We start from the raw sequence: 72089 nt of genomic DNA, 5'->3' as shown, positions 1-72089 counted from the left end.
TTACAGTGATTTGGGCATATTTCAGCAGCTCACTCAGACAAATCCTGAAAAAGGACTTGCGCACACTCCGTCGTAGCCTCAATGGCTAATGGCGTCCGCAGACCACTGTCGTAGCACAGTAGCTACAGTATATGCTTCCAGAAATTGAACTGCTATTGGCTAGACGTAACCAATATAGATTGTGATTGGCTCAGAAGTGCAGTCCACACATTTTGAAGCAGATAACAAGCTAGCTAAAATTAACCATTTGCTACCTTTCTCACATAACTTGCAGTTTCACCATCCTGCTCCCACATCTTGTTAGCCTTGAGCAAATGGCAAGTTCCTTATTCTACTGCACATAACTGTCCTTTAGTAACCTAAGGCTAGGCCTTGCAGCCTGGGTAACTTGAGTTCAGACCTTGCAACTTAACTCAGAGTTTGGCTAAGACCAAACAGCTGGGATTGCTCACATGTCCATTGTTCAGCTGTATTCTTCATAACCACCATCTCCTAAGGCTAAGATGTCTGGGTTGGTCACGAAATGTCCACCGTCCCTTAGCCACTCCACAATTCCCTCTTTTTGTTTTTGAGCAAACCAGACGGATGTTACATTTTTCTTAACCATAGACATCATACACCACAACATATAACTTGCTACTAATACAAATAAAACTAACACACATAATATAGTTACTCCATCCATCATCTTTCGTTAGCCGTTTAACCCTCTCTTTCAATTGTTGTATACTCTTATAAATTGATTCCAAATGATCTGACAAATTCATGCAGCACATCCCCTCAAATTCAGCACAACCATGCCCTTGTGCCAACAATAAAAAGTCGATTGCTGCCCTATATGTAAGGTGGCATGATGAACACTATCAACACCAGTCAAGAGCCCACTTAGTGCAAGCATAGTAGCATTTGTCAGTTCCTTCTTATCTTGCTGGGATTCCTTCAGCTTTTGTTGTCCCTTGGTTCATGTCCGACTCCACGTAGGCACTTGCTGATCTGGGTACATGGGCGTTCTTTGCCAGAAAATCATCCACATCTCCGCCTTTTTCTTTTTATACAAGCCAAACACGCTTTGTAGCACTCATAATCATTCATTGGATACATTAAAAATACACAGCAACAAAATCAAAATCGTTAAAATGACAATAAACACCATTAGTCCACCTTTTACTAGAGCAACCAGCCAACCTGCCAGTCCCCATTCACCTAACAAATTGTCCAGCCAAAAGGCTTGCCCATCCTCATACACCATGTGTAAGATCTTAGCATGTTTCCATATTTCTTCAACATAGGTCAATCACAGGCTGCTGGGTCTGCCCTTTTTCTCCTGGATGTCTCTCTGATAACAGGGGAGGGCATCCCCTCACATCAAGGTCTGGCATGGCATGTGTCCCCATCGCTCCACGCTTGCTGGGTCGCAGCCAACAGCGGAACTAAAGGCTCTTCTTGGTGGCAAACACAGAGGCCAACCCAGTCTTGCCCTTGACTGTGGCAGCAGGCATTTGGTCAACCTCAGTTCTTGTACCTCGTTGTCAATGCAGAGTTTCACCTGCTTCATCCAGTAACAAGCTGCTACTGTGGCAAAGCATACACAGATTTACATTACCAGAGTAACTATTACAGGTTACAACAGCATCTTGAAAATGCTGATGGCAGTGAGAAACCAGCCAAAGAACTTTCTTACCAGTGGAGTTCTCCCACCCTCTTAATTTGTTCCATTACCTGCTTTATAACACTACCATCATATTAGAATCTTTCTAGCTTTTGCCTTAGCATTTTCTAGCAGCTGCTGCAAATTTGCATGCTCTAACATCTTTTACAAGTAACAAATGCACACAATACAAGGTATAGTTTCTCATTAGCAACTGGCTAGTAAATACAAGTGGTTTTATACACAGAATCACAGCCTCTAATAATAGCTACGTTACAAGCACACATATTCAAGTTGTTACTTTTCAGTTGCCCCCAAGTGATGTCCTGTAATCATTTATATTTCTCCTCCTCTATCTCATTCTGCTTGGGGTATTCACTGTCAGCTCCTGTAGCTGAGGCATCGAGCTCCTCCACTTGTCTGTCCAGCTCATGGCAAGGCTTGGCAAACTTTGCAGGCAACTGCCATGGACCTGTAGGTAGGAGGACACAAACATACCCCCTCTCCCACGTTATCAGCTCTGGAGAAGGAGGCAGGTTAGAGTGATTCAAAGGCATTCTGATGGGAAAGAAATGTGAAGCTACAGCTGCCTGCCTGCTTATCAGCAGCCATAAATACCTGCCATCAACGGCACTTTGCATTAACCCTTTCTTGTCCAAAATGTTAATCTGTTACCCATTAAAACTTTTACACAAACCCAACAACAAAAAAAACACAGAACACTGTCTGACCTCAACACACACACACACACACACGTATGCATGGGATCCCACAGGCACACTCCATACAATTACAATATTTGAAACACAAAACCCAGACAATCATTACTCCCCCTATACGGTTCCTCATACAGAACGTGACATAAGGACCCTGTGAAGACAATCAAAAAATCAGCTCCAAGCAGCATCATCACAGTGTGAGGTGGCAGGCTCAAATTTAGCGGGTGTCCCCGCAGAGGCTCTGCCTCCCCCACATCGCATGAGCCTTGGGCTTTTACACTGACCGAAATGCACACTCATTCCGATGCAGGTGGCCGGCCTACATCGGAAGAAGTGGTCAGCAATATCCGTAAAAAGTCTCCAAGGGCTAATAGGAACATGGCTATACATGGATATATATTTGCCAACTTCTAGTACGTGTGGATCACAGAGAGACTATCAAATGAATTGTATATGGGGTTTCAAGTCCACAGCCAACCACGGCACTCACACACCGTGCTCAAAAGGCTATAAGGGTACCATTTTCTTTCTTTTTTTTTTTTTCCCCTAGAAAATCAAAACCAAACTAAACACTCCAGCCTGGTAGCCAAGGATAAAGACGATGTCGTTAGTAGGGAGGATTCCTCCAGGGTAGATTTTGAGGGTTGTTGTCACTCATTGTGGGGAACTCCCCTGTCCCCTGCCCTGTCGCACAAAGGGGAGTGTTGCCAGGGCTCACAACACTCCTCTTCCCGTTTTCCTGTGGCTGCCGTTGTTGCTGTTGCTGTGGCCGCGGTTTCTGGCAGTTGCGCTGCAGCTCCGGCGCTGCCCGCTTGGCCGCGCGGCCCGGGGGCTCCGGCCGCACCTCCCAGGGCACCTTCCTCCACAGCTCCCGCGCTTGCACCCGCTGTTCCTCCACTCGCACCACCTCCGTGTCCCGCAGCCGCTCCAGCAGCTCCTCTCCTGGAGATAATATTCTCGATGGTACCCCACGTCTACCTTAGATCTCCTGCTTTCTTTTCCCCAGCCAAGACCGCTTCCAAAAGCTCTTGGCGGATCCGTCCCCATCGGGAGGTATCTAATACGTCCACGGGGGCCGTCACTGCCCCCCGGCCTCGCAACCATTGGATGCAGTGTCCCGCTGGCCCCGAGTATATCGCTTCGGCAACCCAGCTTGCTGTGCAAGGGCCTCCAGTACCTGTACCACGTGGCTCCCATCCATCGCTATCACGTCGGGGTCACCACTTGTAGTTTCTCGCTACTCGTATGGTGAGGGATGGAAGCACTAGTTCCCTCCAAACTAGGGCTGAGACATAGAGCATTCACGGAACGCGGGTCAACAACGATTTATTGCGCAGTTACAATCCTTATATCTGCCGCCCAAGCACCTCTCCAGGGTCAGCTGGTTCCTGTCCCTCCTAGCAGCTTCCCGTCCATGCACCAATCCCTACACAAGCTCTCCTTCTGGAGGTGACCATATTGGTCAGCAGTCTGGGACACCAGCAACAGGGTTCGCAACACGACCTGCTTGTTCCTTCCTGCGCCCGGCGGGCAGCGACCGGTCACTGCCCTCTCAGAGGCTCTTTCAAGGCAAGGGGCAGGGGTGCGGTCGCCGTTACCGCGGGAACGCCCCTTGCCCCGTCAGCCGCTCTCTCGCAAGGGCTGCTGGGGCTTCAGGGATTGGGAGATGTTGGGAATCACGATGTCTCTGCACTGTCCCCTCTGCTTTTCCTAATCTCTGCTGAACCTCGTGGTCTCTGAAGCGTGTCGGCTCCGGCTCTAGCTGGGCTAGCTCCGATCAGCTGACTGACTCAATATCGTCTTACTGGGGAGGTAGTTGGGTTTCTCTGCATGTATTGAGCAGCATGGCCAGCTAGGGTTTTTTTCTGTGAAATTATAAGGGTGTTTTGTGAAACTGTCTATTATCTAAAGCTCACCAATTTTTTTTTTATTTTTTTTTTATTTTTTCCATGTAGTGAAGCATTTTCAAAGAAACTTTCAGCATGAGAGATCAAATTTGGAATTCCTGATCTTAATGATCAAGAATAGGAAAATAGACAAAATAATAGCTGAATAGTCGGGTTAGAAACTTTGGGAAGATATTCACAGTTGTTCATATGGTTAACTTCAAACATTTCAGGATTATAGTATGTGTGACTGCTACAATTCCGAGCACCCAAACTAGAAGCCTAAAAGTAAGCACAACAGGCCTCATCACTCATTCACTCACTCACTCACTCACTTACTCACTCACTCACTCACTCTCCCATTCTCATTCTTATTCTTTCTCCTCTCTTAGTACACTGGTTGGAAATCTAGACAGCTCCTGTGACTAGCTGATAGCAGGCCTTTTTTTATTCAGAAACTTCATTTTCTAAATAGAAATAGCAATGATTATCAGCATGTAGGTATCACAGAAGCATGGTGGGATTGCTTCTATGACTGGAGTGTTGGAATGGAAGGTTACAGGCTCTTTAGAAAAGACAAGACCAGAAGACAGGAAGGGGAGTTGCTATTTAAGTTAGGGATAGGTGGGAGAGTATGGAACTCTGTCTTGGGACAGGTAATCAGTCAACAGAGAGTTTGTGAGTCCGGGTTAAAGGGAGACAGGGAACATGGGACAGGGTTAAAGCAATGGGAGATATTACTGTGGGGATTTGTTACAGACCGCCTGATCAAGAGGAATCTGTGGATGAAGTGCTCTATAGACAGACAGGAACAGCCTCATGCTCACAGGCCCTTGTCCTCATGGGGGGCTTCAGCCACCCTGATATCTGTTGGAGGGACTGTACGGCCTGGCACAAGCAATCCAGGAGGTTCCTCAATTGTGTGGAAGACAACTTCCTTCTGCAAGTAATAGAGGAGCCGAGGAAGAAAGGTGCCATGCTTGACCTCGTGCTCACCAACAGGGAAGGGCTGGTTGGAAATGTCACTCTCTAGGGCAGCCTTGGTTGCAGCAATCATGAAATGGTCAAGTTCGAGATCTTCAGGACAATAAGAAGAGTGTGCAGCAAGCTCACTGCCCTGGACTTCAAGAGAGCAGACTTTGCCTCTTCAGGAACCTGCTTTGTAAGGTTCCAAGCATATAACTCTAGAGGGCAGGGGGGCCCAAGACTGTTGATTGATATTCAAGGATTACCTCCTGTAAGTTCAGGAGTGTTGCATCCAAACTAGAAGGAAGTGCAGCAAGAGGGCCAGGAGAGCTCCTTAGGTGGATAAGGAGCTGCTGAGGAAACTTCTAAGGAAAAAAGGGGCTTATAAAAGGTGGAAGCAAGGACAGGTGGCCTTGGAAAAATGCAGGAATGTTGTCTGGGAAGCTAGGGACCAGATTAGGAAGGCTAAGGTCCAATTAGAATTAAACATGTCTTGCGATGTTAAGGATAACAGGAAGAGATTTTATAGGTACATAGTGAATAAAAGACAGACTAGGGACAATATAGGCCCCCTCCAGAAGCTACCAGGAGAACTGGCTACCTGGGATTTGGAGAGGGCTGAGGTCCTTAATGACTTCTTTTCCTCAGTCTTCACTGGCGAATGCTCCGACCACACCACCCAAGTCTTGGAAGGCAGACGCAGGAACTGTGAGAATGAAAACCTTGGGCCCACTGTAGGAGAGGGTCTGGTTTGAGAACATCTTAAAAACCTAAACATACAGAAGTCTGTGGGACCTGATGAAATCCAGCCGCGGGTCCTGAAGGAGCTGGCAAATGAAGTTGCTAAGCCACAGGCCATCATATTTGAAAAATCATGGCAGTCAAGTGAAGTTCCTGACAACTGGAAAAAGGGAAATATGACCCCTATTTTCAAGAAAGGGAAAATGGATGACCCAGGGCACTACAGAGCAGTCAGCCTCTCCTCTGTGCCTGGCAAAATCCTGGAGCAGATTCTCCTGCAAGGCATGCTAAGGCACATGAAAAACAAGGAGGTGGTTGGTGACAGCCAGCATGGCTTCACTAAGGGGAAATCCTGCCTGACCAATTTGGTGGCCTTCTATGATGGGGCTATGGAACTGATGGATAGGGGCAGAGCAGTTGACGTCATCTACCTGGACTTGTGCAAAGTGTTTGACACTGTCCCGCATGACATCCTTGTCTCTGAATTGTAGACATCAATTTGATGGGTGGACCACTCAGTGGATAAAGAACTGGCTGGATGGCTGCATGCAAAGAGTTGTGGTCAATAACTCAATGTCCACCTGGAGACTGGTAACGAGTGATGTCCCTCAGGGTTCAGTGTTGGGACCGGTCTTGTTCAACATCTTTGTTGGTGACATGGACAGTGGGATTGAGTGTGCCCTCAGCAAGTCTGCCAATGACACCAAGCTGTGTGGTTCGGTTGATACATTGGAGGAAAGGAATGCCATCCAGAGGGACCTTGACACGCTTGTGAGGTGGGCTGATGCCAACCTTATGCAGTTTAACCATGCCAAGTGCAAGGTCCTACACCTGGGTCAGAGCAATCCAAGTCACAGCTACAAGTTGGGCAGAGAAGAGATTCAGAGAAGCCTTGCAGAGAAGGACTTGGGAGTGTTGGTCGATGAGAAAATGAACATGAGCCAGCTTCATTGTGTGCTTGCAGCCCAGAAAGCCAACTGTATCCTGGGCTGCATCAAAAGGAGCGTGACCAGCAGGTCGAAGGACACGATCCTGCCCCTCTACCCTGCTCTTGTGAGACCTCACTTGGAGTATTGTGTGCAGTTCTGGTGTCCTTAACGTAAAAAGGTCATGGAACTGTTGGGACATAGTCCAGAGGAGAGTCACGAGGATGATCAGGGGACTGGAGCACCTCCCATATGGAGACAGGCTGAGAAAGTTGGGGCTGTTCAGCCTGGAGAAGAGAAGGCTGCGTGGAGACCTCAGAGCAGCCTTCCAATATGTGAAGGGGGCCTATAAGGATGCTGGGGAGGGGCACTTCATTAGGAACTGTAGTGATAAGACAAAGGACAACGGATTAAAACTTAACCAGGGGAAGTTTAGGTTGGATATGAGGAGGAAGTTCTCTACTGTGATGGTGATGAGGCACTGGAATGGGTTGCCCAGGGAAGCTGTGAATGCTCCATCCCTGGCAGTGTTCAAGGCCAGGTTGGATGAGACCTTGGGTGACATGGTTTAGTGTGAGGTGTCCCTGCCCATGGCAGGGGGGTTGGAACTCGATGATCTTAAGGTCCTTTCCAACCCTAACTATTCTATGATTCTATGTTCATCAGAAATTACCCAGTTTCCGGTTAAAAAAAAAAAAAAAAAAAATCGCAGAATTACTGGAGATCTGTTGCTGATGTATAACACAATAGTGCAGTGAAAAGATTTCCTGGATATATGTCTGTCTTGCTTCAATGTAGGCATCTTCCTGCCTTCTCAGATCCTTAATTCAGGCAAAATTTATCAACACTCTTTTTCATTTATGTGACTTTTTTGCTAGATCACTTTTGATTTGTAATACGAAAAGTTCTGTGACTATTTGGAACTTTCTTCTACTGAGCTGCACCATAGATGTTGAGTACTATCCCTATTGTCTGGGATGTCACCTCAGCCTAGGCAGTAGAGACAACGAGTTGGATTTATTGGTTTATTTTATTAGTGAAAATAAAAGAGTGCTGTAGACAAGGAAGAATGTTAATGTTAGACTGCTGGTACCCTAAGCAAGGAAAAAGATGTTATGGTCTGAAAAACTTTCATTGCAATAGTGTCCTGTGTTTTAAACAGTGGAGCTAGTTGAGTAATTTAATGAAACTAACCTCCTCAAACTCTTAAAGTTCAAACCAGACATAACAATTATTACTTCCTTTGTAGGAAACTATGACTATGCGAGAGACATTTATGTTTATTAGTATTTTTATTAAGTTTATTTTTGCTGTTGTTATCTGATGCCAATCATGAATATTTTTTAGTTAAATGTTTTAATACATGAATGTTACTCCTGCTACTAACAACATCACTATAACTGAAAGAACTCTGAACATCTGGAGTGAAACACTGTATCCTTTTCTACAAAATCTACACAAGCTTTTTATACGACTTTAAAGGCAGGCTATCTTTCTTGCTTTGTACCAATCATGCAATGTATTTACTTTGGGACTATTAGGTCTAGGGCAATGCCTGGTGGCTGTCAGCACATTTAAACATACACTTATTGAAACACTGGTAAGCTTATGAAGGAAAGGCAAATATGAGAAGAAGCAGGCTCAGTGGAACAGAAACCCTGGAGTGCTCTGTCCAGTGCCTGTTCTGTGAAAAAATAACAACATGTACTTTCACTCCTTTTACCTGTTTTCGCAGGCTATTCTCAAGCATGAAATGTTGTCATTTGGAGTAATAAATACTGCATCAAATTTGCCACCTTTAAAGATCAGTGAATGAAAATGAGATTCTTATTAATGTCAAGTTTTGAAAAGGTTATTTTTTTAACATTTGAATGTAAGACCTAATTTAACCTGCCCCAGTCTTTTCAAATGCTACAAATGGAAACTGAAACTTAAAAAGCATTCAGTTTGGTGATCTTCTGTATTTGCCTTCATTAAAAGAGCAGAGAAGACGTTCAGCAGAAAGAGATACCTTGCAGATATCTTTCTGGCAGGCTAATTCACTCAAATCCCTTCTCCTGTAAGGACAAGTGGTTTAATGTTCTGTTCAGTTTAGTTCCAGAGGGGTAATTAGTAGGGGTAATTAGCAGGGGTAAAACAAAGATAGTGACTGACTAAGAATATCAAATTCCTCCCCCTCTTTAAGGAAGACTTACTCCCTGGAGGCAGGTATGCCTTACATGAAAGCACAAGGAAGATACTTTAGAGACACAAAACACCTGTAAAACTGTTGAATTCAGCCCCTGGAGGATGACTTCTGCAGAGGAAGGTCCCTGAGTAGCATCATGCACTCCCAGCACTTTTAGTGCCAGCTTTTCCCAGCCGTCCCATCCACAGCACAGCACCTGCTGAAAGCATGGGATGTGTTAAATCCTGACATACCTGGACCACCAGGAAGGTTTTCAGCAGTAAATAGTGAGCCACAATGTCTTGAAAAGTGCTATATCTTATTGCAGAGATATCATGGCTGCTACATGCAGAAGGACATGCAGATAGATTTCTGAGCAGAGGGAGTTCTTGCTGTCACTGGCTAAGACTTTTTCTTTTCTTTGTCTTTTATTTTTCCTCTATATTTCTTCAGTGGCTAGTAAGCCAGTTCAGAAAGCCCATGGATAGTCTTATGTGGCTTCTGGAAATCAAGCAGAACCGTATTTTTTGTCAGTTAAATAAAAGATAAGCTTTTCATGCACACATTCCCCCCTTCCCTCCTTCCTCAACACACATCACACTTCATCATTTATTTTTCGAAAATTACAGTCATGAATGTTTTTCAGTCTCTGTTTTATAGAACCTGAAAACCTTATTTACTCAAAATGATAGGATTACATTGATTTCAGATGGCATGATACCCATCTTTGCTGTCTGCTTTCAAGATACAGCTCGAAGGATAATTACTAAACTCACGTCTTTCAGAAAAATAGCCTCATTTTTTTTGCCCACTGTCTGCTACCTTATTCTCCCAGGCTCTAGTTCCTTTATCCTTTACTGTATTTTGAGCTTTTCTTATATATTTGTCTTCCTGTCAAGATCTGAAGGTTGTCTCTTAACTGACGTTTTAGCATAAAAGTCCCTTCAGTGTCTGGATTACTCCTATGCACTGACATATGATTTAGAGAAACAAAGAGAAAGGCTTTTTGGCTTGTAGCATGAGAACAAGAATTTACCAATTGCCATGCAGCTGCAGTTGATTTTTTTTGTTGTGCCCTTGGGCCTCAGTAGATGTTTAGGAAGAATGACATTTCCTGACTTTTTAGTTTTTTAAAGCTTGTCTTGACTTGGCAGCTCATGACTTCTAGGCAACTTTGGTGGCTTCTTTCCGTCCTTTCAGCTTTTCAGAACATTTTCTGTGGTCTTGAAGAACGTTTTCCATAGCTGCTTTGAGATATTTGTCCTGAATTCTTTCCCCGCTCACTCGCTCGCTCACTCACTCACTCACTCACTCACTCCTCTCCAACTTTTTCTTTCTTGCTTATGAATAAGCTGGTTTTATCTTGATCTTGGTCTTTATCTTGTAAAAAATCTTCCTCTATTCTCACTTCTTGTAAGCAGCACCATACTTTTCCCTACTCTTTCCTTCTTTAAGGAAAATAACATTGGTTTTGCCTATGTTTTGGTTCTTTTTTAAGTTGTTGGTTTTTTTTTTCCCCCAACAGCATTTAAGCCATTCATGCAGATGTTCATCATGTTGTAGCTTAAGATACAAGGAATCAAAGACGAGGAGCCAACACAGCAGGACAGAGATAACACCTGACCTGAGAGTGGGACATGGCTAGAGTGTCCCCCAGGATTTAAATCTGCAGCTATGTCAAGGAACACAGGTGAGGCACCCTTAGCCTAGGCTAAACTGACATCAAAAATCAAAATATACGTGCAAGGAGAAATTAAAAAAATATAATCTATTTAACAGAAAGAGTTTAGTACAAGTGAAAATTAACAAAACCCACCCAAACCCCAACGATATCACAGCTTAGTTGAAGTTTGTATTTTGAAATTAACTACATTAAACATTTTTAGAACAAGGAATAATGTAAATCTGCAAAGTGGAAACTTCTTGAAGTCAATCCAAGCTAGCTGTAAATCACATAACTGCTAGAGTAATCAGGAATCGGCAGGAGGAGAAAGATAACAAATTATTATGCACTTATCTTTCACCAGGTCCTTGACTATAAAATAAGCACAATTTTCACCCAATCAGAACAAAATTTTCTGTCTTATGGAAAGTTAAAAGATTTTGGAAACCACTGTTCAAGGAAGGAACTGTGAGGACTGAAGGGATTCTTCATTACCAGAGTATCATGGAAGATTCGGGTCAGCCAAAGAATTAAACCCACATGGAATAATACAAGAAAATTGCGTCTGAATTATAAAGTCCATGAACTACTGCCGAGAGAAATATATTGGGTTTTGGCTTCAGTATTTCTCTTGTGTACCAGACTATTCTGGTATTCAACCAAAGGCTGGAAGATTTCCATTTTTATGGGTTCGTAAAGTTTCGTGTTTATTTTTTTGTTTTAGTATTGCACATTTCCACAAAGCAGAACCTTGTTATCAAAAAAAAAAAAAAAAAAAGAAAAGAAAGCCAACCTTTCTAAATGCCTTTATTAACTTTACAGTCTTTAGCCATAGTAAACTCTTTTTTACATTCACTATCCCAGAATTTTATTGCCGTTGTTGTTCATTTTTTTTCAGCTGGCAGATCCTGGTTGCTATATTTTGTTTGCTTTTCCTTGTTTTTTTTACTGTTGAGTTTTTGGAGGTGTTGTGTCATTTGACTTGATAGGCCTGTTTTGCTTTTATCTTGAGGAAGAACACCAGAAATCCTGAGCTTATGGAATACATATATATGTGTATACAAACACACACTCTGTCTCACATGTATGTATCTGTGTAGTTTTATATAAATACGTGTATTTACAAGCATGTTTCAATTAATGGTATTCAATCTGTTCCAGGAGTAAATACCTTCAAATGTTTCTTCTGCTGGCTTTCTTACCAACAAAACCATTGTAAATGTCCTAAAATTAAAGGACAAGCTTCAGGCAAAAAGATATGTGTGCAGCAAAAACTATTACTTACAAGACCATACCTGCCAGAAGGCAAATACTCCCACATTAAAAGGCAGAACAGAGAAGACAATGTATTTCAGTTCTGAGCCCTTTTAACGTATCTATCTCTCTTACACACACAATAAAGATTTTTGGATCAAGCTGACTGCTTTCTTTCTAACAGAGTAATCAAGCTCTACATCATTAACCTTTCTGTTTGCCTGGCAGATAATCTGGGAGAGTAGCAAGTGACTACTCCTCCAGGCTTTGGAGGCAAGCCAACACAATTACTCTCACCCTGTTCTTTGAGGTGGCAGCTGCAGTGAGATCAGGATGCAGAAAACAACTATGAAATCAAAGGGTTACAGACTTTGGAGCCAACTCTTCATTCATCTGCCGATCAGCAGAGCTCCTAACTTGGATGACAAAAACTCTCAGCTCACTGTCCATGCTGAATGGTTATGAGCCATCAGTCAAGCAAGGAATGCCCTCACCAAGGTCTAATGATAGCCTCACTGTCCTTCCACCTGTCTTTATTTGATGGTGGTGCAAGTAATAGTATACTAGTGTGAATATGTAACAGAGCCAAAAGTATGCTGTCTTGCAGATTCTGTTCCCCTAATATGTCTCGTTGGATAGTGTTACTGTATAAAGTCTACTGACTTTCTGCCAAATGCCAGCTTAGATTTCTGAAAAAGGTTTTGTGTTCATAAATTTACACACATGAAGGAAAAACACTTCCCCACTGAAATGCCTCTGTTCCTAGATAGAGAATATGGCAGCTCTTTCATGTTGGTGATGAACACAGTAAAGGAGGAGGTGGTTACCTGTGAGAGACAGGTAGTAAGAGGAAGTGACATTTAAATCCCTTGTGCTGGACCTGCAGTTTTGTAGGAGAAGAATAATTTCATTACTTGAAGGCTGTGATATATTCAAAGAAGTTGCTGAAACGTTTGGTAAGAGATGGAATAAATAAACGTATAAAGAGAAAGAAGAATAAGGAAAGGTGAAACAATTTATCCAAGTCATGCTAATCATGTTGGGCAGAGAAAAGATCCCAGACTCTCTGCATCCTCAGCCTGTATCCCAGTTGCTAAGCAACTGCCCTGAATATGAGGGTGCCCAAAGCTCAGTGTATCAGATGCTGTAACACTGGCACTCTGACACGTTCTGCTTGGATTCATGCCGTATTTGAGGTCTAATAAAGAAAACAGAGACTTCCTCGTCTGTCTGAGACTTCAGCTCTTTTCTATTTAGGCTCTTAAATTAGACCCCCAAACAAAGAGGCCAGCAGTACTGTCAGCTCCCTTACCAGCAGATATTACAGACCAGTCAGCCTCTCCTCTGTGCCTGGCAAAGTCTTGGAGCAGATTCTCCTGGAAGGCATGCTAAGGCACATGAAAAACAAGGAGGTGGTTGGTGACAGGCAGCATGGCTTCACTAAGGGGAAACCCTGCCTGACCAATTTGGTGGCCTTCTATGATGGGGCTATGGAACTGATGGATAGGGGCAGAGCAGTTGACGTCATCTACCTGGATTTGTGCAAAGCGTTTGACACTGTCCCACATGACATCCTTGTCTGTAAATTGGAGAGACATCAATTTGATGGGTGGACCACTCCGTGGATAAAGAACTGGCTGGATGGCTGCATGCAAAGAGTTGTGGTCAATGGCTCAATGTCCACCTGGAGACTGGTAACGAGTGATGTCCCTCAGGAATCGGTGTTGGGACCGGTCTTGTTCAACATCTTTGTCGGTGACATGGACAGTGGGATTGAGTGTGCCCTCAGCAAGTCTGCCAATGACACCAAGCTGTGTGGTTCGGTTGATACATTGGAGGAAAGGAATGCCATCCAGAGGGACCTTGACACGCTTGTGAGGTGGGCTGATGCCAACCTTATGCAGTTTAACCATGCCAAGTGCAAGGTCCTACACCTGGGTCAGAGCAATCCAAGTCACAGCTACAAGTTGGGCAGAGAAGAGATTCAGAGAAGCCTTGCAGAGAAGGACTTGGGAGTGTTGGTCGATGAGAAAATGAACATGAGCCAGCTTCATTGTGTGCTTGCAGCCCAGAAAGCCAACTGTATCCTGGGCTGCATCAAAAGGAGCGTGACCAGCAGGTCGAAGAACACGATCCTGCCCCTCTACCCTGCTCTTGTGAGACCTCACTTGGAGTATTGTGTGTAGTTCTGGTGTCCTCAACATAAAAAGGTCATGGAACTGTTGGGACAAGTCCAGAGGAGGGTCACGAGGATGATCAGGGGACTGGAGCACCTCCCATATGGAGACAGGCTGAGAAAGTTGGGACTATTCAGCCTGGAGAAGAGAAGGCTGCGTGGAGACCTCAGAGCAGCCTTCCAATATGTGAAGGGGGCCTATAAGGATGCTGGGGAGGGGCACTTCATTAGGAACTGTAGTGATAAGACAAAGGGCAACGGATTAAAACTTAGCCAGGGGAAGTTTAGGTTGGATATAAGGAAGAAGTTCTTTACTGTAAGGGTAGTGAGGCACTGGAATGGGTTGCCCAGGGAAGCTGTGAATGCTCCATCCCTGGCAGTGTTCAAGGCCAGGTTGGATGAGACCTTGGGTGACATGGTTTAGTGTGAGGTGTCCCTGCCCATGGCAGGGGGGTTGGAACTCGATGATCTCAAGGTCCTTTCCAACCTTAACTATTCTATGATTCTATAATATCTAGGAAAAAATAAATGGAAAATTTCCAATGGATAGAAATGGATTCTTAGAATTGCCAAACCAATGTCTGGAATCCTTCAGTGATAGTGTAATTATATGAGACATCTGCTATTGTTGACTTCTGGATGATTTTCAGTTCGCAAGGCGGAGGCATCCACCAACCTGCAAATATAGCTCATAGGCCTAAAATGACAGCCCAGCCTATTGTGCAAGGCATATATAGATCAGGAAGATGATCTACAACAATGAATTCCACAAGGATTTGTGAGAAAGTTAAAGATCTGATCATGAATAGTGCTGAAGGGCAAACAGCAAAGTGGACCAAGCAGCCACGCTCCCACTAATCATTAACCAAATGGCCTTTGCTTGTACAGTTTCCATGTACTTCACTTCTGAATTATAAATCAGAGCTTTCCAGGGCACCATGCTTACACAAAATGGAGGTGAGTTAGAGATGAAGTCTGGAAATCATGAAGGCAAAATATGCACTGACAAACTAAAGCTGAGAAATAATGAATTCCAAAGAGAAGATTTGTCAAAGTCTGGATGAAATCTGGTCTGCAGAAATCTGAACTACTTCATGTATCTTTTCAGAATTACCAAAACTTATGGGCACCTAAATTCAATAGGTGTTTTCCTACTCAACATGAAAACACAGTTCCATTTATACTTCTCTATACACTAGCATACAGGCCTGTCCTTGAGAAATAAATACTTGCCTTCCACTTGATGGTGGTGAAGGTTCTACCATTCATTTTGGACTTGATCTTAGACTGATGGTTCGGCTGAGGCTGACTGAATTCTGAGTGTTATTTCTTGGTCCAGAAGTTATGCGTATGCTTACACATGTTCATAGACATGTACCATAGAGATAAACTTATATATATATTTATGTTATTAAGTGAGGGTTGAAAAAAAAAAAATACAAATATTGCATTCATGGCGCTGAAGCTGGAATCCTGCTCTATCTCTTCCCAGATGAAAGCTCTAACTGTCAAGGTGCAGTCAGGCTTTTTTTTTTTTTTTCTTTTCCTTCCATGGGTCTCAGTACTGCTTGGTACTAAGATTCACAGGGACAAAGGCTCAACACAGTAGATGGGGCTTGCCAATATCCTTATGGTTAAAGAGATTTCTGAGGCAGTGCAGGTTCAGCAGAGCCCAGCATTTGCATTGCCTACTTCCTGGGATGATGATGTGAATGGTTTGGAGATTTTGCATGCTTACTGTACAGGGAATATGGGCAATTATGTTATGTGGACACACTGGATTATAGCGATCTAGGATCAGGTACCCAGAAGACCAAAGTGCATGTTAGCATTTTAGCCAAGTTATGCTCCATTCAGTGACATAGAATCCCTCTTTGTGTTTTGAAAAATGTCTTCTCCATTTACTATGAGAATTTTTCAATTACAAAATTAGCTACAGACGACTAAGTGTTGGAATAACTTATCTAGGGTCTCTATCTACTGTACTTGAGCCTCTAAGTAGAAACTCATTATCTCATGAGGAAGTTAATGGCTTGATGCAAGATTCTTCGCCATTTGTCATAGAAAAAGTTCAGCAGACACTGGGAATAAATCCATTTACTTTTAATCTGCTTATGTACTTGACCTTAATCATGAAAGAGCTAATTGTCAGCTTCAGTGAAGCTATACCACTTTCATCAACTGAGAAATCTATCCATGTGCTATATATATCAGACAGAACAAAATAAAAAACGTAAGGCTGAAGGTCAGAAAAGTCTTGCAGAAAAATTGGTAAAAAAAATCATTTTGTAGAACTAAATCAATAAATTAACAATTATAAATGAGTTTTATTATTACTGAACTTTTAAATAGTTTTAAAGTGGGTTTTTATTTTTTTGTTTAGATTTGTTTTTAAAGGCTTGCCTTCTTTGTTGTTTGTTGTTTTCTAGTGTCTGCTATTTCCGTCATGATGCAGCAACAACATAACAACGTTGGCTGAAAGCCACCTTGAGAATAGACTGAGCCTTCAACAGATTTTTCATGCATGAATATCTTGAAGGGGCATTTTAATGATGTTTGTGCTTCTCACAGTGTGAAAAAACAACATTGCCGCGTTTCTTTGATCTAGTGGAAACGGCCATAATGCAGAAAGAGTTAAGTGAAATAAGGTAGCTTCTTTCTACTCAACTGTGTATCATTTTCTTCTGTGCTCACAAAGGAGGTTTTCATTCAGCTGGGGCAAAGTGCACACAGTTATTAATGGTTCAAGTATTTATTCTTTAAAATGACAGTTCTGAAAAGTTATTTTTCTCACCACATAGAGTAGGAGAGGAGTGGAAAGGAGGAGATAATTGAAGAAGCTGGAAGTGAAATTACATTCATGGCTGTCAGACACCATTTCCATTTTAATGACTGTAAAGAAGAGTCTCAGTGGCCAGACAGCAAAGGCTTGGGTGACCATTTGCATTGTCAGATATTGGAGTGCTCTGAGTTGGTGTTCATGATTTGAAGGAAGGAATATGTCTCTTTTGCTCCTTCCCTGGGATGGAATGATACTGCTCCAAGTTTTTAATGTTTCACAATTTTCCTACTGCTGCAACCTAAGGCTTCAATGAGATGGAAGCTGTATTGTGTTAGACAGCCTACAAACACAAAAGCATTCATCATACCTTCACTCCATAAACCTGCAAGTCTGAAAGATAAATTTTGATGATTTGGTGAAGCAAGCAGTCCGAGAGAGGGGGAGGACAAGTAATAACAGGCTGTCAGTATAGACAGCCTGGCTTTGTACGTAGTTTACAGGAATGTGCATGTTGCCATGCTGGGTCAGATCTTTAATCCATAGACTCATAGAATCATAGAATGGTACCATCCAGCCCAGCATGGCTCTGTGACTTGCCAGCACCATGTCTTAAAGAATTTGGGACAGTAAACATAGAACATCACACAGATCCTTATTATCCCTACTAACCAGTCATACCTATGCCAAGAAACTCTGCAGAGCCTGTACTTCAGAATCAGAGTCTGAACCTCAGTTAATGACTGTGTTTACTGGTACATATATTTGTCTCTAGGTACATGTCAGCCCAGACTGCTGATTGTCTGTAAATAAATATGTGGTGTATAGATTCAGTAGTATTCTGTGTGCAGAACATGGAGATGGATACTTAGCATGCACAACTCTCTATTATAGAAATCACATTACAGTGAACTAAACCCAAAATGAGCAGCTATGTCCTCAGGGTCTTTTTCCTCCAAAGGTTGTGCAATTTGGGCACAGGACTAGGAGAGCTCTTCAAATGAAATTTCAAGAAATCTGGTTTTAAAGAAAGAGCTTTCAAATACTTCCCAACAAATATTCAGCTTTTTTATTTGAACTTCAGCAGTTCACGTTGTCTGTTTAAATGTTTGTTTGAAGTCTCCTTTAGTTTTCACTTTCAGTGTGTCAGAAGGTTCCCTGGCTTAATCACTCATTGTAGAAAAAAAAAGACTCTTGCCTTTTATCTGTTTTGTGCTTGCTACCCTCCTTAATTTTATTGCACATTCTCTTGTCCTGCCACAAGCTGAGGAGAAGGGAAGCACCTAATCTATCTTCTCCAAGTCATTTATTTTTATCCTTTCAGTATGCCCTTTTGTCCCTTTCCTTTCTAAGGTAACTCTTCCCAATCTTTTCATTCTACATGGCAGACTTTTTTTCACTTTTTTATTTTAAGGCATGATCAATTTCATTTGTCACAGGTGAGCCTTTTCTAAATTTGAGAGAATTTTTTCTTTTTTTTTTTTTTGATTTTGTATTTATGGTACTTTAGTAGTATGTCACAAAATTTTCTAGATGAAATCGCATTTTGATTTATGAATTGGCTGTGTAGTATTTACTGCATCATTCCCCATCTCAGTTCTTGCTAACACTCACATCTTGTTTGAATTTTTTTTCTTAAAACTACAGCTGCATATGGTGTAGAAATCTGTCTTCATTGATACCCAAACCCCTTTCCTGGTTGGGACAGTGAATGGAGACCCCCGTCAGATGTACAAGCAGTTTAATTATTTTTTTTTCCCTTCAGAATGCCTTACTTTGCATTTATTGGCATTGAACTTCATTTGCCCTCACTTTAGTCCTCACATGGTTTAGCTAAGTCTCTTTGAAGTTCCTCATGGATCTCTCTGGTCCGTGCTAGCTAAATAACTTTGTGTCATCTGCAAGTTTTGCTAACCTCAGTATTACCCTCTTTCAAGATCATTAATACAGATTTCAAACATGAGATCTGATGCAGAACAATGAAGCAAGGCATCCCACTGTTCACCTTGTGCCACAGACTATTTATTCCTACCCTTTGTTTCCCATCTTTCACTGATATTCAGTCCATGTTTGATGTACTCCATGAGCCCATCAAATAAGTGAAACCATAAGTGTGGTTAAGTGTCAGCATGCTCAGTTTTTCTCTCTGCTTTGAAAAAAATTTGTGTGGTAAATACGTTTCCATCCCTTTCTCCAAGAAATCACCTTTTATTTATTTATTTATTATTTTTGAACAGCTCTAGAAATCCTTTTGGTAGGCCTAGGTTATTGAAATGTCTAAGAAAGAAACATGTTTGCATTTATATGTGTAGTTCAGAATGTCAGAAATTTTCAGATTTCTATTTATGGAGGGACAGTGTTACTTTTCTCTTTGAGTAGTTTAGGATAAGTGGACAACATGCAAGATTTTGCACCATTTCCCTTTGTAAGGATGTCACTACTATCTCTAGAAACAGCAGCACATGAGAAAATAGCCTATTTTTGCAAAAAGGAATAACTTTTATTTCAGCCCTTATCTTAAAGAAGTATGTAAGAGAATTTTGCCACATTCCAGACTGCTTTTGGCTAGGAAGGATGCCAAGGATCTGTGCAGCATGGCCTCTGCTGATGTTCAAGCTGATTTCAACTTTACGTTGGGCTCTGAGGTCCAACGTTATGCACCTGCTTAGCAGGAAGACCCTTTCTGAGCTTGCTCGTTATGTTTCTCAATACCTAATTATTCTTCTATGTAAACTAACTTAATCAAGCTCAGCAAAGGGTGAGGGTCCTGACTTTGGTGACATAGAGCAGCTGGACTGTGGAACCTGGTGCAGATAATGGAGATAGGGCCTATGTCCCAACATTTCAAGCCTCTCATCTCCTTCAGTTTGATCACCTCTGTGCTGCTGCACTGTCTGAAAGCTCATTCCACAGCTAAATTGTGTAGATCAAGTTCATAAAAGCAAACCTCCTACACTGTGGATACTCCTCATAATGAATATAATTTACCTCTGCTGCCCCAAATGATTTGCATTGTGAGCTTAAAAATGAACTGATTCTCCAAATAATCTTTCCAGTTAAATAAGTTGCCATAATATCAAGAGAAAGTGAAGTATGAGCATGGTGAAATCAAATTCAAATGTGTTTACTTCTTGGAAGGAGCACTTATAGAATATGTTTAGTTATGTTCAAGCATCTTTGTTCAGGAGCCTTTGCAACGTGCTGAGAAAAAAGGGAGTTATTATCATTCGAGCATCAGAGCACTGACACTGAGACTGATCCTACTTCTTCCTTTTATCTTGGACATCTTATTTTACAGCAGCATTTTACATTCCACAGACATTAAGGAACTGAGTGAGTTCTGATGATGATCCTTGGGAATGTGGCTTTGCATATGATGATGCTTTGACTCTATAATGTTCATTAACACAGAGCTTAATTTGTAGGTTTGTAGTCACTGTGGCAGCATCTGTAGAGTGGGTTTAATATGTGGGAGGAGGAGTGTTAAATTATTATGGCAATCTGTAGGAAATGGTGAGGAATATCCCTTTCATTTCAGGTTTTGTCAATTTAACTTTGCCCGTAAACAAGAATGCGCTTCCAATTGGGATGTTCAATCATAATACCTCTGTTTCTTCTTTATGAAAACAAGCAAGCTCAGACGAAAGTCTTTATATTTTAAAGATGGAATGATGGGAATTAACTTTGTTTTTATGACTAATCAAGTCCTAGACCTACCTTCCAGCACGTGTGGGATCTGAGTTCAGCTCACTCCTGTGCCTGAGGAGGTTCAAAAGTACACTGTTTATCTCCTGAAGGAGAAAAATGTCAACAGCAGTGATTCAGAAAGTCTCATGTTCAAATACCCAATATGTCTGTGGTGTCGACACTTTGCTAAAAAGACAAAACTGATTTTAAATCCCTGCTTCAAAGTAGGCAGGATGAGCTTTCACTAACAGATCTCTTCACTCATCTGAGTGCACAGGCAATTTTCCTGTCATTTGCAAAGGACAAGGAACATCTTTGGTTCTTTCCTATTTAGGTTGACTTCTTTAAGGTGTCCAGCTCAAGGAGAAGGTTAGATGTTTAACTAACTATTTATAGTTGGGTTTAATTTCTGATTTTTCCTTGGTATTTCCCACTAGAAAATTTCAAACACTCCTATATAAGCCTTGTGGCTTCCCTGAACCTAGTTTTAGCCATTTATAACTTATGTCTTCTACAAGGAACCTAAACACTCCAACCCCGGTGAAGTATAAAGTTTTCTCTAAAATTCAGGAAATTGTCTTTGGAAACTTAATGCTGGGTTCCCAAATCACAGCTTCAATCACAAACTAATATAGTGACTTCTGAGACCCATTCTAGTTTTAGAAACCTATGCTTATCTCTTATCTTGAACATTATGAGAAATGAACAATATATCTCCATTCAGTTTTGGTTGAGAGTGTACTTTTGAACCAAACCCCCTGACTGTCCCCCGTTATTGCATGTTGGTTTTCATCACAGAGGGGTCTCAAAAACTTTCAGATGCAGCAAAAGTGAGAGATGCTCTTCAGGAGCACACTCAATGCACTGCAGCACCTGTTGGGTCCTAATTCACGGGTCTAGACTAAGGCTAATCTGAAAAAAATGCCTTTAAAATCTAAAATGGTTCTCAACAACACAATTTCACTCTGCAGATCCGTTCCTATTGCATTGTAGTCTTTCCGTGTATAGACATAATCTTGAAATGGCATAGGTACCCTAGTTTATGTGAAGTGTATTTCATCTTTGTCCTGATCTTGCTGAAGTATGGCAATTCATCTTTCAAGAAGTGGACGACCATGTCTTTCACAGTGAAAACCTGATTGCACATGACTCAACTGTAAATGAAAAAAGTTTCTTGTGCAGCCTAGAATGCAAAAATTCACTTAGTCTTTTTACTGGGAAAAAAAAAAAAAAAAATTAAGTGCCAGAGGTGAAGTATTAACCAGGTAGCTAACCAATGCTAGTTCATTTGCTATGGGTTGAGAGGTCACTTAATAAAGAACGAATAGAATCAGTAAGATTTGCAAAATTGGAAGAATTCATACTAGGGAAGCTTCATAAATACTCCTTTTTTCCAGATACTCTTTTCATCACAGACCTCTTTCCCAAGCTAAAATTCCAAAATTAAGAAGTCTAATAAAACACATGTAGTAATTTCTCTTTTCTCTTTTATGAGTGAAACAAACCTCTCTAGGATTTTTTTTTTTTTTTTTTCTTTTGGAGAGGGAGAAATTAGACTGAACTAATCAGCACGAATTGTATGGGGAGTGTTATGAGTCATCAGGAGGAAATTCTGCTTCATCTTGGTTTAAAAAGAAATAAAAAATGAGGGTTTTTAAAATTATCGAAAGAAAAGGAAGATTAACTGTGCTCTGAATGCAAAAGCTTTCCAGGAGACCAAATAAGTCTTCTATAAACTGATTTGCCTTTCTGACTGCGATTTAGTAGAGTGACACCTAATTTGTTCTGGGAGTCATTGATGCCTCCAACACAATGGAGGATGACAGCTTGCATAACCTCTCTTTCAGCTTTCATCTCATTTATTCTGTTTGAAGTCGAGTTCCGACAAGAGAGAGGCACAGAATTAATATTACCTTAGATCAGCTCAGTCTCCAGAGGGAGCAGCAAAAGCTTTTCTGCAAACAATAAACCCTTTAAACATGACAGGAGGAATAGGACCTTAGGAGGTATCTGAAAGTATCCATTATTAAAGAAAGAAAAAATATATATATCTATGTGGGTCACTTTGATTCTGGGGTTATTTTTTTTTCCTCTTTCTCTTTAACAACAAAAGATGAACTACTGCCAGCTTTACATATGAGGTTTTGGATATTTTGTGGTTAACATCTATATTATACATACATATATACATATGTTTTCTTTTTTGTTATTGTAGCAGATCCCTAGCCATGCATGGTATTTGTTTTGACTTTGAAATTCCTTGCTTGTTTGATCTGATTCCTTTCCAATATAAGATAAAAAATCAGGAAGGGAAATTCCCATCACATCTGATGGTTTATAAGGTCAAATTTAATTATTGCAATTTGCATTTAAAATTAATGTAACACTTTAAAACTAAATCAGAGGAAGCCAAAGAGATAATTTGTGCAGACAGCTTTGTAGAAGGAACAAAAATAAAGAAGCATGATAATTTCTGTGTAGCTGTGTACACTTTAATCTGTGGTCTACAGAACATCAGCAAGGATAAATTGACACAATTCCAATCAAACAGTAAAGCTACACTGAATTATGCCAGCTAGTTTCCAGACCCTTATATATGTATATTTGTGTGTGTGTGTGATTGACAAATCAGACACTTGAGCAGAAAACATGTATAGAAATACAAGAAATGTTGCTGTTTCTCTAAAACCTTCACATCAAACTACAACTAAAAAAAAAAAAAAATCCCTTGGGGTTTTAACAACTAAGAGTGGACAGACTTAATAGAGGAGCTATCCATTAATAAATAATCTATCCAATGGATAAACCTTGCAGCATTTGCTTTTGTGAATTCTCAGTGGACTTCAGATTTCTATCAGCAGACGTCCAATTAACATGTGAATCGTGATTTCATCATATCATATCCTGTCATTCCATGAGGAATATTTTCCTGTCATTCTACTGTGAATAATTTCAGGAAAGTACAGATGACTTAATAATTTACAATTAAATAGCTCGTGTCATGCCTGAACAAACCATGTGAAAAGAACCAGCGTATTTGCCACACAAATGCAAATACCTCTGGGAGAATGCAGGATGGAGCAGAAAAAGAAAGCAAAGGAGAAGGAAAAGAAGAAGGAAAGGCTATAATTTAATGATAGGACAGTAGAATGGTGGCATGTAGCAGGACTGTTGAAAAGGAGGCTGATTTTAACAGAAGTCAGAAAGGTAGCATACAAATGAGGATGAGACTGGGGAGAAGACAGCCCAAATATGGCTTTCTTGAGAAGGGTGATGTAAACCTTTCCCACTCTGCTGAATACAGGAGAACACTTAACAACCTCAAGGGACGAGCTATAGGCCTGAGATTACACTTGCCTTCTCACTGAACAATTTACTATATGAATGTCACCTGTCTTCCTGCCACCCCCCTCTCCCACATCTTCCCACTCCCATTCTTGAAATGCTTTTTTGAATAGGCTTTGATTTTCAGCATTTTGTTAGTTCAACATTATTTGTCAGCAGCTTTGAGCAATTCTACATATGACTTTGTACTAATCTATTCACTTTGGCTGTGCTTTTTATCTTATTTGTGATGTGTGGCCAGATCCACTGTATTCTTCTCCAACTGGAAGAGCAGAGAGGAAACATATTCTTGTGGTCTTAGATACGCTACCATTACTTCTTATGTCTGGATAGGATTCATCTTCCTTAACTTTAGACAGTTATAATACAGATGTTTCCACTGGAGATAGTCATCACTGGCTTTCTTTATGATCTATGAAAAAGATTAGGTGTTTCAAAGCAGGACTATTTTGTCCTACTGTCTAATTCAAGATGAGGTTAATTTCATTTTAAAACTGTCTATTTCTGTCTGTAGTCTTTTAAAAATAAGTATACTAACAGCTCAGATGGAAACGTATACAAACTAGATGTTCAAAATTAGGTATTATTTATGCTACACTTCAAATTGGTTTATTTTGTTAATCCAGGTACGGGCATGGATGCTGAAAAGGATTTTTGAACACAAAAGTGAATATACCTCTGCAGAGCAATGTAAACACACAAAAGGTGACTTTCTAACTGAGATCTGAAATAAAATCCCTCACCTACTAGACAAACACCCTTTGGGAAAACATTCTTCCAGGGTGAGTCATCTTGGAAAAGGTCAAAACTTAGAACACAAAGCCTGAGGAGGACAGATAGAAAAAATTAGTCATTTGACAGCATGTTGCAGTCAGGGTAAATGAATTCCTTCCATTGCATTAATTCACTAACGTATGATGAAGGCAAGGCAAAAGGTGTCATACATCTCTGCAAACATACTTTAAGCTTATTCTTTAAATAAGCATGGAATGAAAAAGGAGAAATAATGAAGAGTCAATGAAAAAGCAGGGTTGCACTAAGACAAGCTTTATTTCATGGTATGTCTCTGGCTTGTAAGGAAACACGAGCAATTCTGTGCGTAAATTAACAATTCATCTCAGGAGTAAAAGTCACGTGAAAAAGTGATGCCTGGTTAGACACTTTCCTGAATGCAGGCCACATTGGATCGTGGAAAGGTAAATTAACTCCCATGGGAGTTAACTTCCAATTTACTCCATGTAATGCCTCAAAATAGACAAACAAGTTATGTGAGTAAAAGTATCTTTGTATCAAAGATTATGCAGTAATTAATATATAACAATTAATTCTTATGTCACTCTGAGACAAAATTGATAAAAGCTATTTAATCTGTGGGTGGACTCACAGTCCAGAACAAAATAAACAAAATAAGCCCCCTGGCTTCCATGGTTGCATTTCAGAGTACATACAGTGAATCCAAGTTGCATTCTGTAGTCTTTCATCTAGCTTCCCTCCAGAGAATGAGATTGAAAAAGTAATGATAGACTCTGTCTTTCTAACAGTAACTCTGTGGTTATAGTAGCTCTACAGGACTGGGAAAGCTTGTTCAATTCCTCCCTGCAGGAATTTAGTCTCTTTTCTCTCCTTACATCTGAAGAATCTTGAAATTTTTTTGTGCTAAATAACAAAGCTTCAACAGGGCACCAGTAAATTGATCCTGCCCTCCTCAGTTCATAATAGAAAAGTATCCTATCTGCTATGTTACAAATGAGATTTAGGGAGAAGCGTTCTCTGCTCTGCAATCATTTTAATTTTATAAGAAGGAATTAAAGATTAAATAATTGGTTCCCAAAAAAAAGAATAAAACTGAATGGGTGAATATGTCCTAGGATGTTCAGCTAGAAATAGACAAGCTCTAGTGCTTGCTTTTGATTCTCCATCTCATCCAGTTAATAAAAATGTTCAAGTTTATCCTATGTATCATAAGGGTCTCCCAGAAAGCTGAGATGGCATTGAAATTGTTATAAAAAAAAAGATTAAATTAAAATTGGACCACCCACTTTTTAAGGCTTGTTGTAATCACCAAACTCATGCAAATGTCTAAAAATGATGTTTAATTCAATTTTGGGGGAAAAAAAAAAAAAAGAGAAGTCATAAATAAATATGTTCCAGAGAGATCTGGGACTATAATCAAGATGTGTTATGGTACATCCCAGAGACTGCTCAAAGTGCCTAAGATTCAGAGAAGAATAAGATATGAAATGTATTTTCCTGTTTTTCATGCTTCTCTCAAAGCAGTTCTCCACAAAGCGTGTTGGTTGCTTTTGATATGATGCTGACCCAAATACAATATGCAGACACTCCCAGTGCATAACAAACAATTTCAGTTTTTACTGCTGTTATAGGATCTATCTGCAAGATCTGCAGGGTTTTTTTGGTGGATCTTGCCTTTGCAGTTAGGTAGCCCTAATGCCAAAGCTTCTTCCCCATTCCTATATATGCGTTGGTTTTTTTTACCAGAGAGAAGTGATACAGTCTGAGAATCTTAGGTACAGAGATAGCAACTCACTTATCCAACATGACAAAGGGAGATAGAAACTTCTGCCTCAGCTTCAGCACCATTAGTGTCTATTCTATGATATGTAGCTGTATCACTAAGAATTATTCTCAACATCTCTAGCTGGAATGTTAACTCATTGCCACCACATGTTGCACGCAGGCTGGTTAATTTTATTTCCTTCCCTTGGCAAAGCTGTGGACATACAATTTGTCTTAGAAAATGTATGTAATATTAATTATTAGTGGTATTTCATGTCATTGTTCATTTCCTCACTGTAGGGTGAAACGCTTAAATGCATATAGCCACATTAATTTTCATTAATGATGCCAATTAGAAAGTGGTTATAAACTTTTAATAATACTGTAACCATATAAATCCTTATTGGGGTATTTTCATTAATTTTTATCAGCCACATAATCAGCTAAATAACCAAATTCTTCTGCTGTAAATTTGTCACTTCTGTCACAAGTTCATTAAATAGCATTAAAGTCTTAGGTAATTTTTTCCCAAGCCGTAGAATTAATGACAATCTCAGCCCCTCCCATTTGCATTGAATTGTATATGCCCTTCAGAAAATCCTGCCTCAAGCAACCCACAAGTAGAAGGCATCCCTGTCTCTAAGGCTGTTTTTCATTTCATCTCAATTTAGCTGGCTGAATATTAGGCATCCAACCATAGTTTTTCATCTAGATTCCCTTTATAACCATGCAGAAATGAGCAGCTATAACTGGGATTCTTTGTTAATACCTGTTTTGGAAGTAGGTGATCCATGTTTGTGAAAACTGGAAGTATACATAAAGGGGAAAGTAAATGAAAAGTTTTGGTTTCGTTTTATTTTGGAAAGCAGGAAAAAGTAGAAGTGTTTTATCTGCTGAATCCCCAAAATACCCTTCGGTAGAACAGAATTTTTCGGTGACCTCAACTGTGGTGAATTTTTTCACTTTTTGTATTTTTGGTTATATTTTTGGTTTACGATATAGAAAATCCCCCTAAAAACCCAAACAAAAAAACCCCAAACATTCTGAAATCAAGACCTGAGGTACTGTGCAAGGAACTATGCTGTGCTTTTACATGCTCTGGGCTTCCCTACCCAACCTGCAGCCATCACTTTGCAAAGGTGCAGTTCTTCAGTGACTTCTGGGCTGCATCTCTCAGGCCCATGTAGATGTGTCAGACATTCTGAAGTGGGTAAATGGATTTAGATATATCTGTACTCAGGTATCCAAATTGTTGTAATGAAATGAAATATTTTAATTCTCGCAGTTAAACAACATATTGTGGAATTCTTTGAGAACTCTATTTTTTAGTCAGACTTCCGTTTACAGCTGATTCAAATATGCCTTTTAAGGAAGGGTTGGTAGGGAGTTTAACTCTGAGGTTTCATCTACCTCTGATTCTGAAAACATGTGGAATAACTAATTTCAGGTGTGTCTGTCTAAAAAGTATGCTCCAAAAGTAGGTGCCAGTGTAGGAAGAGAACTTATGAGGCTAATGCCCACAGGAGGACAGATTAGAAAATTGCTAGTCTCTTTAAAGCTTGACATGCATTAACCACCACAAATTAAACAATGCTTTTCTGTGAAAACAAAACCCAGCAACAATTACTCATCAGCTAAAGTCCCAGAGAAATCAGAGAACTTGTAGAAATGAAGGAAAACTTTCTCCTCTATAAAGTATGTGAGACCAAAAATGGTGTTCAAAGAATGCAGAAGACAGCTCTTCTTTATCTAACAAGTGCTGAGGCAGTAGACTAGTAAGCACAGATATTCATGTCAGAATAAGTGTAGAGAGACTTCTGGAAACATGCATTACATGATGGATGTTCCCTAAAGCTCCTCACACAGCACAGCCATATCCATGCAAATATGTTATAGACTTATCCTGTCACCACAGGAAGAGCACAAAGACATGTTACCATTATTTTTAACCATGACAACATTTTGTCCATTAGCTAGGTTTCCTCTTTTCCACTCCCACTATCCCATATAATCACCATATGCAGGCTTTGCATCCTCCTACCTTCAACTGAGAAAGCAAATAATCAAAATTATTCAACTATTGACACTGTTTTGCATTAATTCAGCCAATCCATTTAACACCTGTGATATGCTTTCACCCTATGGCATTGTAACATCCTTTTTTGTTAATGGAACAGATATCAGCTTCCAAACGCTCCTGGCTCAGAAAAGAGAAATGGAGATATCACAATTATTATGAATCACAACATCCAGCACTGTTCTGTGTGCCTTGTTTTAACCCAATAGTAATTTTAATAATAGGATTACACCTGCCTCAAGCAATTTGAGAGATCCTTGTGTTGGTGCCAATTGAGCTGATGTATCCACTAGGATGACTGAAAAACCATGCACTAGTATCTGTTTATGCCCCTAAAGCAGGGAAGCTTCATTAGCAAAGGCTTCCGTCAGATAGAAGGGCTCACTGGAGTGGCAACAGTGTGTCTAACTCCAAAGGTTGCTCTGCCCATGCTGCCAAGTAGAGTGACTCTTTTATGGGGTTCTATTAGAAATTGTATGGTTTTGATTATATTTGTGATTAGAATCATGGAGTGGCTTCAGCTGGAAATGACCTCAAAACTCATCCAGTTCCAACCCTTTGCCATAGGCAGGGACACCTTCCACTACAGCAGGTTGCTCCAAGATCCATCCAACCCGGCCTTGAACACTGCCAGGGATGGGGCAGCCACAGCTTCTCTGGGCACCCTGTGCCAGCGCCTCAGCACCCTCACAAGGAAGAACTTCTGCCTAAGAGCTCATCTCAATCTCCCCTCTGGCAGTTTAAAACCATTCCCATTGTCCTGTCCTTATAGGTCTTTGTCAAAAGCCACTTTTCATGTTTCTTGTAGATCAACTTTTGGTATTTGAAGGCTGCTAATTAATTAATTAATTATTCTTCTGAACACATCCTGCAGTAGCAAATGTTTTAAGTGAGGTATTGGATAGGGATCTTGGCCTGTGGAATGAGAGCTAAAGAGAGAAAAGAGTTTCCAGAGGCTGAGTCAGATCTTGAATGGAGCATATTATCCTGGCCATGCTGAAGTGACCTCTCTCTCTCATCATGACTGCAAAGGAGGCCTGTGATGAATAGGAACTTAAATTGAGGGCTTAAATTGAGGTAAATGAGTCCAGGCAATAATTATGGAAAGAGATGCCAGCTCTCAGACTCCTGTTGGTTTCTTTATGTGACCAGGATGTTTATTTGTTTGTATTTGCTTGTGGGTTACCTGGCTTTAATTCAAATTTTGTAGTTTAATATTAATGAAAGAACATGTAAGATGTCTTTTTGTGCACCCTCACATTCTGTAACAGGGCACTGACTGTTTATTTACCTCATTAGAAAGCTGTATGCGTATTTTTTAAGCACCATCAATTACAAGTCGCAAACGACTAGCACATAATTGTGCGTATTTTCAGATCAAAGAAGAAGCGCACGTGCCGGTACCTGTAAGATTTGATTGAACAAAGTCACATAGAAGAACATTACGAAACTGAGACAGAGATGTCAAAGCATTTCCAACGGCAACAACAATCGCCCCACTCATATCAACAGGGGGGAAATGGAAGCATAAACCAAATTGCATCCAAATGATTGCAATTGAAGCACATGTGTTATGGGAAAGGTTTGAAGTTAACACATGTGCTGATATAGCAATATGATGATGAAGGGAAAAAAATTCCAGCATTCAGTGTCTTTGCAGCACAGATGGTCTGGTTTGCTTTTCTGGCCTAGTTGTTCATTAAAATGAATCAGATGAAGCTGGCTATCCTGAACTGTTAGTATATGTCTCTGGCTTATTATTCTGTGCTTTGCAACAATGATGATACTATACTGCTCACGGGCTAAATAACGCTTTGATACTGATTGCATGATACACTAGTGGTGGGCTGTCAATGTCTTAACAACATTGAGCAATGAAATCTAGGAGAGGGTACAAAGCATCAACTGGATCACATTTGTGCCTTAGACATGTTTTACAAAAGCACTTAGTATGTACTACACAGATTTAAAGCAAATACGTGTGATTAATTCAGAATCACAAACGACACCCAATTTTGGGCATTCTTTGCCTTTCACATTTTGACAGTACTGAGTGATAAACTGTAGAAGAAACATTTTTTTTATTTTTATGTGCTTTTTCTTTTTTTATGTAGCAAAGGATCTGTATAATGCAACGAACACAAGAGCTTTCCCTTTTTTTTTTTTTCTTATTATTTTTCTTTTCCTTCCGGAGAATGAATAACAGTTATGAAGAGTGTGGTGATATATGGTCCTACTAGACAGCCATAAAGTGTAAATTTCCAACACGAGATGCCTGTGGGAAGGGTAGATTTTCCTTCAGTCTCACAAGTCCTACTGACATTAATGAAGGAGGCATGTCTACAACACCCCTCACTGAATATTTTACATCTGCACAGACAGAAAGTCAGAAGGCAAAGCTGGAGACACATCAGAGAGTTGTCTTTAAATCAAGTCAAAAGTTTCCCTGTGTTTGTGGGTGGTTTATTATTATAAAAGGAAAGCAATGCAAAGTGAAATTAAAGCTATCCTTTCAGCTTTGAGGGCTTCAGGATAGGAGGATGGTGTGGGGTTTACTGGGAGCAATGGGAAACTAAAAGGTACGAGACATGACTGAAAGATAAAGGGAAGTTTAAGAAAGTAAATTAATTGTAAAGGTTGAATGAACACTAAAGAGTACCATGAAGTGAAAAGCAAAGTTAGAGTTTTGAAACTTCTTTCACAAATACATTTTTTTGTTGGTCAATACAGAGCAATCAAATACAGGAAGCTAGCTGGAAATAATGGAGATTTGAGAATCAAGTATTATTTTGTGTTAATGGTTGTGATTTAGATCAGCAATTGGTGATTTAGACCAGCTTTCAAAGGAATTTAGATGCCAAGAGATAGATATAGTCAGTGAATGGCATTTTACCAATAGGTTCCCAAAGGCATACAACAAAACACAGATGCACATATGGTACCTAAACCACCGTAGGTGGAATAGCTAAGGTGCAGAAGGGGTATTACTCTGTCAATACAGCTAATTATTCCTGAGCTTAAGATGCACTTTCACTGAGTAACTAGCATAGCATTCTGGCCAAACCTAAACTAATTTCTTATGGGTAACTTAAAATTAAATATGAAGCACTCTAGATATGAGTTTAAGGTCCGTAGGTGCATAAGGTCCAGATCCCCACAATGTGGCAGATTCTAAGGGGTTGGACCCCCGCTGGTTTTCTGAATAAACAACTACTTCCTTCCTGGTTAAGGGGTGAGTGACCTTGAACCTGCAGTTTCTCAAAAGGCTTTACAAAATCATTTCCTCACAGTTTAAACAAATGAAAAGAACTCATGACAATACTTACGCAAGCCAAGGGGAAACGAAACTTTTGGCCACTGTAGATCAACTGAGTATTCACATGACAGTCACTAGACCTAGTTTCTGGGATGCACCCTTCTTATTCACTGAGGAGACTCTATATGCCAGAGGGCATATTGATTGACCAATCTTTGATGTCTGTCCTTAAGCAAGATGAATCATTCTCTATAGCTATTTTTTTTTCCCACTGATTGTAGAAGAAATTTCAGATAACTAACTTGATTTTGAACACCAAACCTCCAAACACCTTTGCTAGAAAGAGAGGTCCCAGGCTTTGGAATCTTTTTGCTGCCGAACTGCTGCGTCAAAGTAGAGTTTAGGTATATTTGTAGGTGTTAGACATTGTACTGTTTTCCCTTGCTCAGATCTGTTTTTTTCCTGGGTGTTACTGTTTACCCTGAGCTAACTGAAAATTTGTCTGGTAAATAATGAGTTTCTTCCAATTGAGTTTCTGCTGTGTTGGCTGGTTCAGATTTGAACTGGCCCACACATCCTAGAGGAAGTTATCTGCTCTGCATCCCCACTCCAGTACTGGCACTATAGCGTTGGTTGTAGAAACAGATCTGTGACAATGATGTACATTTCCTCTGAGGCTTCGTTTCCACTACTCTGTCCCCATTACTCACCTTGCTCTAGCAAAGCTGTGTAAAAGTTTCCATGGCCTTTAATTTCACCATCAAGAAGGGTAAGCTGTATAACTTCCGTTCTCTTTTTACACTGAGAAGCAAGAAGAAGTGCCTTAATGAAAAACGGAAGAAGTGACCACTGTGTTGCAAAGCTGACACATTCCACATAGCTCTTTTCCTGTGTTAAGGAAAGAATCACCTGTTCCCCAGCTAAGTAAACCACAAAGTGATGCTGATCTTTTTTTTTTTTTTACATCTTTTATTTTTTCCTAAGTTACCAAGCTTGGTGATAGTTTAGTTGGAAAAATCACCATCTGAACAGATGGAAGTAAAGTCTTTCACTGAAAATATATGCCTATTGCTTTAACTGATGTGTAAGATGTTTTTTTGCTAGATAAGAACCTGCTGAATATGTAAAAATGTCATTGTTCTGCCATTATCACTACATCATTATGAAATTATAAAGTGATTTTGAATAAAAGAAAATAAACTTCACAAAAGTGTTGGGTGGATGTTTGGCAAATTGTCTGTTCTTAAATTAGCTGCTTTCAATAGGAAGTGGGCTGCCTCTCCTTGATGCACTCCTCTTTCGTTCTGAGCCAGGAACTGGAAAAAAAAAAAAAAAAAGAAAGAGGTTTTCAATAGATTCAGGAAAATGGGGAGAGGCATTAAAGTTAAAAAAACATGAAAATATTATTTCCTTATTACTCCCTAATTTACTGCTTATTTTTGATGTCACTGTCACATAAGCTTTTTTGTCTTCTAAGAGGAAAAAGAAAAAAAATCAGTGATAAGGAATCTGTGTGAATTCTAAGTGCAATTTGTGTTATTTTAAAAAGCCTAGCACAAAACAGTCATGCAAGATAATCTATTCTTCTTGAAATCTTAGCCCTGTGTTAAATTCCTAAGAAACAATTTAATAGCCAGACATAAATCTAAGCAAGAGCCCAAGAAGGAGGGCAGTCCTTCCTGATGCTTTTATGTGTTCTTGCTCCTTGACGTCCTGCTATGACACCTCTCCATAATTCTAACCTCAAATATTAACACCTCTTCCTGAGAACTGTAGTTTTTGTCAACCAGGTGCAAGAATTTGGAAGAGTCTGCAGATACATGCCTCTTACTTAAGTTTAGGTATCTTCAGTGTAGATAGCTACAATTCATCTAATCACTTTAGATTCCTGCTACAGTTTATGGAGAAAAATAGCTATTTGTAGGAGTAATCTGTCTCAATCTATTTAGTTGTCAGGATGAGGGGGCTGGCTAAATAGAATGCAGCTTTGCAGAAAAATAGCCGTGAGTTCCGATGGACGAAAGGTTGGACAGGGGTCACCAGCGTGCCTGTGCAGTCAAGGTGGCCAGCTGCACCTTGAGCTGTGTAAGCAGGAGAGAGAAGTTTGAGAGTTGCAAGGAGAAGGTGGGAAATTTGGTTTATTTAACTTTAAAACAAGGCTATGTTTAATGTTACTGTTTTCTGCAACTACCTGATGGAAGAGTGTAGGAAAGTTGGAGTCACACTTCTTGAATGTATACTGGAGTAGGACTGAGAGTAATAGATACAGGTTGGATGTTGTAAAATTTGGTTATATATTTGGTAAATATTTGGATGATTATAAAGCTGGTCAAGCACCTTTACAGGCTGTTCAGAGTGGTGGTGTAATCTACTCTCATAAAATCATAGAATCATAGAATAGTTAGGGTTGGAAAGGACCTTGAGATAATCTAGTTCCAACCTGCCTGCCATGGGCAGGGACATCTCGCACTAAACCATGTCACCCAAGGCCTCATCCAACCTGGCCTTGAACACCGCCAAGGATGGAGCATTCACAACCTCCCTGGGCAACCCATTCCAGTGCCTCACCACCCTCTCAGTAAAGAATTTCTTCCTTAGATCCAATCTAAACTTCCTCTGTTTAAGTCTGAACCCATTACCCCTTGTCCTGTCACTACAGTCCCTGATGAAGAGTCCATCCCCAGCATCCTTGTAGGCCCCCTTCACATACTGGAAGGCTGCTCTGAGGTCTCCACGCACCCTTCTCTTCTGCAGGCTGAACAGCCCCAATTTTCTCAGCCTGTCTCCATACAGGAGCTGCTCCAGTCCACTGATCATCCTCGTGGCCCTCCTCTGGACTTGTTCCAACAGTTCCATGTCCTTTTTATGTTGAGGACACCAGAACTGCACACAATACTCCAAGTGAGGTCTCATGAGAGCAGAGTAGAGGGGTAGGATCACCTCCTTTGACCTGCTGGTCACACTCCTTTTGATGCAGCCCAGGATACGGTTGGCTTTCTGGGCTGCTAGCGCACACTGCCGGCTCATGTTCATTTTTTCATCAACCAACACCCCCAAGTCCTTCTCTGCAGGGCTGCTCTGAATCTCTTCTCTGCCCAACCTGTAGCTGTGCCTCGGATTGCTCTGACACAGGTGTAGGACCTTGCACTTGGCATGGTTAAACTTCATAAGGTTGGCATCAGCCCACCTCACAAGCGTGTCAGGGTCCCTCTGGATGGCATCCCTTCCCTCCGGCACATCAACCGAACCACACAGCTTGGTGTCATCGGCAAACTTGCTGAGGGTGCACATTCAATCCCACTGTCCATGTCACCGACAAAGATGTTGAACAAGAGCGGTCCCAACACCGATCCCTGAGGGACACCACTCGTTACCGGTCTCCAGCCAGACACTGAGCCATTGACCACAACTCTTTGTGTGCGGCTATCCAGCCAGATCTTTATCCACCAAGTGGTCCACCCATCAAATTGATGTCTCTCCAATGTAGAGACAAGGATGTCATGTGGGACAGTGTCAAACGCTTTGCACAAGTCCAGATAGATGACGTCAACAGTCCAGATAGATGACGTCAACTACTTTGCTGGAGATCTTCAAAGCTCAACTGGGCAATGCACTCAGCAACCTCATGTAGTGGGGTAGCTTGGGAAATGGTTTGGGGTAGACACTTCCTTTGGGGTAGAGACTTCCAAAAGTCCCTTATAACATGTCTGAATATATGATTTGTGCCCTAAAAAAATATGCAACTATACAGAAAGTGTATAAACCAAGTGGGTTTTGGGGAAAAGTTCTAATACAGGGTCATATTTGTGAAATCATTTTTCCAGTCAATATAATAACAATACCTAAACTGAAAACATCTGTAGTGAGAATCCTGTCAGCTGTCAGGAATAAATTATCAGGGCTTGACACGACTTGCAATACCACAGGAATTGTGCTGCTTTAACATGGTTCCTACTATGTCCCAAATTCTTGTTAGTCTCAGTGTCTCAGTGAAGGGGGGTCAGGTAGCAGTTGTCAGTTGGAAGGTGGACAATGGGTTTCACATATGGAGTCATTGAGATATAAGGGAATCTTCAGCCTGAAAATTTACAGCTGAGGGGGACTAGCACAAAGGTCTATAAGCTGTGAGTGGCACAGAGAAGGTGAAAAGAGAAAGACTTCTATGATGTCTTCTCATACATGAAGTAAGGGTGTCGTATGAGACTGTCAGAGGACACATTTTGAAGAAACAAAAGCTATTTCATCATTGGACAACATGCAGTTAAGATGCCATGGAATGCTGTTGGTGCTACAAGTTGATGTCAGCTCAAGGGGAAACCGGGCCTCTCAAAGTCCTGGAAAAAATATGGCTATTAAATACAAATATCTAGCTCAAAAATTCTAGGCAATGAAGGTTCTAAGTTTCTTATAGGGTTTGACATGTTGAAGAAAGTCTCAGTAAAGGCTTGCCTAGTCTTACAGCCTTTCCCTTAGTTTCTGTTTTCCGGTAATTGTTAGCAATAATGGCCAGATGGACTAGAATGACTTATTGATATGACTAGCAAGAGGTGCTTCAAAGAAAATAAAATAAGCTTCTGGTAGGCCATTATTTGTCTCAGAGACAAATTATGCTGATGTGGAACAGATATTTGCCTTCATACATTAAATATTTGGTGCATCCTTGAAACACAGCTTCAGTTTTTGAAAAATGACAATTTCAGTTATTTCAAAATTAGACAGCAGTGAGAAATATTTACTTTAAAAGTTATAACAATGTGTTCTCTTTCATTTTCTGATTGCCATGGCTTCTTTCCATACAAGAAAACTATTTTAGTGAACAATCGTATTGGGAAATTAGCATTAATAGCAGAATATATTTACAGATCAGTGTGTACTCAATTGTTAACATAAATGGTAAGAAAAGACTTTATTCTATTGGTTGTGCAAACAAATTCAATACTACATCAGCATCCTGATGGTATTCAAAAAATGGGATGAAACAAAAAACATCCCTAAAATAAAACTTGTAAATCCATATTTACAAGCCTTTGTATACCCTAGAATTTTTCAGCACTGCAGAAGTTCCCTACAGAGTTGAGAACAGCATTCTGGAAACTGGTATGGTACAGGTTTGAGTAGGTTCCTTCTTTTTTAAGCAGGCCATACAATTTTCACAGTGAGTCTAGTGAATGGCTCTTCCACAACAGCTAGATAATTTTTTTGAGGAGCAGCGTTTTAAGGAAAACTCATCAACACTTGTATTCGAGTCATGCCATTTTCTTCTCAATGACTTTTAATTATTATTACTTTTTTACTTATTTATTAATTTTTAAGGTCAGATTCAGATTTTATGGCATTTCATATAAAATCCAAAAAAAAAAAAAGTCTGTTTTTTCCATTTTCCCCTAGATGCTTCTGTTACTAATGGCTGGATATGAAGCATTTCTTTTTTGAGGATTTATCTCATAAAAGGAATGTCTATATGACTGCATTAGTCACCTTAGTTCCCTCTGCTGTCAGTTTAGGAACACGCAAGCTAGGGGTGCAGCTCGCTTCGTCCTCTCTGGACACTGAAAATAGATCGAATTAACCATACTTTTAAAATGCCCATTTCTCCCTATTAACTCTCTTAGACATCAGAAGTTACTGTATCATACTGAAATGGTGTTTGTTCAATCCCTTGTCACCCTGTTCAGAATGAAACACTTCCACTTTGAAAATATGTCTAATTTATTCTCCTTATATTTTTATGTGGCATTATGACTGGAAGAATGAGCATAAAAGAATCCCAAATGGCATTGGAATTATGCTTTAGTATTTTACCCCATTTCGACAGTAAAATAGCATCTTTTTCACGCATACAAGTAATTCAGAATTTGAAAAGATCACAGAAGAAGGCAGTTGAAGCACAGAAGCTCTCTTAGAGCAGGTACAAGTTAGAAGTAATATAAATAAGGTCTCAAATTTTTCTGTTCATCTGAAAAGCAGTTCCTTTGCCAGAAAATATTCTTTAACACCTGCCATCTGTTGTTTTTAATTTTTATAGATTTTGAATGAAAATCACGCTGACTGTAAAGGATTGATGCTCTAATTTAGCAACACACAACAGACCAGACTTCAAATTGGTTCTCTAAAAAATGACTTTTTTTTTTTTTAGTCACTGGATGCAAATATTTTAATGGACTTATTAAAATATAGTCAAACATTTCTAAGTAACGTTTTCATGAGTAAGAGGTGTTGAGTTCATGAATGTGATTTTTGCTTTCGCTGGAGCAGTAAGTGACCTGCAGTTCTGAAAGTCAAGCTCTGAAGTCTGGATTTAATTTAGCCTTTGCAAAATAAATAGATTAATTGTTTTGGCATTTCATAAACATTAAAAAACCAAACAAACAGATGTTATTTTAAATGAAAAATAAATAAAACATAGACTCTAAAGGAAACATTTCAAAGGGATTCCCATCTATTTTTTCAAACTTCAAACTAGTTCTCTAAAAAGTTACATTTTTATTTTATTTTTAGTCGCTGAATGCAAATATTTTAATGGACTTATTAAGACAAAGTCAAACACTTCTAAGTAACATTTTCACGGGTGAGAGGTGTTGAGTTCATGAATGTGATTTTTACTTTAGCCAGAGCAGTAAATGACATGCACTTCTGAAAGTCAAGCTCTGAAGTCTGGATTTAATTTAGCCTTTGCAAAATAAATAGATGATTTTTTTTTTTGGCATTTCATAAGCATTAAAACAAACAAACAAACAGATGTTGTTTTGAATAAAAAATAAAGAAAACATAGAGACTCTAAAGAAAACATGTCAACGGGAATCCCAACTTTTTTTTTTCCCTGTTAAAAACTCAAAAAAATCTGTTTACTTTCAAATGGGAGTAAAGTGGCAAAAATTTCCCCAAAAAACTGAAGAAACAAGCCCAAACTGGCATTTCCACAGAACAATTAACAATATTTAAAAAGAGGAAATAAAACTGCATGATACCAATTCCATTTCCTTCAACACTCTTACTCATCTGCTGACCACACACTCCACGTCAGCTGTAAATCCGTAACAAACACAGCACAAGCAAGAAGCACAACATAACATCCCAAAATGCTTGTTAAAACTGGGCAAGAGGGAGCTGCAGGCTTGCCTTCTGCTTTGGATTTTGCCATTTGAAAATCAGTATGCTAAGCAAGTAATTTTGTTTCTTTGTGTTCCACTGATAAAATATATTTTTGTTTGCAGGGCAAGTGTAACTTCTAGGTCTAATTAATGATTGTAGAAGATATTTTGAACACATTTTCTTTTAAATGTTTCAGTATGAATTCCTAGTATTACTGCCATTCATAACATAGCCGTTTAATAGCTGCTTTTTGTTTTACCTGTTTCACACATCCTGTTCTTAATGAAGCCTGTTTTTCAATAACCTACATACTTGCAACCCATGAGAGCAGATCTGATATTTTAAAATTTCTTTTTAATAACACAAGCTAATTCAACAAATTATTCTAGACATAGAAAGAGTTTTCAGGATCCTTATTCAGGTGGTTTTTGAGACATTATCAAAATCCTTAAACTGAGAGTTAGGGTGTTCCTGAGATGGAAAAATCCTTATAGTTTTTCAATGACTTTCTGTTTATTCCTTTCCTTGACAATCACAGTCTTAGTATTTGGGTATGTCACACTCAGGTACAGATTTTTTCTTCACAGCCTGAGTTAAGAATGAAGAATTACCTCTGTTCTACAACTGAATAAAATATGGTGGATCAGATGACTTGCAGGTAGTGACATAGGTCACATTCAAAAAGAACACAAAAAGTCAAAACTATTGTTATTCCTCATAACTCAGCCTGCCTAGTAGCCAGCCAAATAAAAATGAAGATTTTCATTAATAGCTCTTTAGAATTATTGCAGGTTTTTTTAATGGCTAATTCCCACGAAACACTGTCAATATCAAGGTCTAAATAATGTTTCTGCACCAAGATGCTGGTTGAATGCCTTGCATTGATATAGCTTAGTCAGAGTCACAATCCTATGGAGACTGGGAACTATGGTCTGTGGAAAAAGCATATTTCAGCACTAAACCAGAACTATTTGTATCAATGAAATGTGGCATGTCTTCACCAGGAATGTCTCACAGCTGATTGTGATTACAGTAATACATATTATCTCAGTCCAGGTTATGTGTGCAACTTTACAGAAATCATCCCTATATTTTGGGGAAATTTTCAAAGTCATTAATGGCCTACTTATCTGTGTTCACACGTATCAGATTAATAGTTGCAAACAGTTGATAAATTTTGAGATGTTCCTTCTAGTCACAAATCTAATTTCTTTGGACACCTGTGGATATTTGTATAGAAGCATTAAACACATGAAAGAGTGTTTTCCCAGGATGAAATTCTACCTACCTAATTTGAGCTACTTAAAAATCAAGTATTTCTTCTAAATTAACTCCTAAGGCTCTTTCTTTAGTTCCTTCTTGAGAGCAATTTAGGCCATGTGAAGATCTGTCTGAGGTACACAGGAGGAATTGACCAGTCAAGGTGGTCTTCTTGGTGAGAAAATGTACTCAGCAAACTTCTGGATGCATAAAACTAAAAGAAGATTTCCACTTCCATCACTCCAAGGGCTGTCTCTGAAAATTTAGTCCTGAAAGCCACCTTGGAACTTGCAATCAACCTACTTGGTAAAAATTACCCTTTCTTATAAATTCAGAATTTTTAACAGGACCCACTATGAGTTTTTTTATCATTAAGACGTAGTATTCACAGGAAGGCACATAGATAACATTTTCATAAAGTATAAAGACTGAGTCAAGAATTCTGACCAAAAATTAATTCCAAGGCTATAAAGCAGCAGAACAGTTTAGGCAAATCTGCTTAAGCATTTGCATTTTGCCAAAAGAGGGATTTAAGAGTATGTAGCTTCAGGCTCAACTTCTCTGTACTGAGGTAAATATAGATTGGAAAAAGGCTTGCAGGAAGGAGGAGAAGAAGGGAGCTCATTTGTTTGCTTATTTGGTTTTTAAGCCATTTTTTTTATAACTGAAAACTGTTTGATCACTTTGCATACTCCAGAGGTCCTCTTTGAATATTTAGTCCTAAAAGTTTACTTGGAAGATGAAATCAATTTACAGGGTAGATAGCACACAAAAATAACTTCTTTCTAATACATGCAGTCTTTTAAATAACATCCTCTATGAGGCACTAAAGCTTTATTATCAACAATATCCCTGAAATGAGGGGAGTGAAAAAACAAAACATGAAGTGCAGAAACTGCTATCAATTCCATTCACAGTGGCAGAATGACTCTAATAGCAGAGACATTTATGAGTCATAAATTACCATTTATAAATGCAGTGTTTAGCATTCATTTCAATGGACAACATATGGTAGCAACATTTCTGAATAGCTTGAACTGATAAATAGGCCAGTGAAGTGGCTCAATTTGTTAAAACACTAGCACATTAACTACTGCATGTGGTGGTGGCATGTTTGCATCCCTAACGCTGTCTGTCTGCTTGGGCCTTATGGAAATAGACACTTGCTTTGAATTTATGAACTGGCACAGTCAGTGTATTTTTCATGATGATTTATGAGGAATCACCATTTGCAGACTGGATGATCCATCTATGGCTGTATTAACCTCAGTCCTATCATGTAATGTAGCATGGCCACATCCCCCAATTTTTAGTCACTGGTACCCTATCTTGAGAGACTGATTTCTTAGGGATGTTTTCATTTTATTTTTTATCTTTTTAAGGGCATTTTATAATGATTTAAACCTGATCATTGTTACAGTGAAACTGATTGACCAAAACAGTTAAACTGAAGACTTAAATGAGTTTGCCTCTGGTCTTGTCAAAACTGTAGTGTTGCATGCATATAATTTACAGCTGTTACTTCTTTCACTTTATGTAACGAAGAATTAAATTTCAGTTTAAAATAAAAATCAAATAATAAACATTTTCTTCAGGTCTGAAGAAAATGGAAATGCATTAGTGATTGCACATTATAGTAGTACAGACTTTGACTAACCTTTATGGAAACTTTGGATTGGTTTGTTTCTACTTTAACTGTACCTAATAAACTTTTTTTTGTCCTGTCAATGATTTTTGAAAACAGCCTTGACACTTTTATAAAGCTAAGTCACCCCCTCAGGCCTTCAAAATACAATACAGACTGGTAGGTGCAGAGGCTTTAGAACAGCTGAAAAAAATTAACTTGGAAACTCAACATAACAATTTTTGGTTTTGGTTGTTGTTTTTTTTGTTTGTTTGCTTTTCTTTTTTTATTTCCTTTTTTCATTTTTTTATTTTTCTTTTTATCTTTCTTTTTCTCTGCTTTTTTCTTCTCTTTCTTTTTTTTTAGCTTCTTTTCCTTTTTTTTTTTTTTTTTTTTCACTGCAATTTGCAATCACCTTAACTGTATGGCCAGTTATTTTAAAGGAAGAGGATGGTCTTTTATAGACATGCAGTTTACGAAATCAGAAACATAGCATAACAAGTTTTTGCATCCTGATAACATTACAAAGAACTCATTTACTGTGTTGTATGTGGGGTTTAAATAAAGATGTCTGAGTCTGCTTTGAAAACAGGCTATCACATAGAACTGATGGGTGGGATTCCTGCTGTCCAGCACAAGTATCTACAGTGGAAACCTCTGTCTTCAAGCTTGGTAGAAAAAGATTCATCTTATTCTGAAGTATGTTTATAAATCAGGTCAGGTGAATTTCTCTTTATCAGCTATAAAAAGAGTCTAAAATTTAGGTCAAAAATTAAAATTAGGCACCAACTATGCACTTATTTATCCTGAATAAGATTATTATGCTTATAGGTGTTCTGTTTTAGATACAACATGAATTGACGACAATGACAAATGCAACAATAATAATAGGAATGATGATGATGATGGTGATAATGATGACAATGATAAAAAGAAAGATGAAGTGATACCTAAAAATCAATATTATATATCATGGGAACTTTTGGGATTAATCAGACTTGCTAAGCTAAACCAGATATGCAACCCCCCCTTCTCCTCCACTAAAATGTGAGTTTATTCTTCATATTCAAGGATCAGAATAGAAGTGGAGTACATGTTTGCAATCACAAAGAGTGAAAATCTTGGTATCTGATCTCAAGATGAGTCAAACCAAAAGACACCTGCCCATCTTTGCAGAGCATCATTTAAGATAAGCTGCTCTGATAAACCTGACTTTTCGCTAGGAGAAGCTGAAAGGCTAGGGTTTATTGAATGTTTACATCTTCAAAACCTAGACATATGTAAGGATTGGATGGCTATTGATTTTGAAGCTGTAACCATTTGAGGAGCAATACTGTGCAATAGCTTAAGGAAATAGCTTAGACAGCTTTTCAATCTCAACTGTTAGAATAAAATGCAAGAATTCAACCATTCACACTGTAATTAGTAAAAAAAGCAATGAAGATACGTATTTTGCACTGCAACTGTCTGCGGACTTCTCTTTGTGTTTTCTCTTACGTTTAAAATTGTTTGTGTGGAAATACCAGTCTCTCATGATTGATAAAGACATGTGAATAAGCCAATATTTGAGGAAGAAAATTTCCTAGTGAGTCTGTGTCTGGCTGTGTTAAATTTCAAACATGATTTGGAAATCACCAATATATGCCAAGGTGCTCCAAAGGAAATACTGTATTTAAATACAAGCTTCTCAGTGGGCCAGATACACGCGCTGGCTTGATTTCCAGAGAAGCTGACCAGATCTACATTTAAACAAAGCCTCTAAGAGTTCCTCTTCAGGAACTAAAAAAATCAGATACTGAACTACTGATCTAACACCTGACAGAATGAAGGGTTTGGAAGTGTACTTTTTACTTAAAGAATCTTTATGTCACTTCACATTATAATTATATCTTTCCTTAATGGTTGCGAAACAGTCAAGATAGTATTGTCTCTGCTGGACACATATACTTCAAGGTAGTATGGAGCTGAGCTCAACCTAAATGTATGATGAGTAAAAGGCTGTGGAAATGGGACTTTTCTCTCTTTTATACTTCATAGATTGCCCTACAGAGTGCTTTCACATTGGCTTAACAGATTCACCACTATACAGCTCATTAGTTCTTGCTATTTCTTAACTGAAGAGCCGAGTAAAACATGTTTAATTTATGATCAGCTTAGGACTGAAATGTATTCTCCATAAAACTTTAAAAAGGAAAAAAATACCATAAAAAAATTTCCCCTCCAGCATAACCGTTACTAACAAATAATGAACTTGTTTATCATTCCTATTTTATGTCTGACACTTCAGGCATTTCAGAGCCCTCTTCAAACTATTATCTACTGCCCTTCAAGCCCTTCATGTTGTTATCCTCTCTTTTATATCAGTAATAGGTTTTAAGACTCATAATAATGGATGCAAATATAGTACTGTTCTAGGGCAATAAAATTGTTCTCTAGCAGTTAACTACACTATTTGCAACAGTGAAAAGCATTTCAAATTGGCAGTTGGAGAAAACTAGGACATTGGAGCAGAGAGACAATATAAGACTGCAGCAATCTATTGGCTGTTACCTAATGGAAAAGTTAGTTCATTAATGCTCAAGTCAGTTGTTGATTACTAAGGGCTGCAATGTGAAGTTTGACTCCTGTCTACTGTCATGTTTGCAGATAGAATCCCTGTCTAGTTTTATCCACAAGTTTTAAAGAAACGTAAAATGTTGTGAGGTTTTCTTCTTTTTTTCACTTTTTCCTTTTTTTTTTTTTTTTTTTTTTAGTGGCACTGAGATTGTTATTTTCAGGAAATTCAGCAAGTGTTTTTTCCTGTTTCCCAGGAATCACTGTCTGTAGAAACATCTCAGCTCCAGTTCTAGGAAGCATCTGAGAATGTGCTTATTTCTAAGCAAATATATAGATAAGCCTGATAAAGCCAAAGGAGCTATCCATCCACCTCCTTAGAGACAAGTATTCCATCCATTAGGATAATAGTGTCACAGTCATAAAGCTGGATTCGGTCTTGCTGAATGCTGGGGAATTGGTGGGTAACCAATGCAAAGATATTTAAATATACACTGCTTAATGGAGCACAGCACTCTCCCAGCTGGCATTATCCTGAACTGGTGTGCCCATGAAAAAGAAAAAAAAAAAATCAACCTTCACGATGCTGGAGCTCTGTTTCAGGGCTGGAAGCAACATCACAGCATTAGAATGGTGCTATGCTCACACTAATAAGCCCTGCTTACAAACAGGCTCAGTTGGCAGGGATTCAAATTTCTCTGTACTGTGCTTCATTGCACAGTGCAGATCTATAGCCCCAGACCCTCAAAAGAACTGAACTCTGTGGGAATTAGAAACCTACCCTAAATGTGTTTAAGCTCCCTCCTGTAAATCAGGGATAATAAATAGTGCTGTCAACTTCATGATGGCGAGAATAAATACATTAAAACTTGGGAGCTACTAAGTTACTATCACACTGAGGGTTATTTAGTTCTGTTTCTGTGATGGATGAATGAAGTTAAGCATATGTTTTAGTTCTTTCCTCGACCATAGTCAGTGCAATTGAAACCTCTCCTCATAACTGATCTGTCAGTGGACAATTTGTTTCCTGGATTGTAATGTTCATAATTTTGTTAGTGGGAAGATGCATATGAAGCAGCTTTTGCTTCATTTCCTTTTGAAGACACCGTGTTGATGGATGGTTTCATTCAAAAGCTAGTTTGTTCTTGAGAAAGAACTCCATATTCAGATGCCAAATCCTGTCATTTATGCATGTTTAATATCTCTAAAATGTGTCTTTGTTTTTCTCTCTCCCTCTATTGCTAGAAATAAAAAAGGCTTAGTCATCACTTCTATTGATTATTATCTTGCCTTCCTTGTTGGTCTTTCAGTTCTTCCCTTCATACTACAAAAACAATCATTCATCTCACCTTGTGCTCAGACTTAACTCTGCGTAACAGTATATCTATTCTGTGTATACTTTCATTTGAAATGTTGCTTTCAGTAAAAAATGTGGTTTTCATTCAGACAGACCTTTCTACAGGAATAAAATATTTTATTTAGATTCTACTATGATTGAAAACACAATTTGGTCTCTGTTTTGCTCACGTATTTAATAAATAAGAGGGAGGAAGAGAGAAAATATATCTTGGTTGATGAACATTCTCTAAAAGTGTTTAGTAGGTAAATACTTAAGAAACTGAAGATTTGTAAGTTTGGGACTTGCAGCAACAAATTCATACCAAAATGTCAGCGAAAATGAAAAATTATTCATGTTATTTTTTTGGAATATTCTTTGATACATTTATGATACAATTAGCAATTGAGATATTTCAGAACAGAGCACATGGGGGAAATTTTGCTTCTATCACCTGTTTAAAATTCAGTGTTTCATCTTGGGCAAGTTATTTGTTTGATCAGTAACATTGTTGGAAAGTATAGAGGAAAATAGCCTTCATAGTATGATTGTTGAGAATTTGGAATTATTCTTAAGGGTATGTATTTCATATGAATTGTGATGTTTTCATATGTTTTGTGATGTTTTCATATGTTTTGTAATGTTTTGGGTTTCTTTTCTTGTAAATTTTATCTGTACATTTTGGAATTCCCTCCAAAGCTTGATTGAGATGAGCCAGCAGTGTGCGCTCGCAGTCCAGAAAGCCAACTGTATACTGTGGTGCACCAAAACGAGCATGACCAGCAGGTCAAGGGACGAGATCCTGCCCCTCTACTCTGCTCTCGTGAGACCTCACTTGGAGTATTGTGTGCAGTTCTGGTGACCTCAACATAAAAAGGACATGGAACTGCTGGAACAAGCTGTGAGGATGATCAGGGGACTGGAGCGCCTCACATATGAAGACAAGCTGAGAAAGCTGGAACTGTTCAGCCAGGGGAAGGAAGCCTATAAGGATGCTGGGGAGGGACTCTTCATTAGGGACTGTAGTGATACGACAAGGGGTAAGGGGTTCAAACTTAAACAGGGGAAGTTTAGACTGGATATAAGGAAGAAGTTCTTTACTGTGACAGTGATGAGGCACTGGAGTGAGTTGCCCAGGGAAGCTGTGAATGCTCCATCCGTGGTGGTGTTCAAGGCCAGGTTGGACAGAGCCTTGAGTGAGATGGTTTAGTGTGAGGTGTCCCTGCCCGTGGCAGAGGGGCTGCAACTAGATTATCTTGAGGTCCTTTCCAACCCCAACTATTCTATGATTCTATGATTCTATCATGGCAGAGAGAATTCTAGGAACCAGATTAAGTTCTATTCTGCAAGTCTAGTCCATATAGCAGATCTGCAGACTCTAAAAAGACATCATATATGACTATTGCTCAGTCATGACACAATGTCAGTAATTTTATTCCAGAACCAAGTTTTCTTGGGTTCCCTTTAGAGAGGAATGTGCTGTTTGTGAGTGAATTATCCATGGCATTTCTTCATATGTAGTAAGGTGGTCATAAAAATAGACCATTCAGCCTGTTCAGACAGGTGCTTCAAGCAATAGGGTCTGGCATAATATAAACAACAGAGAAAAGATGTATGAAAAGCATTAATGCCTCCAGACTTAAGGTGGTTGCCACAAACCCAGTTCCATCTGCTCTCTACAGATTCAAGTAGCAAATGGCACTAGTACAGACATTTTGCTGCAGAAATGCACAGAGCATCATGGCTGCTTTAAAATCATAAAAAGAAGACATCCACAAGAAGCTCTGCATGGAGCCATCTCATGCACAGCATGGTCAATATTTCACTGAAGCACAAAGATCATGTTAAACTTAACTTACTTTGCTTTGCTCCTATACCAAACTCCCCAGAACTGCTTAATTAAAGAGAAACATGCAGAGATACTCCAGCTTGTGTCCTCTACGCTAATTAACCTGGCCTCTCAGCACCATGAGAAGGTGGCTATCTAGTCTCAAAAAAGCTTTGGAAGCAATATGCTTTCGTGTAGTGCTGTGCCAGAGCCAAAGCTGTGCTGGACCCAGCTGGCTGTCACCATTTCTGTCAGACTTGAGCTAGCTCTGAATGTGGGATTCATCTCACTTAACATTAGGTGTCTGTGCTACAGACAGCTATGCCTCGATTAGTCACCCTTATCTCCCTTTATAGTCAATGGAAAGAAACAGGCATGATTCACTTCATCCTAAAACAGACCTCAAATGTGGATGAATCATACCTCTACAGTGTCTGTTTTGCTCAGGCAGTGAGAGGAAATGATGGAAACACAAGGCTGTTGTCAGGAAAAAAATTAGAGCTTGAATGTTATTAAGGCAGGGTAGTTGGAACTAGATGATCTTAAGATTCTTTCCAACCCAAACCATTTCATGCTTCTGTAAGTTACTAGTACCTTATGAGAAGGGTTCCTGTGGGACATATAGGTAAACAAAGACAAAAAAACCCCCAAACTACTTATTTATGGTCACATGGCAACTGATTTGGAAACCCAGGAACAAGGATATTACCTCCCAGTTGGGAATAAAGATGGACTCACTGTTCTTGGTTTCAACAATAATGATAAACCCCACTGTGCTTCATCAATAACCTGTACACATTTACCTCCTCCCAAGGTAGGAGACTGCGTGTATCGCATCTCTCTAGTATCACAAAATTACTTGAGCCGAATGAGGTACAGAGAACTTTGTAGGCTTTAGTGAATAACCTTAGCCACATTTCTTGTTCATTTTTAGTTTTCTTTCTGGTGGTCTATCAAAAGAGTGAAGCCTGGTGGTAGCAGTGCCCCATGGCTCCTATAATTTAAGCAAGTTACTTCATCTCTCCATTCACTGATTTTATAGCCTAAAAATGTGAAATTAAAATTCTCTTTTCTTATGTTGCACTGCAATTTTCACATTAAAACAAGTTTTAGAAGAAAGGGTGTTATATAATACTATACTGCAGTTGCACTTTCTCCCCAAATAGGGACAAAGTGCAGCTTTGTCCCATTCAAATGAGGAAACTTATGCAATTAAGTTTGGATGTTCACAAACTTCAAGGTTTTTGCAAAGTGTTTGCTTCTGACTTATGTAGTATCCACAAGAAGCCTGGGGAGTCCTGTGGTCTAAAATAATGAAAATCAATGTGTAATGAAAAAGCATCTAAATGGAGCATTCTTCTAAAGCCTGAAACATGAGCAGTTTATCAGGGATACGCAATGTGGTGCCCTCATTTTCTCGAGCTGGAGCTCTTTAAAGCTTGTATCCCCTGCCTTGGCTGTTGACACTCAAATTGACTTTTTGCATTTCATAATGGTAGTTCTTGTCTTTCTATCTACTTTATCTGCCAAACCCACTGCTGGGTCTTTCTAAGATGCACAAGAGTCAGGGATAAAGCTGACTTAAAAGGCATCAGTCATTTTGCTAAAGTACACCCCAGTATCAGCAAAGCAAGACAGGAAATTATTAGAATTGGAGTGCTGTCATCAATTGCTTTCTCATCAGACATCTATTTCTCAATTTCCTGACAAGCCCCAGTTTTTCTTAGCTTTCAGCCATCAAAATAGCAATAATAATAATAATAAAAATAATAATAATAACAACATCAATTACATAGCCCACTCAGAGAAAAACAAGGCCACCCCACAGCACTTTAGACAAGAAAGTAACATTTTATTGTCAGTGAAGGCTATCGTCTACATGTAACCTACAGAAATGCCCCTAACTCGCCGCTCCCAAGCTACAGCACTGCAGGGGCTCTTGTCTGTTGTCCAGTGTCCTTATTTCTTCAGGATTGGCATGGTTTATCTCAGGAATTGGTCTCTAAATTCACTCCTATCTATTGAAGAAAGAATCAGACACTGAACAAGAACTTATTTGAAATGTGAGTGATGTGGGAGGAAAGGCTGCCCTCTCACTCCCCAAACACAAGTGCTAAAGGAGCAGATTTCTACTTTGCAGCTTACAGCAAATTTTATTGCTCCAAAGAAACACCTGTTGGTATTCCAGTCCCTATCTCTGCACATCTACCAGTCTGCCCTACAATATGAGTTCTTCAGGCATGAAATATCCCCCCTTGTGTAAACAGAAAACATCTAGCCTGCACGGCTCTATAACAGAAATAAGTAGATAGTTTTGGGAGCAGAAACCTCACATATTCTGTTTTTGCAAATGAACCGGGCCAAATTGCCCTGTTAGCACCACCATCCTGTGTCTGAATAATCCCGTTGACCTCAGCTGAGTGTAAAAGGAGAATACAGCCTTAGCGCATATTCTCTATGGCTGTAACACAGTACGCAATTATTGCTGTTTGTTATTTCTATCGCAGCAGAACCAACAGGATCAAATAAGGATCAGGATCCCAGCTGTGCTAGGTGCTATGCAAACATATAAGCAGTCATGGTGCCTGCACTGAAGAGCTTACAGCCATGTCTCTTAGGAGAACCTTTCTTCGTCTAATAGACTTTTCCACTAAGAACTGGTAATTACTTAATTCAGCCTAATTTCTTCCTCTGCTTAGTTTCTTCTATTTCTGCTGCCTAGCTCCCTACACCATCCTCAATAATTTTCTTTCCTTTACAATATCAACAGATTTTCACACTGTACAAGAAATTATTATTCCCCTTCTTGCTTCTTGATTGTCTCTTCCGATACTTCTCTCCCTGTCATTTCCTGCTTTTCAATCAGTTTTGTTGGAAAGAACCACTTTTCTTCACTCTTTTTATTGTTAACAACATTTTCAGATCATTATCATTCCAACACAGCTGAGTGACATGTGAGGTGTGCCTCCTCTCTGTACCATGACATCATGTTTCCTTGCAGGACCTCCCAAAAGCACATTCACACTCTCTGTTGCTCCCCTTGCCTGTCTTTTGCTAGCAGAGAAATAGCTTATTGTCACCTCACAGGTTTCTTTCACTATTATTACAATCTAAATATCACATCTTCTCTTTACTTAAGGCCTGTTTCAGATTACCTCTTTGCACACCTCTCTCCAGAGGCATTAGATGAGGATTTTTTTCCACTGTTCTAGACTGAATCTCATTTCACCGTTTCCTGCTCATATTTCTAAAGTCTCCAGGTCCCTTTGCATAATGTCTCCATCTCTGCTGTAATTCTGCAGTGCTCTGCTCAATGGCTGGCACTGGCCTCCACTCCACTGGTTTACAAACAGTACTGCTTTAGCAGCACCCTGTCGTAAGGGGAATTTTTAGAAATTGAATGCTCAGGTTGTTTGTTTTTTATAAGTCACAAACAGTGCTGAAATAGTGGTCACACTAACCCAGGAATAAGTTAACATTCTGTTAAACTAAAGTTACCTATAAGAATTTATTAGAGAAAGAATATTCTCAAGATGCAACTGCTTTCTCGTCCCACACTTTGTCAGTCTAGAGCAGGATAGGAGAGCAATGGTGAGCATTTCCCTTCTTTCTATACATTTTTAAAAGGTTGAATATTTATCAGACAACTTTTACTTTGTAGGTCATTAATCATATATTATTGGACATCTTCTGACCAACTGACTTTTCAAGAGGAAAACATGAACCAGCACACAAGAAGACAAGTGGTTAGAAATCAAAAAGAAAATCTCTTGAACTACCTTCAGACAAACTCAAAAGTTTTCTAAGATACTAAAAGTTTTCTAGGAAAATTAAAAAGTTTTCTTGCCTGTTTACTGCTCTCCTCAATAGTCCTTTTCAAAACATTGGATAACATTCAGTCCGTTTCACATACCTGTTTGAAAACAAGTCATGAATGGATTTGGCATCAGAAACTCTCTTTAGACAAGAAAACTATACCAGCTTTCAGAGATAATGATGGCTTAACTTGCCTCCACGATTTGTCCTGTTAAGAAAAGAATAGGTGACACTATTACATCAGATGATACCCGAATTTAAGACAAGGAAATGTCACAGTAATGATGTAAGTGGGAAGCATTGTAACTTACCATCATTAATACTGGGTCTTTTAATACCAAAATTCATTTGCTAATTGGGCTGCTGTTGTATTTTAGCTCTTTCTGATGAACCATCAAAGACACTGTGAATTAATAACTTCAGGAAATATAATCTTCTTTTGTCTCAGACTTTTGATAAAGTTGCTCCAGTTTAAGAGATCCTTATTCTGTAATTTAAACGTGTCATCTAAGCAGACTGTCTTCATATATGTAGGCTTTAACAGCAGTAAATTTAAAATTTGTCAGCTGAGATTAACACCTTCCCTAATGTGGTAAATCAAATTACATCCTAGCTCCTGCAGTGTAAGAGTATGAACATGGACTGTGGCTCAGCTGATGTGTGGTAGTAGTTAAGATATGGTTACTTAACCATGAACCTCATCTCTCAGAGTTTCTTGGCTTCTGGAACACCTGGGGCAAATAACAGAGAAAGCCAAATGACTGCTAATAGGCAGGCAAAGGTATTACAGTGCATGGAAGTGGAAAGGGATTGCGTCATTTTCTCTTACTCTGCAACACCACAAAAGTAATGACTGAAAGTAAGTCTCACCTTGTCTGTCTTCAGACATTTGAAGGATGGTTATCTAAGTCTGCTGTGATCTCCTTATTGTCACTGGGGGTAATTGGGTGTGTTATCATGTAGTTGTGCTATTTTAAAAAATGAAATGGATTTGAAGTAATTGCTTAGTGGGTGGACTTGATTTTTATTTTAAGTTAGTAGAGTTAAACAAGTTTATACTTTTGAAAGAACTGGTCATCGTTATGCAGCTGTCCTGGTCTTTGGGCAAAATAATATAACTTCTTTACTTTGGGATAGATTAATCAGTTCTATATGTCATAAAAGTAGCTTGTAATGATAAAAAAAAACCCATTATGAATACTGCTTAGTGACAGGAGGTCTTTCATTATCTCCCGACTCTTCAGACACCAAGGCATTGTTACGCTGGAAGCAGTTTTGAACATATCACTTCAAGAAAGGTCTGGGTATAGTGGATTCAGAAAAGATAAATAAGAAGGAAGGTCAGAAAAGGTCTAACAAAATGACCTAAGCAAAAGATTGAATGAATTCATGTTGTTTAGTCTACTGAAGGTACCCTAGGGGTGCTGCCAATAGTAGTCTACACATTTGTAGCAGATAGCTGCTGAGGAAGACAGAAAAATCTGTTCTTGAAGTTCCTGGCAAATAATTTCAGCAAGAAGTTAAAATGAGAGTTAAGAAAACTTGCATCAGTAAAGATAACAAAGCAGTGGAAGACGCTGTCTTGGAAATTTTGGAGTTTCCCACACACTCATGAAGAATGGGTGACTAAGACTCCAGGACTGACCTATGAGTATTCTTACTTTAGTAGGAATGTAAAGAAACATGCAAATAATGGTCCCAATTATGGTAAGTATTTTAATGCATAAATAACCTCATGATCTCATCAAAATCAAAATCGTTCACACTGCAATGCATTGTATAATGTGAATAACACTTCAAAATCTGTTCCAAAGTCAACTGAACCTATATCTAACTCTGTGCATTGTTCCCTAATGGTAAATATCATTATATTAGTTGCTTGTTCGTTTAAATCCAGTCACATTAGGCCTGACCACCTTTTGCCACAACATTTCTATAGAAATGTTAACCTTCTTTTCTGATCTTGCATATCATTTGATTTAGCAGGTTTTATCTATTTTTGCATAAAAACAAATGAAAAAAAATGTTGCAAATACAGTCTTCTCCTTGCCCTGGCCCAATGCTATCACACTCCCATCAGCCTGGTTTTTTGAAGATAAAATCTGAAAGGAAGAAACAATGTGCTCTTAGCCAAGGAGCTGACAGAGAGTAATTGAACCAACAGATCCCCTGACAAGTTGTTTTGGGTTCAAGGTCAATCAGATATTTTCCAGTCAAAGAAGATTCTGACTCCCTACGTGTAGCTGATCAAATTGCTCAGCTTTCTTATCTTTCTTCTGCCTCTGCTTTAAACAGCATGTTTATGGCTACTGCAGTGGCCCTTTCTGCACCAGAACTCAGGGGAAGAGTGAACTTCATCACAATGTCCCAAGCTCATTTGTTTTGTCAACAAACAAGGGTGGTTTTGAAACCACTAGGGAAATCACAGGGAATATGCTACAAACACAGTAATGTATTATCTGGAGAAGTTTTTTAAAGATAGCAAAGGAGTCAGCTGTCACCGGGAGATGATGCTTCTTGTTTCTATGGTGAGGGTGAGCTAAAGGGAATAACCCATGAAAAACACCTAGGTACACTCTTTCCCTTTCCTTCTTCTATGCATCAGCTATATCAAGAAGAGATTCAATTGTTTAAACCTGAAGAGTTTCAAAAATGGCTTGCAGCTGAAAAGTAACATTATATTCTTAGTGTCTGTCTGCCCACATTGCTAAAGCTTGTACTGTTTGTGCAATATCTATTTTGCCACCTCCATATCAACAGTAATGGAGAGTGATAGTTGTCTGCAGAGGGTGTGGAGGAGGTTCATTATTCCTTATTGTCTTGCCAGCCCAGGTAGACCAGACTTGAAGTAGACTGTAAGAGAAGACAGCATCCTACTTTTCACTGACTTTCCATATTTGACCTCTTCTCTGCTCCTCCTGATTTTTCATAATTTATATCTCATTAATGGACACAGTCAATGAAAGAATGCAGCACAAAATGCAGTTCTGTTATGCCTCCTAACATCTATCTTCTTGATATAAAGTGTAGGTTTTGAAGCAATGATGATTTTCTCTTATTTCAGCTCGGCTTCGCAACATCTCTGTCACCTACCAGTGGTGGAAATTCAGAATAATATTTATTTACAATAACATCCAAACGTCAGCCCCAGAAACAATTTTTCATGAACAGTTTTACAGAAAAAATCTTTTCAGAGGAATGAACAGCCTTATATGAGGCAAAGTATTATAGTTAGAAATTCCTTTTTCTGGGACAAATCTTCAGCTCAAGTCATCAGCACTCTTGTAATTAAACACAAGCTGAGCATCTGGTCTGCAAAAAATAGTGTTGCTGGAGTTTGATATCTGCTGCATTAAAATACTTTTTCCCCTAATTCTGTGTAGTCACTCTGCGACCTGAACGTCACACTTTTTTTTATTTTCACCAGTAATATAGACTTTTCTTGCCCTTGAATCATATCCCAGATCATGTTCTGTAAGCCCAATACTCTTACTTAGTTTGCACCATATAATGAAGGGTAAACTATTCAAATTACCAACCACACAATTTTTGATAATGCCAGAGCTAGTAAAAGTCCCAGTGCTGACTGTCACTCATAAGTGTTGGTGTGGCAGGGATGAAAAAAATGAAAAGAGGATAATTCTTAGTTTTTGCCCAAGACAAATAGGATATTTCTGTATATACCATGAAAAAGCCCCACTCATCAGTGGATACTATTCAACTTAGTCACTTAAAAATGCACACGTGCAAAATTACCCTAGCTAGGAAGCTGTATGTGCCAGACAATTATGTCCACTTTTCTTCTTTCACTACTTTTTTCAGAGTATGTGTCATTACTTCCATTGTTTCTAAAGTTAATTACTCCTCAGCTGAAATGAATTGTTGTAATATGTCCAGTTCTCTCCATTTTTTAGGTAATTCCCGTTAGATTACAATTTAAGAAATTGTGAATTCACCAGACTACCTGTGTGGGCTTACTACATAATATGCAATGAAGTTCAATGTTTTGATCTTTACCTCTGGGATGTTTCATGGTGGGATCCATGTTATTGAAGATCTGTGGTCAGTACTCCACAACCTCTACGGTTGGGTACTATTTTACATAATGACCTCAGAAAAGCAGTATCCACCTCATTCCTTCTTACTACAAATGCAAGGAATGCTTCTTGGATCTTAGGTTTCTCTGCTCTTAAAAGCTGCAAGGAAATGGGTATATTTATATAAAACAGAAATTAAAAATATGAAAGTTTTTGACATGGTGTGACAAGAACTCAGATTAATAAGTATTTTTCTGACTCGGGCACTATATGATAATCAGAATAGGATAAGATAAGACAGGGTAGGACAGAACAGAAATCAGGTGCACAAGAAGTTTGTTGGCTTCCCAGCGACACAACCATTTCCATCTCACATCCATTAATCCTTCATGAGCCTCAAAAAATTGAGTTTATTAATCCAGACTGAAGTCAAACGACCCATGGATTTTCCGCATGCTTGTGATTCAGTTCAGCCTTTTCACACAGTTATGAAAAACTTTAATACCTTGCCATGTCTGCGTAGAAAATTTGTAAAGAAATAGAATTTATCACTTTCTGGAAAACATACAATTAATCTCACACAAATCAAAGGTTAGTGTTTCATTCTGCTCAGGGTGGTAGGAATGATGGACTTCTATAATTTAGAAAACATTTAAAATAAGTTGTTTGATTGCTTGAAAAGAATGGAGTGGAATCTGTCATTGTTTCAAGACTAAATATTCATTTAAACTATAATTCCCATTGGATTTGTACTTGGTTATTAATGCAATCCTTATCAATGTTAGGATACTGCAGGAGTTAGCTTTTCTTGACTTATTTATGTACTCTAAATATATCGGTCATGCATCAAATTACAAGTACATTTATAAATAATTTATGGCGGATGAATAATGGATTCTTAGATGTCTTAATAAATAACTAATCAATCATTATAGAATCCACAGGTCAGAGGTTACTTCTAAATATGGCAAATAAACCACATGAATAATAAGCTGTCCAGAAACCGTCATCCTGGAAGTTGCTTGTAACTATATATATGACCATTCATACCTATAATATGCATATAACTAGACTTGATGAATAATACAATAAGAAACAAAATGTAATCCAGAGACACTTATTGTGTATGCTTCTGCAAACAATTCATCCTGTACTTCAAGGGGTTCTAACACTGGCAAAAACAATGGGAGCCTGAAAATTGTCAGCGCACATAGGGATATAGTTCGCCTCAAACACATATTTGTATTTTTCAACTGATTTATGGAAGACACTGATAATTTAAAAATCTTTTATAAGCAGTTTCTTAGAATGTGATTAGTGTGACAAATGATACGGATTTTTTTTTTTTTTTTTTTTTTTGCACTGTTTTACTACTCAGGTTTGCTTCACAGTTCATTTACATTTGTAAATAAGGAAACCTTATTTCCTCATCAGCAATTTCTTATACTCTATAATACTTATTCTTTAGCACATATAACTGCTTGATGCACAGACCTACTGCTATTGAAAAGACTGCAAAGAATCAAAAACTTCCAATAGTGTCATAAGATTGCAGTCTGACTCCAGACTTGGGCGTCTAATTCATTGGGTATCTAAGCAATATCTTACATGACCATCCTGTAGAACTACGTGATCTTCAGCGTATTCCCGCCCAGCAGAGAAAAGGACCAATATTACACTCTCTGGTGACCTTCAAAGCCTTGCCCCTGAATTGCAGGTCATATATATTGCATAGCATTGATTAACTACTTTTGAAGGTCTCATAAGAACTCAATAATGAAAAGCCAGATATAAGCAGCAAGCTATATGGTTTTTAGGAAGAGGGAAATTTTAAGATTATGACTGGTTGATCATTTTCCTTCCTAAAAGAGTAAAGCATCTATAAGAATAAATTACTTCCATCATGTTTTTTAATAAGATGACAGAATTAATTCATTGTCCAGCTTATTTTTTCACTTTTTTCTCTTCAAAACCTGAGCTGTTTCTGAGAGCCTTTAGAGGTACAGAATTCTTTAAGACTGTTTCAGCACACTAAATAATCCAAAGCAAAAACCTGAAAGACTACTGAATGTGTCAGCTAAACAGTTTAAGCTCTCCAGCTTCAGTCTCTATAGGCAGCAATTACATTTCTAAAGAAAATGTTTTACAATTGTAATTACACATAATAGGAGGAATGCATTTTTTCCCTTTACCTTACTCCCATGGTGAGTCAATTTAATTTTTAAATACAAGAAACATAATTGATTTTAGCCCTAGATTAGTACTGAAAATGATCTATATGTGCTTTCACAAATGGAACAAGAGAATTGGCATTCCTCAGGGACCTTAACCCATCCCTATTCATGGCAACAATTATTAGACCCTGACAGGTTAGCTACTAGGAAGAGGGGGGCATGGAATACCCTGCTGATCAACAATCTAGTGAAATAATTAATGTTATGCTCTTCTTATTTAATTATATATTATTCACAAATATATTATTATTACAGACCACAAAGGGAAGTGGCTGTGTGGAGTTTTGACTTCATCTGTGCTGCTTGGAGGCCTTTTGTAAAAGGTTTATGGAAACCTCTTGCTTTGACTTGTTTCTGAACATATTTTAAACAAATTGAGAGCTTTTACAATTTCATTAGATCCTGGTTCAACACCCTCAGAAATAGACAGTTTTACACTGATTTTGGTAGGATTATGTCAGGCTTCAATGTATAAGACTGCATTTCAATATCAAGACTATGTGTTTGCTTGATATATGAGAGTAATGGATGAACAATCTGCAACAACGCACCTTGTTTGGTTTCTAAACTGTTTTTCTTCTTGTGTGTCATGATGGTTTATATCAATCAAAACATGTCCTTTTACAGGCTGTTATAAGAAACAAGAATAGGGAAAGGACTTCACACTTCAAGTGTTTTGTTTTGTTTTGTTTTTTCCCCAGCTGCAATAACCCCAGTCGTTTTAGATGTCAAATAGCTTATTTTAAACAAAATGAAAGTGAAGTGAGCAGGAAAATATTTGTGGCATCTGGGAAATGCCAGTCCCCGTGGTTCACTGACCAGCGACATTATTTATGGGTAATTTGACCCACCTTTAATTTCAAGTGACATACACACATCGGCATATAGACTAAACTACCTTGCTTTAATAATGAAAATATGCTTGGCTCTGCTGAGAATTTGTCTGTCTGCTGGAAAATAAGATCTCCCAAATATCACCTGTGTTGCAGTTCTGTTAGTTTCCAGTTGGATGATTTCTGGGTTTCAAGATTTATTTTATGTCTTTCACCTTATTTGCACTAAGATTTAGATATGCTAGGACTTGTGAGAAGAAACAGGCCAGACTTTGAAGCATTTAGAGCTCGGAGTCAGACTTGTTACTAGTGAGAATTGGTATTTGTAGTGACATGCAATTGTGTTGTAGGTTTCCAATCCTTTCCACCATCCAGAAAATAAGACAGGAAAAGAGACCTAAAGAAGGTGCTCTGCAGCCTTCCCAACTAAGCTATGGTTCGGGATGTTCTTGTCACTCTTGTTTGTTGTCCTTCATGCTGCACAGATTTTTATGTAGAGAAATTCATGTAGAATCCTGCTGACCTTGGGCTAGACACAGCATTAGCACTTTATTCAACATGAAACTTGTAGACTACATCCTAACTGCTTTCCCTGTGTAAATCCCTACTCTGTTTATGCTTCATTTGTTGTTACTGCTTGACTTTTTAATGGTGAATATTGGCATTCTTACAGGCACTTCCTGAACAATGAATGTAATGGTGCAAATCTTTATTCCTTCAGTGATGAGACCTGTTATTTGGGAAAGTTCATGATGCTGATTACAGAACTCAAGAGCGCATAATCTGACATGAGCCTGACACATGAGAAACAATGATGATTGACCTAGAATTGGTCTAGATAACCTTTAAAGGTCCCTTACAACTCCAACCATTCTATGATTCGTTGTCTTATAAAGCTGCAAGTACCATCCTTTAAATGCATTCTGCATTGTCAGTGAGAACATACATGCAAAGAAAGTGTGATATGTTGGTGAAGAGGTAGATAAAACTGGTTTACACCAAGGACAGCACCTGAGAACCCCTTTGGTTTGTCCTTAAGTAAAAACTCCATAAGCACATCAAGTTGTATTGCAGGCCTCTCTTGAGGTGTCCGGTGGTTAAAAAAGCTATACACGGCACTTTCATTCAGCACTATTTTATATGCCTGCTATGACTTTACAATTGTAACTTTCGTGCTGTGTCTCATAAAGATCACTCTCCATCTTGAAGTTAGTAAAACCAACATGAAAAATATGCTTCAGTCTGATCTGGAATATGACCAACACTGTTTCTATACAAAAAGAGCCAAAGCACTGTTCTGACATGTGAGCAGCAGAGATTTGGGAATAAAAACAGCAACACAAACTTATTCCCAAGGTAATGATCTAAGATAGCTTCCATGAACTGCCCACTTTGGTGTCTGTTTGGCTGTCCTTATCACTTCAGGTGTACTGCAGGACTAGTGCAGTTTCACTGATTTTAGAATGGATTAGAACATGCCTGACCTCCTCAGAGCAGAAGAGGAACAGAAGGCAAAAATGTCTTTTCTGGAAGAGCTATATCAGTATAGATAGTGGGCCACAGATGTTTAGTATCACTGTGTAAGACTACACAATATTGGCAAATGATAGTGCAGTCTTAAATCTGCCCAGTATTTTGAAAGCTGTTGAGGAATAGCCACTGCTGACCTATCATATTCAAACTTCATCCTCTCAACATGCATTCTAATTGGAGGCAAGCAGCTCCACAGCATACATAGCAGCCAACATGTTCAACTTGGCAGGAGCCTATAAATGCAGCAATTATTAATCGATACTACTGTGTCAGCTACGGTAAAACTCAGCATCAGCTATATGTAGCTTTGCAATGAGAAACAGAAAGGTATATGTAATGGGCATTTCCTAGATTGAACCACAGCATAAGAGAAGAGGTAGGACATGGAATTAACTAAGAGAGAAATTTCAAAAAAACAAAATAGTACCTAAAGAAATGTGGAGATTTTAAGCTAGTGTTTATTTTGAGAAATGAAGTGAGAGATTGAATATTTGGTTTTGTTTCACTTTTTTCCTCTTACACAGTTTCCATCTCTCCATTATATAAACAAGGAGGAAGTGTTCTTCTATGTGACCATTTTGCTGACTCCTATTTGTTACTCCAAACAGTCACACATTGAATGTGGCTCTCCTGCCATTCACTTTTTTGTGAAGTTGGTGGCTTCATCTTGGATAGATACAAGTGCAATGTTCTACTTTACAAAGCAGTACATACTGTGGCATCCTTTCTGTTGCCATGGGATATGGAGTACTTCCATTCTTAGCTGGATTTACAGACTCATAGTAAATTTTAATTCTACAGAAAATTAAATGGCTCCTAGAACTGGTGTTGTTTACTGTATTTCTATGTGTACATTTGCATACATATCCTTCTGCCTTGACCTCCAAATAAATGCAAGCTTCCTGTAAGTAAGCACTTTCATATTAATCCTTCTACTCCTTGCATGGACAAAGAGGAGGCCCCTGGAGACAGATTTCAAGCCAACATGCACACATATCCTGAAAAATGTGCTGATTTTGCAGAACTTGAGAACACAGACAATGATTGCACATTTTTATATATCAGTAACAATTAAAAGGTCTAAGTATCTTACTGTGTAACATTTTTCATCCATTTTTTTATAATGACAATGATGAAGGTAATGATGGTAACTTCAGTACAGTTTGAATATGTAAAGACTCCTGCAATATCAGGGAATATCAAGTGAATTGGACACACCAAGGTAGAAGAAGCATGTTGAAAGCATAAGGATACCAGGCCATTGATTCCAGCCAATGCATGATAAACAGCATGGATAAAGTAACTTCAAATTTAGTAGGCTACTGACTCCTTTTTCTGTGACTGAAAATGACTCTGTAAATAATTTATGCAAGTTGAGAAAGGCTATATGAAGACTGATATTATGCCGTTACAACAAGACAACTGTCCTAGCTTTTAAGAAATCATTTTTGTAGTTTTTAAGATGAGGCACAATATTGAACTAAGTCAAGGTGACTGGTTTGGTGAATCCAGGTGGATGCATACAGCATGATTTGCTGGAGTGGTCGCATGTATTGTGAGAAAAATGGGATTTTCTCTGCCCGGTTCCACAGGCTTACCTAGAGCAATCCTCCAAACTGGAGAGGACTTACAGTACTGTAGGCAGGTCATAAGATTAAAGCACCATTTTCCTTCATATTTGTTTAATGATTGCGTTTAATGCAAGTTTAACAATCAGAAGGAATATAAATGGGCTTTTCAGCATATTACGACAAAGCTGAAGCCATTTAGCAATTCCCAGTGCATCTTACATATCAGTTTCTGTGGAACTCTAGATAAAAATGTGGAGAATATGTAAAGCTTCCAGTTCTTAAAATGCAGCCTCTGAAATATATGAAAGCAAAATAACTGTTTGGTATAAAAAACGTAGTAGACATTAAGGCACCAAAAATTTATCTTCTGAAATGTGGGTACGTATTATGGACAATGTTAATGAGTAGAGAAAGAAGCTCTCAGATCATAAAGCAACAGGTGTGAGAAAAAGAGTTCAAGTCTCTAGATTCTTTATGCAGTCCTTCTCATTAAAATAGATTACTTCCATTTACCTAGTGTGTATCAGTTTATCAGCTAAACTTGTAGCTGAATTTGATTAGAATCCTTCTGAAGGTGTTCATGTTCCAAATTCAGGTGTTTGGACTGGTGCTTATTCTTGTCCTCCCTATCTAACAACATCCTGGTAGTTTTTCTTCCTGCTTCTACCTTACTTGATCCTAACTCCACTGGAAAGTTTCATAGAAGCCATTTCACATTGCTTCTTCTGGAAATTAGGTTCTTTTTCAGTAATGTGCACAACTGGGTATGGGTAAATAGGTGAATGCTGGACTGACTGTAAGGTCACAACTCCAGAAGCAGATGCACTGCCAGGAACCTCCGAAGGAGGTCCTCTCCCTTTTTTTCCTGTCCTATACATTTCCCTGTCACATTATATGATCCAGTCTAGCGTTTCTGAGTGAATCCTGGAGGAGTATGTTGCCACCTTCAGGCCAAAAATCTCAAAATTGGTCCTCTATCATAATCAGAAACCGTGAGTGTGCAAGAGTTTGATTTAAAGCAATAAGGGTACCTATTCATTTAGGACACAAAAGCTTTTATCTAAGATTCAGTAAAGTACTACTGAATTGTGACTCATCAAGTGGCTTTCAATTATTCTTTGCCTGGCACTATTGGAAATATTTTGTGATCATATCACCTAACCTAGTAATTATCTGTTGCCTTTATTTCTAAGTAGTGCTGCATTCTGTTTGCCCATTGATGATTTTTAATTATAATCAGAACTCTGTCACAAGCTTTGATCAATAAAGTGACAGGAAACCTTAGAGGCTGAAAAAGTGAGAAATAATCATTAGGTGCTATTAAAGTGATGGCCAATAGAAACACATTTCTTTGCAAAATGGCCAATGTTTCAAGTGCTTATTGATTTGCTATTATAACAATTATGCTGCACTCAGGAAAGCTGGGAAGGAGGAGGATGAAGGAGTAAAATCAAGGGAAAAAAAAAGAGAAACAGCAAATCTGCAGCTGCTATTCATGTCTTGGAAGTCTCACTTAGATAATAATGCGTTCTACTGGACCTTTAGAAAGAAACCATACTTTCTGAATGTGTTTTCTTTAATAATTCATGTTAAATATTTTATTTTAATACTGCCATGGCATTCCATGGGGCTTAGGGAACATAATGCTAGTCATACCATGACATTCCCATTCCATGCAGTGTGATAAGTCTTCAGACAGCTTTGCTATGGAAAGAACACCCCACACGCACTATTTATAATAGTTTTATAAGATGAAGTAATTACATTATCAGATATCCCTGATGTGTTTGAGCAATAAGACACCTTCATAATAACATATGACATCTTATAATTACTGCAAGGCAATTGTACTCCTGGGGAAAGAAGGAGGCCAAAACACATGTCTTGCCTACACAGTGCCCCCAAGGATGTGATTATGAGGATATAAATAAATAAATACAGTGGAAAGAAGAAGAAAGACGAAAAAGCTGACACTGAACAATGTTGAGCTGCGTTATAACGTAATTCAAGATTTATAAGAAAGGGCAAAGTGTGATTTCATGCTAGGATATGATGTGACAGTTTGAATATCTAAACAGCAACTTTGAATGAGCAAAGCTAATCACAGAAGTTAACCCGTCTCCTCAGAAATCTCATTGGTCGATCAAAGTAATTTTGTAAAAAATCAGACTGGTCTGAGAAATGCATTAAAACTGCAACATGCTTTTATTGCTCATGAACTGTTGCAGAATACATTTCTAGGTGATTTAGCACATTCATGGTTCTTACTTCAAGGTTTCTTCCTCCTTCCTAGTGTTCTTACATGCCTGTTAATGGAATCCTGAGCATATGATAAACCTGCTGCTGTTTCTTTTGTTTTGTTCTGGTTTGGTTTGGCTTTTTCTCCCAGAAAACAATGGAAGAAAAAGACCTTCTCTGTCATTAGCATCTAGCATGTTATTTGTCTCTGATTTATTTATTGTGCAAGCTCTTTCTAAAGAGATCTCTGGCATCTGTTATACCCAGAGGTCTCTCCTATTTTCCTCCGTTCTCCATGTTGAAAAGCTAAAGAAGGTCGACTGGGGAGTTAGCATGATGATCAGAGTCTTAGGTTACATGGCCTACAAGCAGCTTAATAGCTGGGCTTGCTTATTTTTGGGAAAAGGAGGCTGAAAAGGGATCCAGCAGCAGCCTATTTGATGTGAATTACAAAGGTGATGTTGCTATACTCTTTCCAGAGGCAACAAATGGTAAGTTAGCCACAGGTTGTGGTGCAGGAAAGTAGTGCAGCATTTGAACAGGCTGTGCAGACCAATTTAAATTCCCAAAGGATTCATTTTGTTGTCTTCTTCCTCTACTGTCCCACATGCTTCTGGCTGAAGGCAAAAAGCACAGGACATAGGAATCGATTTTGTGCCATTTCCCACCCAAAATACACTGTGTTTTCTCTCAGCTCAAAAGGTTTATGTGTCTTATGTTTCTATTTCCATTTTACAATTGAACTGAAGTGCTTAATTAGAGGAAATCATGTATCAGCAGGAAACCAAAAGTGGGTAAATAGGCTGGAGGGGGAATCCATAGTGTTACCTAGCAATGTGTGTTGTTCAAACATCACGCAGATAAACAGCAAATCAGAGAGGCTTGTCTGCTGCTGTGCATCAGGCATTAACTTACTCAAAATGACAAATGGGGATAGATAGATTTCAGTTTCAGTTTCCATTCACAAGGTGCATTTCACAGCTGTCTCCAGAGTTTCACAAAGTGCTTTGTTTCCCATCAGAACTTCCCTGACAACCACTACTAAAGCTATTTGCACTTCAGGAACCTTAACATGGAAGCAGTTTTGCCAAGTTTCTGTGCAGTATCAGAGCTACATGACCAGTTAAGGGTGTCACATCAAGCTCTCAGGGATTTGTGTGAAAACACATGAAATCTGTGTTTGTATGTTAAAAGAGGAATTGCGTAGTTTATATTCATCCAGTTCTTGTTCCTTCTTGATCCTTCTTTCATTTTTTTTCTTCTGTCTTCTATTTTCTTTTTCTTCTTTTTCATGCCTCCTGTTTACTCCCTCAGTTCTTCCAATTTCTTCCTTTTTTAATTTGTCCTTTTTGTTAGAAAGTATCCCTGCACTTTATCCTAAAGAAATATCTTTCCAAAACAAAATTATTTCTAGAAATGCCAGCAAAATCCACTAATGCGTGCTGAGTGCTAAGCACATTGAAAGGCATAGATTGATTACCTTCTAGTCTGATTTTAATTAGTGGGTCCAACTAGTGGTATGATTCAACTTATTGCTTAAAGTACATAGACATTGGCATACAGATGACTAAATGTGACCTAAGTGTGCAAGTTCCTGTTGCTGTCAGGGCATGATTCAGTAGCCTTAACATAAGCACTGAGTGTTCTTTGAGATGTCCTAAGGCATCCTTCACAACCACAAGTATCCTATAGATCCTGTGTAATGTCTGCCATGAATAATTTGGATGCTTAGCATGTTTTGAATAAAAGTTGATACTATGTACAGGACAGAATCAAGCCCCATAATATTCTACGGAAACTAGATATTGACCTGACCTAAAGAAGACATCTGCATTTAGTCAGCTATGACACTAGGCTCCATTGCCTGCACTGATTAGAGTTCCACTGACTACAGTAAGAAGTGCCAGAAACATGTTTGTAAAAGCCTACGTTCAGTATCCTAAACCTTGGTATCCTAGTTTGTAAGTTGAACGTCTTGTGTAGGTCTCACAGAGAAAGACATATAGAATCATAGAATAGAATAATAGAATAGTTAGGGTTGGAAAGGACCTTAAGATCATCTAGTTCCAACCCCTCTGCCATGGGCAGGGACATCTCACACTAAACCATGTCACCCAAGGCCTCATCCAACCTGGCCTTGAACACCGCCAAGGATGGAGCATTCACAACTTCCCTGGGCAACCCATTCCAGTGCCTCACCACCTTCACAGTAAAGAATTTCTTCCTTAGATCCAATCTAAACTTCCCCTGTTTAAGTTTGAACCCATTACCCTTTGTCCTGTCACTACAGTCCCCAATGAAGTGCCCCTCCCCAGCATCCTTGTAGGCCTCCTTCAGATACTGGAAGGCTGCTCTGAGGTCTCCACGCAGCCTTCTCTTCTGCAGGCTGAACAGCCCCAACTTTCTCAGCCTGTCTTCATACGGAAGGTGCTCCAGTCCCCTGATCATCCTTGTGGATCCCTCTGGACTTGTCCCAACAGTTCCATGTCCTTTTTATGTTGAGGGCATCAGGACTGCACACAATACTCCAAGTGAGGTCTCACGAGAGCAGAGTAGAGGAGCAAGAGTAGAAGCAGCACCTCCTTCAACCTGCTAGTCACACTCCTTTTGATGCAGCTCAGGATACAGTTGGCTTTCTGGGCTGTGAGCACACACTGCCGGCTCATGTTAAGTTTCTCATTGACCAACACCCCCAAGTCCTTCTCTGCAGGGCTGCTCTGAATCTCTTCTCTGCCCAACCTGTAGCTGTACCTGGGATTGCTCCGACCCAGGTGTAAGACCTTGCACTTGGCATGGTTAAACTTTGTAAGGTTGGCATCACCCCACCTCACATATGAAGTGAAGAAATTTAATTCTCTTACCTTCAACTAATTTTTCTAGCAAATCGGCAGATATGCACTTGTGTGAGTAGGAACACCAAATTCATCTGACACCACTAATACTTGCAGGCGTGTATTAAGTATTTGTAACTATTTATCTATCAGTCATTTTACAAAATTTAGCACTCCTCTGCTTTTTCATCTTTCCTGAAATGTACTGGTCTTCCACATACACCTACACACTTGTTCTTAATAAGAACTAGAGCCTGAAGGTAAAACATTTACATTTTCTTAAGCATTTTTCTGGTTTCTTTATCTTGTGCTTTTGAAAAAAGAGGATATCAGTGCTAGTTTAGTAGAAATTATTTTGCATTATTTTTCAGCTTCCTGCAAATTACTTACTGCAAGAACACACATCCATGGAAAATATAATTAAAACATTGATGTGAATATGTCTATTAAAGAGGTTATGTGAGGAAGTATTTAGTTCCTTCAACTGACAAAGCTTGAGGGAGGTGGAAATTGTACAGAGGAAATCTGTAAGGATGCTCATAAGACTTAAAATGCCTCATAGTTAAGATAATAAGGGTTCTCACAGTTTACTCTTAAAGAAAACAGATGCTGGATTCAATATTTAGTCAAGGAGTTATTTATCAAGTCAAAGCCAACATCTTAAAGGATAGAATTTTCTCATAAAACTCTAAAAAAGCCTCAACCATGGTACAAAATCCATGAGTTATTTTTTTTTTTTTTTATCTTACTGCATCTTGTCAGGACCTTTTTTAATCAGGATCACGTGCCATCCACATAACTATTCCAAAAGGAGCCTGAAGTTTCTTGTTCTACATATTTTTTTTTCTGCTAAAATTTATTCTTACTATGATATGAAAATAGTGTTACACAAATAAAACATCATATAAAAATCCCTTTTAAGAATGTTATGTTACTATTAAGCATTGCATAAAATTAATGTCAATTAGATTCTATTAAATTTAATAGGTTTTGAGTTATTGAGTTTTATTCAATTTCAATAAATTTCAATTAAGCTCAATTTGCTTCAATTTTTTATTAATTCCTGTCAATATCAATTATCTTCAATTAATTTCCACTACTTGTGGTGCATTTTCAGGTAATTCTTCATTACTTTCAACTAGTTTCTATTAATTTCAAGTGGTTTTCGTGACTGTTAACTGATTTCATAATGAATGAATGAATGTCCTTCTTTAATGTGGATCTGTACTATTACTACTTGTCCTCGTGTTATAAATGCCCAAGTCAGGGCCAAATGCTCATATGATGCTTACTGGCATAGTCCCAACAGTGTCAGTGTAACACTGCTGAGCAAGAAAATGTGATCTTTCCTGAGAACTAAAGAATTCCTCGGAACTAAAGTCAGTACAGATTTCACCTCAAGCTACCATGAAGTCAGGATTTTACCCTAATCTTTACAAACTAGTTAGCCTGCCTTTTATTTAAACAATTAATGCTCTCATTTCCCAGTAATATTGCAAAACAGAAACATACAAATTGACTCTGATCCTTCAGTGACCAGGAGACTATCTTGTACTAGTACAGGACATAGTTTAAGCTTGTGATGACTGCAATTAAAACTTTCAGTTTTCTAAGTACATAGTTATTTTGGATAAAAACAATGATTAGGAGGGAACAAGATCATATTGGAATAACATATATTCATGTTTATAAACAAGATTTATGTTGGACTTTATGTAGATGTATTTATGTACTGTACTGTCAAAGTAGCAGTTTTCTTCAAGCAAGCTCTGCAAAGTAAGCCTTGCAACCAACCAAATCTTGCAACCAGCATCACCCACCACAAGCTTTTAATTTGTGGCCTTAAAAACAAAGTTAAATATTCTTTTTAACATTTATCCAAGACATGATTAATGAAAAATATCAGCAAGCTTTATACACTAGAAATAAAATCTCTACAATATTCAAAAATGAGAGAGCATTGTAACATAATTTAGCATCTGGAATACATATCTGTAGCTCAGCTAGGTTTGAGTCTTTTCTATCCATAATATATCCTATCCATAAGAGTTTCTATCTCTGTTGTGATGTAAAGTCAGACAGTAAAATCTGGTAAAGAGTCAAGGCTGGTTGGAGCCTTTGGAGGCTTCACATTTTACTTCACTGGGAGACTTTTGGAGAAAGTTGTGAAGCACAAGCATTCCACTGTTTTAGTGGTCAATTTTCTGTGTTTATATTAGCCCAGTAAGATACTTCCAGGAAGCAGGAATTCCAAAGGTCTCTTTGAGCACAAAGTGGCTGATTATGTTGTACGCACTCAGTAACACTTCTGCAGGGAGGGTTGCTTATTTGTTCTCACCAGAAACATAAGCCAAACACTAACATCTGGATCTAGGAAAAAAATTCTCTAAGCAGCCTTACAATTACACAGTTTATTGTCACTGACATCAGTATTGTCACTGACATCAGTTCTCATCTCCTCCACAATCACCATCAGTTACAGATTTCTGGGTTTGGTGAACCACACCAAAACAGTTCAACCTGAAGTTTCTTCATCTAGTAGCATAAGCTGCAAAAGATGCACTAATAGAACTCTCTTTTCAGCAGCTGAAAATTTGAATTATAAAAGCACTTTTCTGACTATTATATCCAACAAAGATAATAACATTTTTTGTATATGCAGATCAATGCTCAGAATAAGTTACCCTATTTAGACCAACTGAGGTAGATCTGGCTCAGTGCCTCTTTTCTGAAAACTCTTCCTTTGGACAGTCCAACTCCATGATTATTTCAGAATGCACACATCCAAGTACGGATTGGACTGAAAAATAATTACATGCAGGTACTGGGAATTTGCCTTTCTTTCCAAATAACGTTGTGACGTTGGACTGCTACTAAGAGATGGAAGAATGATTTTGGAATCATGAGGAAAAAATCTGCTTTTAAGAATGTTTCTGCCAGAGACAAACAAATCAACCAAACATGTTTAGAAGGATATTCATTAAAAATGAAAATGAAAGGAGGAAAGAAAGCATGTTATGCATTACTGTATTAGCTGACAGGAAGCTGATGGGTCTTATTGAATATACACTGGTTTGGAAAAATGTATATCCATTTGCACTATAAAAGCCAATATACAAATGTATTTTGGGTTTAAAATCCCATATGTTGGCTGCTGTACTAATATTGTTTCAAGCAAATTATGTCTTGGCTTCACTAAATGCACATATCTATTTCAGTTAGACTGTTCTAATTTGGCAGCAGATACTGTATTATTTATTTCTGTGGCATAGATCAGGTTATATAAAATTAATAGTTGAACTTCATTCATACGGACTGAATTAAAATGTGTTGGTCAGAATGGAAAAGAAGAAGAGAGAAAGGAAGAGACCTGAGTTTGTTTATATTTATGTCTGTTGCAGTATGAGCACAACCCAGTGATGAACAAGTGCTGGCTGCAGCTAATACACATTAATTTAAAAAAAAAAAGTAAGTGTTGGCATATTCTTTCTCATGAAGGTTTTAATTCACACCGTATTGGTTTGTGTAGATACCAGTTTAAGTTAAATTTTGTTTAAAATGTTCAAAAATATTTATGGATTTTTAATATCACTGGTTTGCCTTGTTAAGTATGCAAGTTTCAGACAAAAAGTCTGGATTACCTAGTCCTGCTGCCCCAGTCCATACAAAATGTTCATGTGTAATCTTGCCTATGTACATAATTTAGAAATCTTTTACAGTGCTATAACCAGCTCTGCCCAGTAATAAAGCTCTTTCCCTACAGATATCCCATCCTACACCACCAAGGCAGAAAATTTGCCAGTCAAGTCATGATTCTGGCTGGTTTGGAAGACAGACAGGAATGCCTATGGAAATTAATTGTATCACTGATAATTGTTTGTCCTTTCTTATGGCAAGTCATGGATGGCAATCAGTTATTGCACAGCTGTGTGGTGCCTGGGACCTATTGCAAGTCTTCGGAGTGGCACTGTAGCTGGTAGTGATTGCTATCAGCAACCGTGCTGAAAAGCCTAAGGCTTAACATCTGTTCTTCCAGGCACCTGATACATACACTTACATTGTCTGCATCTCTGCATGGTGTAAGTGAGCTGCGATTCCGCTTTTACCTTAGATGATAGAAGACCACAACTTGGCCATGCCTCATGCCTTCTCATAACTACCATTTGCCTCTTTCTTTCCAGACAACATCTGGGCACACTTGCACTTGGGCTCTACTTTCAGTGCCATTCTGTTCAACTTTCAGCCTGTGAAGACTCTCAGATATTGTGGACAAGACTACCAGAAACACATGAGCCAGTGTCATGGTTTAAGCCCAGCAGTAATTCAGAACCAGGCAGCTACTCTCTCACTCCACCCCTTCTTCCTTCCCCCACTCCCACAGGGATGGGGAGAAAAATTGAAAGAATGTAACTCCCACGGTTTGAGATGAGAACAGTCCAGTAACTAAGGTATAAAACAAACCACTACTGCTGCCACTAATAATAATAATAATAATAATAATAATAATAATAATAATAATAATAAGGAAATAACAAGGGAAGAGAATAAAATTGATCACCACCAGCTGGCCAATACCCAGCCCAACCCAAGCAGCAGTTTCAGCCTCCTGGGTAACTCCCCCCAGTTTCTATACTGGGCATGACGTGCTGTGGTATGGAATACCTCTTTGGCTAGTTTGGGTCACGTGTCCTGTCTCTTCTTCCTCTCGACTTCCCCTCCTCTCTGGCAGAGCATGAGACTGAGAAAGTCCTTGATGGGAGTAAAGATTACTTAGCAACAACTAATAACGTCGGTGTTATCAGCATTGTTCCCAGACTAAAGTCAAAAACACAGCACTGCACCAGCTGCTAAGGAGAAAAATGACTGCTACTGCTGAACCCAGGACAGCCGGTTTTCCCTCTGGATAGCTTTATTCAAATACTATCATTTCCTAAGTGTACTTCAGTAACTCTTCAGTTTCTTAGCTTCACAGTTAAATGAAGATAATTTGTTGTGGCCAGGGCTGAAAAAAAATGGAGGCAATGCTTCCTTTCCTGTGGTATTCCCATTCCACTGAAGATTACTGCTATTATCCACATGTCTAAAAAGATGGTGTTTCATCATACTTCCTGTGTACACTGTGGGCCTACAAAGTGACCTACATGTTTTAGGCTCAACCAGGGTATTATTGCATTTAGTCTTCTGAACTCTGGCTGCACCTTCAAAGAGTGATACCTCTGCTTACTGACCTCCACACCTTCTGGCTTTGGTGACTAAATCAAACTGTTGATAGGCAAGCTACTGCCAAGCTTAAAAACAAAAACCCAAAACAAAACACACCCTCCAGCTGGTGGAAAGTGCAACAGGTCATCTGCTGAATAAGCAACTGCTGAAAGTAACCCAGCCTTTGCCGACAGTTGATGTTGATGACTTCTTACATAAAATCAAGAATTTGCTCCATAGTTTCCAAGATTCCCAGTTTGATTTATCCACGCTATAGCAGAGATCATGCAGGGT

Source organism: Psittacula echo (genome assembly GCF_963264785.1).
Source record: "Psittacula echo genome assembly, chromosome: Z".
NCBI classification, from domain to species: Eukaryota; Metazoa; Chordata; class Aves; order Psittaciformes; family Psittacidae; genus Psittacula; species Psittacula echo.
Note: the sequence above shows the minus strand (reverse complement) of the source record.